The sequence below is a fragment of the Crotalus tigris genome, unplaced genomic scaffold (genome assembly GCF_016545835.1).
Source record: "Crotalus tigris isolate CLP2741 ecotype Arizona unplaced genomic scaffold, ASM1654583v1 scf7180000019583.1695794, whole genome shotgun sequence".
In the NCBI taxonomy this organism is placed as follows: domain Eukaryota; kingdom Metazoa; phylum Chordata; class Lepidosauria; order Squamata; family Viperidae; genus Crotalus; species Crotalus tigris.
The window spans coordinates 3,433-75,370 of NW_024097605.1; the positions used below are offsets into that span (position 1 = coordinate 3,433).

At 42.6% G+C, this 71,938-nt stretch overlaps 1 protein-coding gene and 1 long non-coding RNA gene across 7 annotated transcripts; one reads left to right on the top strand and one right to left on the bottom strand.

Annotated features, from left to right (window-relative positions):
* Positions 1-4,223: 4,223 nt before the first annotated feature.
* Positions 4,224-9,000, bottom strand: LOC120317282. Of its 3 annotated transcripts, none has more exons than XR_005559201.1 (4): positions 8,902-9,000; positions 8,454-8,580; positions 5,946-6,098; positions 4,224-4,315 (listed from the first exon to the last, which is right to left on the bottom strand). It is a non-coding gene; the product is annotated as an uncharacterized LOC120317282 (long non-coding RNA). The 3 variants fall into 3 exon arrangements; XR_005559200.1 differs by having other exon boundaries at positions 8,860-8,998; XR_005559199.1 differs by lacking the exon at positions 8,902-9,000 and having other exon boundaries at positions 8,454-8,626.
* On the top strand, positions 8,962-51,904 carry ATP23 (ATP23 metallopeptidase and ATP synthase assembly factor homolog). Of its 4 annotated transcripts, XM_039363738.1 has the most exons (7): positions 9,084-9,203; positions 35,678-35,699; positions 38,949-38,994; positions 39,466-39,547; positions 40,430-40,567; positions 49,579-49,662; positions 51,196-51,904. In XM_039363738.1, the coding sequence occupies exons 3-7, from the start codon at positions 38,978-38,980 to the stop codon at positions 51,397-51,399; spliced, it is 525 nt and encodes a 174-aa protein (XP_039219672.1). In that variant the 5' UTR covers positions 9,084-9,203; positions 35,678-35,699; positions 38,949-38,977; the 3' UTR covers positions 51,400-51,904. The 4 variants fall into 4 exon arrangements, with proteins under 4 accessions (XP_039219671.1, XP_039219670.1, XP_039219672.1 ...); XM_039363737.1 differs by lacking the exons at positions 9,084-9,203; positions 35,678-35,699 and adding an exon at positions 8,962-9,083; XM_039363736.1 differs by lacking the exon at positions 35,678-35,699 and having other exon boundaries at positions 8,979-9,203.
* The last annotated feature ends 20,034 nt before the right edge of the window (positions 51,905-71,938 follow it).

The window sequence follows — 71,938 nt, forward strand, 5'->3', positions numbered from 1 at the left end:
TCCATGTTAGTGGCTGGCTAGGTTTTACTGAGGATGCTCCCTTCGTTTTTAGTAAGGTAGTGAGGGGCAAGGCTATCTGGGCAAATGAGGGGATGAATTGGCGGTAGAAGTTTGCAAAGCCCAGGAAACTTTGTAGTTGCTTTCTTGTGCGCGGTGGCGCCCAATCTAATACTGCTTTGACCTTCTCTGGGTCCATTTCAATGCCCTGTGGGGATATGCGATAGCCTAGGTAGTCTATCCTTTCCTGGTGGAATTCGCATTTTGAGAGTTTGGCATATAGGTGAGCGGCTCGCAGCTTCTTTAAAACCACTCTGACAAGTTTGACGTGTTCTTCTTTTGTTTCAGTAAAGATAAGAATGTAGTCCAAGTAAACAAGGACCCCCTTAAATAGGTGCTCCCTTAGAACATCATTGATTAATTGCATAAAGACTGCAGGGCCCCCTTGTAATCCAAATGGCAAGACTTTGAATTGATAGCACCCCATGGGGCAGTTAAATGCGGTCTTCCATTCGTCCCCTTCCTTAATTCTCACGCGATAGTAAGCTTCCCTTATGTCTAGTTTAGAAAAAAGTTTCCCTTTCGAGAGGTGTGACAGCATGTCTTTCATGAGGGGCAGAGGGTATAGGTTGCTTTCACTGATTGTATTCAGGGCCCTATAATCCACGCATAAACGTACGGAGCCATCCTTCTTCTCTCTAAAAAGGACCGGGGCAGCCACTTTAGGCTTGGCTGGCTCAATGAAACCTCTCTCTAGGTTTTTTTTTATAAATCTTTCCATTTCATCCTTCTCCTTTGGGCTCATGGAGTATAATCTGGGCTTCGGGAGTTTTGCCCCAGGCTTGAATTCAATGGTACAGTCTGTGGGTCGGTGGGGGGGAAGCTCATTCGCCCTCTCCTCACTAAAGACTTCAGCAAGGTCCCTATATTCCTCTGGTATTTCTGTTAATCTTTTTTCCTCTCCTATGGATGCTTTTTATATTCTTGATTCTGGTAGCCTCTCTTGGGGTTTTAAGTCCATAGGGTCCCCCTTCGGGAATTTGATTTCTGTCGTCCTCCAATTTACCCAGGGGTTCCATTTTTTCAACCATTCCATCCCTAGAATCATTGGGCATTCCATACCTGGGTCACCACAAACGTTAAGTCCTCTTCATGGTTGCCCAGGGAGAGATGTATTGGCAAAGTGGCTAGGGTAGCTGGCACCCCCCCTGCTATGGATCCATCTAGCTGGCCAAATGAGATTGGTTGTTCCAGTCTCATGGATGGGATGCCCAGATTCCCCACTAGTGTTGGGCTAATGAGGCAGCGGGTACAGCCAGAGTCTATTAAGGCTTTCACCTTCACAGCTTCGGGCATGGGGGGGATTAATATAGTCACTGTTTTGAAGATGGGTGTGATGCATCCACTTACCAGGGGTTCGCCTTCCGAGCTGTCATCTGAGGCATCCACCGACCCTGTGGTGTAGGCTGGAATTCTTTCTCCTTGGTGAGTAGAGGTGGGGGTTTCTGCAATTTCCATCATTCTCATGGCCGTTTCTTTTGGCTTAGCTGAAGACTTTCCGGATTTGTTGATTGGGGATCTGTCTGGGTTGTGCTGGGGGGCCTTTGAGCGGCATTCTACAGCTCGATGCCTTTCTCTTCCACACTTGAAACACCCCACTTGCTTCTTGGCTGTAGCCGATGATTTCCCCGGTTCGTGCGTCAGCTCAGGCGGGGGGAGGCTCCAGTGTTTTCCTCGGCGGTGCCTCTTCAATATGTCGATCTCTGCTTCCTCTGCCAAGACGTACCATGCCTCAAGTCGATGTGGGTCCCCTCGGGGCAGGCAAGCATCATATAGATCATAGTTTAGTCCGTCTTTGAAATGGCAAAGGAGGATGTCTTCTGGCCAATTCAGTTTGCTGGCAATGGCCCGGAATTCTTGGTTATATTCAGCCACCGGGCGTTTGCCTTGCCTCATCGTTTTTATCCTTTCACGGGCTTTGCGATCAGCCAGGGGGTCTTCAAATCGTCTTCTCAAAGAGGACATGAAACGGTTGAAGTTACTTGAGTTCTGGGGCATTGGAGTCATGCACGTTCACCACCCAATCTGCAGCCGGTCCATCCAGGGCAGATTGCACGATCCGGATGCGGGCTTTGTCGCTGGGAATATCCTGCCCATATTCCTCCATGTAGCTGAGTACTTGGGTTAGGAAAAACCCCAAGAGTGTTGGCTCCCCTTTGAATTTCACCTCCAACGGTGGACGTCTTGGAATGGATCGGTGCCTCTGTTGTTGGTGGTAATGTCTTCCGTCCAGGTTGCCATCTGTGGTCCGGTAGGGGGTGGGGGCTACTGGATCAGTAGCTGTCCCCGGGGTTGCAGGTTCCACGTCCCCCTCGGTGTTTCTCCCTTTGCGGCTCCAGGAGCTGGGGCGGCCGTAGGGCTCAGGATTCTCCTCTTCTAGGGATCTGAGAGTTCTCTTCATCAGGTCAATAGCTTTCTCTAGGATCCAGTCTGAGTACGGTGCCCAGCTTCCTCCCTCGTCACTTGCGTGCAGGGATTTCTCCATCTCCTGCTTCCATTCTGGTTGCTTGGTCCCCCGTCTCAGGGTCACCTTTCTTGATTCCTTTCCCCACTCACTTTTCTTTCCAACGCCCATCGACCAGCGAGGCTTGTGGTCCTGTGTCTACACCACTTCTTCTCCTGAGGAATCTGGCCTCTCGGATTCCAACATCTGGCAAGGTTCCAACTGGGTCAGCGGCTCTCTTTCCAGGGAGTTTTCCCCCTCTCTTGCTCCATTGTCTGACATGGTAAAATTTTTGCAAAATCCCCCAGCAAGGGTCTCCCTTCCAGGTGGATTAATTTTGCAAGTCCTGTCTAATGTAAGGACCCACCCCACTTTGCATCTTAAGACAGAACTCTTGGAATAATTCTTCCAACAGGAATCCTTTATTAAGAAGAAGTGGTTGCAGGCGTGCTAGACAGGACTTGGGGTCCAAGCCCTCCCATTCAAGGTTTTAAGGGGTTCCCCAGTAGTCCCACCCAATCACCCCCCCTTCCAGTGATAGTTTCAAGTATCACAATTCCACCCCCTTTTTTCTTTCTTCCGTCTGGATGGAGACTTCAGATAAACTACATGAAAGGCAAATAACCTTCTTTGTTATGGTAAGGTTCTTTGGTGCTAACGCTTTGAGGTTACAATAAACACACATTCAGCATTCAGCTCCTTAGAAGGATACTGAAGGAAGTGAGGGCCATAAAGCCCCTTTGTTCTCCCCCTTCTCTCCCTCTTATGGCAGAATCCAGAGAAGGCAGAATTGGGAGTTTCTATATTTGATAATTAAAGATGAAATATAATTGGATTCTGACATCCGGTGAAGCTGGAAGTGCATAACGTTTTGGTCTATGTGGCATCTGTCTATTTGGACAGGCCAAGAGCTGAAGACTTTCTAGCCAGATCAGTTCTGTTATCTGTGTGGCAAGGTTGGGCCACTTTACTTGGTTGACAAAGTTCTTATTTGTTGGCACATGTTGCCATTGTTCAGGGCTTAAGGATGTTTCAATCCTTTTCTCTCTGTTGCTTACAGGGATGTAGAAGTGTCCACTTTGTTTGCAGATGTAGCTTGACATCACCTTGCTGTCTGCGTAGAAGGTGGTGGACTGTAGTTCAAGGCACAACGTCTTTGCTGTCAAGTTGGTCAGCTTTACAGCCAAAGTGGTGCCATATAGCTGTACCCTTGGTACGGTGTGGCCTTGTTGCATTGTTAGTCTTGCTTTTCCAAAGAAGACACTGAGTAATTATATTTTATATTACATTACATTATAATATTTAGTATAGTATAGTATAGTATAGTATATTATTACTGTCATATTTATATTGTGTTTTTTCATGAAAGCATCAAGGTAATGTGCAACAGATATAAATAAAACCATCCCCCAAATTTTAAAGTAGTATTTAAACCATTAAAACAAAATCAATGCATGCTATATAATATTGTCAACTATACTTTTTATAAAATAAGCATTTTCTTTTTTGATTTTGGCTACCAGTTTTAGTAAAGCATTACAACACTTAAGACTTGGATCTTTAGTACTGTCACTAACATTATTTACAACATAAAAACTAGTATAGTTGTTTGTATAAATGTCATAAAATCTTGTCTAGCATTTTGATAAACATATTTAATAAAAAATGTTCTCCTACCACATCCAGCTTTGCCCAAGCCTCATAATCATAAGATTTTATCTTGTTTTTTTTGTTTTCCTCACTTGTTTGTTTTGAGACTGTTTTAACTTTGCTCTTCTTTTTTTTGTAAGCTTCATTCCGAATAGGGGGTAAATCCTAATAACAAAAAATATAGCAGTATACTTTCAAAAAACTTTTGACAATTAATATATGACATCCATTTATAAAACAATGTAAAATCAATGCTAGCTTTTTTCTAGAAGACAAGGGTCCAAAATATTAGCCACTGGAAATTGGTTCTCCATGGGAAAAACCATAAAGAATTCCGAACACTTCAGCAAAAATCCCAAACCAATGATTCAATACAAAATGGTAGAACTAAAAGGCAATTCCACTTTCTTAAATTGAACATTGACAATTTGTCCTAACAGAAGAGGTTTGCTCCTCACATTTTAACAATGTGGTAGAAATACTCTAGACAGGTAGAAATAGTAGAAATACTCTAGACTAGCTAAAGGACTCATCTAAGATGTGGAGACAAACTTTTGAATTTAAAATATCCTGTTCCACCCTCCCTAGTATTGTTTGATTTTCTTCACTGCAGAGACAGCGAGGAAAAATTGTAGCAATTTCTACAGCATTTTAAAAGGAATACATTTTTTATTTTATGACATTCTATTTAGATCTATATCAAGAAAGTCCATCTGTCCTTTACCCCTAGTCTCTGGCACACAGGCAATATAACTGAAGCCTATATACATGTTTCCCTGAATGTAAGCCCCCCCCCAGAAAATAAGCCCCAGCTTGATTTTCGGGGGTGGGCCTAATATAAGCCCCCTCGAAAGCCCTAGTTTGGGGGTGAGGGTGGGGGTAGGGGGGTGAAGCTGCTCCACGTGCTTCACACCCACTCACCTTACTGGTAGGACCGCCACAGCCAGGCCTCCTATGCCCCGACACTTGTCAAGCCATGTGGCTTGTCATGCCAGTGCCACTGCTTGCGGCTGGAGGTTGCACAGTGCTTCAGGCTGTTGCTGTCGCTCACGGCAAGCTGAGCAGCTCTTCGGGCCATTGCCATTGCTCACAGCACCACATGGCACTTCGGGCCCTTTCCGCTGCTCACAGGAAGAAGCCGAGCAGCTCTTCATGCCACTGCCATGCCACATGGTGCTTCGGGCCATTTCTGCTGTGAGAGATGACAATGGCCCGAAGAACTGCTGGGCTGAGCAGCGGAAATGGCCCAAAGAGCCACGTGGTGTCCTGCTGCGAGTGACGGCAATGGCCCAAAGAGCCGCTCAGCTTGCCATGAGCAGCAGAAATGACCCAAAGCCACCTCCTGCCACAAGCGGCGGCACTGGCGTGACGAGCCACACAGCGTGATAAGTGTCGGGGCATGGGAGCCCTGGTTGAGGCAGTCCTACGGTAAGGTAAGCAGGTGCAGGGCGCATGGGGCTTCACACTCCCTACCCATTAGAGTAGCAATGGCGCAATGCGCCACATGGCATCCAGCCGCAATTGGTGGCAAGTGGCTGCTGAAGAAGTCAAACAGTGACACAACAGGTGTTGGGGTGTGGGAGGCCTGGCTGTGGTAGTCCTAAGGTAAGATACCCCCCCCCAAATAAGACCCAGTGCCTCTTTTGGAGGCAAAAAAAGTATAAGACCAGGTCTTATTTTCGGGGAAACACGGTAGGTGATTTATATGTAATTCTATTTAAAATCAAATGATCTAGTTAACAAACTATATTTCAAGATGTCTTTATTCATTCCATTATCAAATCACCAGTCTTACTTTTTTGGCAGTGTCACTCTGATGCCTTAAATCATGATCTTTTTCTTTAATATCCTTCTCCCATGATTCCAAATCTTTCACAAAATCTTGAAGTTCCTCAGCATTTTGTCGTATTTGCAACTGTAACTCAATTGCTTTATTTGGTGAACTCATCTGATGAAAGAATGCATTGGAAAACAGACATAAGATGCATTCTATAAGAATCACAAACAAATTTCAGCTTTAAAAAAGAAAAATAAACATATTTTTTGGCACAATATTATGCAAATCACATGTTCTTACTGTGGAAAAATCAGCCTACCAGTGATTATTACAATACTTCAGGTGTAAAAATAACACAAGCAAACTGAAATCATCCAGGTTCAAAGCCTTTTTCAAAAATAGCTGTCCTATTGCATTTTCCCTTTGGATGAATTAAATCTGCTGTAAGAGAATATCTTAGCATCTTATAAAGAACCCTGGTACAGAAACTCATGTCCTGCCAACCTAACTTGGCCTTGTCAAAGTTCTGCAAAGTTTCTCTGACAACTGTCCTATCACAGCTAATCAGGTTTCTAGTTCACCTGAAAATAAATCAGCCCCCCAAGTGGGAATCAAACCAGAAGCACAAATGCTGCCCATGCAAGCATTTTTTTAACTGATATGGAACAACCCACTTTTTAACTTTTCACTCAGATGGGAAATAATTAGAACAAATCATGGGCACAACTTATTTTTATATACAAGTTAGATTGATATAAGGATGCCTTGTTTCTGTACATATCCATTCATATTCTGTGGCCTCAATGATTACCGTCCAGTTGCACTGACATCCACCATCATGAAATGCTTTGAGAAGCTGTTAAAGGACATTATTGTATTTAGCCTCCTGCCAGAATTTGACCTGCTTCAGTTTGCCTACCGACCAAATAGCTCTACGGAGGATGCTATTTCTTCCGTTCTCCATCTGAGCTTGAAGCACTTCGAGAAAAGAAATACTCATGTACGTTTGTTGTTTGTCGACTTCAGTTTGGCGTTTAACACAATCATTCCCCAACATCTAGTAGACAAACTGGGCCTTTTAGGATTAAACACTCCTTTGTGCAACTGGATTCCCGATTTTCTTACCAACCAGGCCCCAATATGTGCGAGTTGGAACAAATACCTCTAATACCATTTTCTTGAGCACAGGAGGGTTCTCCTCAGGGCTGCGTCTTAAGTCCGCTGCTGTTCACCCTGTTGACCCATGACTGTTGTGTTAGGTTTGCCACCAACCATATTGTGCAGTTCGCAGATGATACAACAGTAGTGTATCTTATTCAGGATGACAAGGTGGAAGCTTACCGCAAGGAGGTTGAGGGGCTGGTGAACTGGTGTAAGGAAAACAGCCTAGTTTTAAATACCGGAAAAACCAAAGAGACCATTGTTGCTTTCAGAAAAGGCAGGCACAGTCACACTTCTCTGTGCATTAATGATTCACCTGTGGAGATGGTTACCAGCATCAGATTCCTGGGTGTGCAGCTAACGAGTAGGCTGACTTGGTCGCTCAACAGTGAGAAACTGGCAAAGTGGGCATAGCAGCACCTGCATTTTCTGCATCGCATGAGAAAAGCACATCTTCCTTCCCCTGTCCTGACTACTTTCTACATGGGGACGATCAAGAGCATCCTGTCATACAGCATCACAGTCTGGTTTGGAAGCATCACTGCTTCAGACAGTAAGACGGTACAGAGAGTGGTGAGAATGGCCGAAAAGATCATTGGCAGTTCCCTCCCTCCCATCCAGGACATAACACAGAAGCGTTGCTTGAGCAGGGTCTATAAGATTATCTGGGACACTACACATCCTCTTCACGACCTGTTTTCCTTGTTACTTTCTGGGAGGAGGCTTCGTGGTATTCGTAGCAGAACATCCAGATTCAGCCATAGTTTCATTCCATACAGCATTAACCTTCCTCCTTCCATTATATATTCAAGATGGACAGTATTTAATACTTATTTGCTACTTATATGTAGGGGTGTGAGTCTATACATATGTTATTCATAGTATGTTTAGGTGTGTCATGTATGTGTTTCACTTTGAGAGCAGGCAACTAAATTTCATTTTTGATATGTACTGTTGTGCCCACAGTAAAAAAATGACAATAAAGATTATCTTATCTCATCTCATCTCATCAAGCCCACCACTTTGGCGGGACTTTCCTTTTTAAAGGATAGGTTAAAAAAAAGAGATGTGTATGATGGGCATAAAGGAGGGGAGGGCGAAGCGGGGAAGCTCCTGATACATTACAGTATTCCCACAGTGCAAAAGAATCCTCCTTGATGCGTCCTGTGAATGCTGAACATCACCCTCCAAAAATAACTTTTCCGATTGGGTCGGAAAGGCAAACAAGCCTCGCAGTTCCCGGTTTTTCATAAACACCCAGGAAAGAAGCCATTAGCCCAACCTCAATGCGCTTTGCTTCCTCAACCCCCACCCCCAGCCCGGCAACAGTAGCGGAACGGCCCCAACCTCTGCGAGTGCAAATACCTCTCATTCTTTTGCTGTTTCGAAGCCCGTCTTGCTTTCCTTTCCCAAAACACCCAGAGCGCCAAGCGAAGGGAGATGCGTCGCCGAGGCAGCCTTTCTAGAAGAAAAGACTTCCAACTTCTATGGTCTAAGTTAGGTAGAAAGAGAGAGTGAGAAAGAGCGTCCACAGTTCCTCCCCCCCCCCCATCTCTCCGCATGCGCGTTCTGGTGCATTGGGTATCGTGTGGTTTACATCTGTCTATATAGAACGCCTATGACTGTCGCATTTCTATTACCCGGCTTCATATATACAAAAGCTGGAAAGTTGCCGAGCCAAGAGAATTATAATTTATTTGTCTATATACGATTTGGAAAAGAGGCATAAAGGAACAGCTCTATGAACCCCATCTCATTTTAGCTTACTTACGATGAATCACCCCAAGCAGGCAGCAGGAAACGCGTGGCGTACCTCTATGATTTCAGCGGAAGATGGTATTTGCCTGGGCTCGATGCAGTGGCCGATGAGGCCATGTGAACAGAGATCTCCGTTTGCTCCGTCGCCTGAGGTCATATGAACTATGACATCTGAGCAGAGTTCGCAACCGAAGAGTCGCGGCTTTGGCGAGGAACAGGAGGAGGACTTTGGCTACGGTCGGTTTCCCGATCGAACTCTTGGCCAGGGGAAGAAGCCCGCGTTGAAGGGAAAAATAATCTCCAGCTTGTTTGGTTCCCAGTATAGGTGCCAGTCGATGCTGAAGGTTGCTCTAGACAGTAAGTTCCCCCGCCTCGGCACTCTGGTCGTGAGAATGTATTTTTTTAGTGAGGAAGGATGATGTAACGGCTTCAGAGAAATAACTCTAGGTGTTAATATGCACCCCGTCAAACACATGATCCTTAACATCTTTCCTTAAAGTTTACTGCGTGGTAAGTTGTAATTCTAACCTTGAAAATATATTGCCCCATCTTAAGTAACTCCAATATAGTGACCAACCAAAATGCCATGAAACTATATTTGTATAGTTATAGAAATATGTATACATTTACACACACTTTCCCATTTGACAGAATTCTTCAAAAGGCAAAACGGGGAAGAAAAAATTGAGAAAAGATGGAAAGATCCATAATTTTACAGCATGTATTTCAATCATGATGTGGGAAGTCAGCCCCCCCCCCCAGAGAATGAAATATTAAAAGGACAGAAAAATATATTTCCTCAAAAGGATTTTAAAAGCAGAAACCAACCCTACCCCGAAGTCTCTCTGTCCCAAGCAGAAGCCAGCTCTGTATAAATGCAGATGTAAACCATCAGGAAAGTTGGAGCTAGAAGCTTAGGAAGACAAAGACACGTAAAATATGCATATCCCACCCAAACTCTAAGAATCATTAGCCCCAGCACCAGGGAAGCAGAACATAACTCTTGAGACATAATAGGATTAACCCACCACCATTAAGAATACCAGAAAGGCACATCCAGACTCAGGTCAGAATACTGTGACACAGGAAATACAAAGCCTGAAACAGTAACAAGAAACTACTTCAAACAAAAGGCTCCAGAGGATATAAAAAACCACTATCCACATGTGCTCAGCCCTCTTTTCTCTCCTCTTTCCTGCCAGAACCATCTTTCGGTCTGGCTCTTCAATAAACTGCAACCTTCTTTCTAAAGCAGTCATCATGTTGTTTATCCCCGGCTTGGACTGGACCATGATGAAGACTTTTCCTTCAACAATGAGATCTGCAGAGTTCCAAAATAGAAGTTGAGAACTTAATGCAGAATTAGAATAGAATAGAATAACAGAGTTGGAAGTGACTTGGAGGTCTTCTAGTCCAACCCCCAGCTCAGGCAGGAAATCCTAAACCATTTCAGACAAATGGTTGTCCAATCTCTTCTTAAAAACTTCCAGTGTTGGAGCATTCACAACTTCTGGAGGCAGGTTGTTCCACTGATTAATTGTTCTCTCAGGAAATTTCTCCTTAATTCTAGGTTGCATCTCTCCTTGATTAGTTTCCATTCATTGTTTCTTGTCCTGTCTTCAGGTGCTTTGGAGCAGGGGTCCCCAACTCTTGGTCCATGGACCGGTACCAGGCCGCAGCATGCCAGCAACTAGTCCGCACAAAAAAGCAAAACCCCATCCGTGGGATGCAGACAGCACACAACCCCCCCCCCCTCCAGTCCATGGAAAAACCTCTGTCCACGGAACCATTCTCTGGTGCCTAAAAGGTTGGGGGCCTCTGCTTTGGAGAATAGCTTGACTCCCTCTTTTTTGTGGCAATCCCTGAGATATTGGAACATTGCTATCATGTCACCCCTCGTCCTTCTCTTCAGTTCCAGCAGCCATTCTTTATCCTTTAGCCTCCAGTCCCCTGATCATCTTTGTTGTTCTTCTCTGCACTCTTTCTAGAGTCTCAACATCTTTTTTACATTGTGGTGACCAAAACTAGATGCAGTATTCCAAGTGTGGCCTTACCAAGGCATTATAAAGTGGTATTAACACTTCATGTGATGTTGATTCTATCCCTTTGTTAATGCAGCCCAGCATACTGCTGGCTCATATTTTAAGTGATTGTTCACTAGGACTCCAAGATCTCTCTCACAGTTACTACTATTAAGTGAGGTGCCACCTACACTGTACCTGTGCATTTAGTTTTTCTTGCCTATATATAGAACTTTACTTTTTTCAACATTGAATTTCAACATTAAATTTCATTTGTTTAGATAGCGCCCAATGTTCAAGTCTGCCAAGATCGTTCTGTATCTTAAGCCTATTTTCTGGAGTGTTGGGTATTCCTGTCAGCTTGGTGTCATCTGTAAATTAGATGAGTTCCCCATCTATCACCTCATCCAAATCATTGATGAAAATATTGAAGTATACTAGGTATAAAACAGAGCCTTGGGCTACCCCACTGCATATTTCCCTCCACATAGATGCAGTTTCATTGAGGACTATATGTTGAGTGTAGTTATGAATTTATCTGGTGGTAATGCTTCTAACCCACATCTTTCTATCTTATCAAGTAGGCTGTGGTCTACATTAGCAAATGCCTTACTGAAGTCCAAGTAAGTTATATCCACAGCATTCCTTTGGTCCACAAATTTTGTCACCTTGTCAAAGAATGCAATAAGATTTGACTTGCATGATCTGTTTTTGACAAACCCATGTTGGCTTTTGGCTTTGACTTTGTTTGCCTCTAGGTGTTCACTGATTTGTTGCTTGATTATCTTTTCCAGAATCTTCCCAGGTATTGAGGTCAGGCTGATAGGTCTGTAGTTTTCTGGATCTATTTTTTTTCCCTTTTTTGAAGATGGGAGCTACATTAGCAATGGAGATAGCAGTCACCTTTGTCTTGTATATTTTTTTATAGTAACATTCTCTGTAAAATCCCCATTTACAATTACTTTGGCTATTTATCTAAAATATATTTTTTGATTATATTTATATTTTTTTCTCCAAAGTCCATCCAGTTTAATTGTTATAACATAAATTGCCAATTTATGTTATCAGAGGCTTTCTGTGCATCTAGTAAAATTAGTGCCATTTGTTTCCCTGGATGCATTTCATAATATTCCAGTGTATCCAAAATAATTCTTAAATTATTTTTTATTTGCGTCTTTGGTAAAAATCCATTTTGATCTGGATGGATAAATTCAATCAAAAATCTCTCTTATTGAAAGAAAAAAAATATAATCCACGTTTAGTAGTGATATTGGTCTGTAGTTCTTTATCTCAGTCAGATCTAAGTCTTCTTTTGGAATTAAGGTAATATTAGCTTCTGTCCAGGTATTTGATAGTTTGGCCTCTGATAGTACCTCATTACAGACTTCTTTCATTGATAGGCTTAATATGTCTTGTAGACATTTATAAACTCTGCTGGTAGCCCATCTGCTCCTGGAGTCATCTCATTTTTTTGTCTTTTTATAGTCTTCATCAATTCCATCAGTTATTTTTTCATTTAACATATTTTTAAAATCTTCAGGTATTTTTGATAATTTGGCTTTTTCATATATTGAATTATTTTTTCTTTAGCAATTTCTTCTGTGTCATATAATTTTTCATAAAATTCTTTAACTATTTTTTTATTGTTTCATTTTGAAATTGTAAATATCCTTTCCCATCTTGTAGTTTATTTATCAATTTCTTCTCCTTTTCTTTTTTCAATTTATAGGCTAATCATCTACCTGCTTTATTAGCATTTTCAAAAAAGTTTTGTTTTGCCCTTTTAATTTGTTGGGCCATTTCTTCTGCTTCTGTTAAGTTTAGTTTATGTTTTATTATCTCCATTTGCTTTTTAAATTTTTTCTTTTGTCGGTCTGCTTGTAATTCTAATTCCAGTTTTTAAAATTTTCCTTTAACTTTGTATGTTGTTGTTTTTTTCCTTATTTTTTGCCATATAAGTTATAGCTAAGCCTCTGAAGTATGCTTTGGCTGTATCCCACACATTTGAAGCAATGTGTCTTCTTTCTTATTTTCTTTAAAAAAAGAATTCCATTTCCTTTGCCGCTATTTGTATAAATTCTTTCTCTTTTAATAAAGCTTGATTCAATGACCATCTAAATTTTTTCTTTATTCCTTTCCAAGTCATCTTTATTGGATTATGATCTGCCCATATATTGGTTTCTATCTCAATCTCATGTATATTCATTCTTAGCTCAGAGGATAACCATATCATATCAATTCTGGACCATGATTTGTGCTTATTCGAATAAAATGTATGCAGGGATTTTTTTTGGATTTTTTTCTCTCCACATATCCTGTATACAGATTTCTTCTGCCATCTTGAGAAAAGTTTTAGGTCCGTGGTGGCAAACGTATGGCACGCGTGCCACCGGTGGCACGCAGAGCCCTTTATGTGGGCACGCGCACCATTGCCCCAGAGGGATGCACGTGTTTGGACTTTGGGAAGGCGAACAAGGGAAGCAGCAGGAGTTTGGACTTTGGAGAAATGGTGAGAGAAGGGTGAATGAGTGAAGCAGAAAGAGCTTGGAGGAAACGGGGGGAGTGTGAATGAATGGAGCAGAATGAGCTTGGAAGAAATGGGAGAAGCGTGAATGAATGGAGCAGAAAGAGCTTGGAGGAAATGGGGGGAAGTGTGAATGAACAGAGCAGAAAGAGCTTGGAGAAAACGGGAGAAGTGAATGAACGGAGCAGAAAGAGCTTGGAGGAAACGGGGAGAAGTGTAAATGAGTGGAGCAGAAAGTTGGAGGAAACGGGGAGAAGTGTGAATGAACGGAGCAGAAAGTGCTTGGAGGAAACGGGGAAGTATGAATTAGCGGAGCAGAAAGAGCTTGGAGGAAACGGGAAGTGTGAATTAACAGAGCAGAAAGAGCTTGGAGGAAAGGGGGGGGCGAATTGTGAATGAACGAAGCAGAAAGAGTTTGGAGGAAACGGGGAGAAGTGTGAATGAATGGAGCAGAAAGAGCTTGAAATGGGGGAGAAGTGTGAATGAACAGAGCAGAAAGTAATTAATATAATAATAGATAGCAATAGCAATAGTAAGTATGATTATAATAAACAATATTAATTAATCAGTCTCTAACCGTGGTGGCGAACTTATGGCATGCTTGCCACCGGTGACACGCAAAGTCCTTTCTGTGGGCACGCACGGCATTGCCCCAGAGGGATGCGGGGCGGGGCTGTTCACCTGACTAGTGGGAGCTGGAGATGACAGGGAAACCAAATCCAGCAGTGTTCTCTCTTTCTCTGCTATTGCCTCTGCTATCTATTATTATATTAATTACTTTCTGCTCCCATTCATTCACACTTCTCCCCCGTTTCCTCCAATCTCTTTCTGCTCCATTCATTCACACTTCTCCCCCGTTTCCTCCAATCTCTTTCTGCTCCATTCATTCACACTTCTCCCCATTTCCTCCAAGCTTTTCTGCTCCCTTCATTCACACCCCCCCCTTTCCTCCAACTCTTTCTGCTCCCTTCATTCACACTTCCCCCGTTTCCCCCAAGCTCTTTCTGCTCTGCTCATTCTCTCTTTCTCTCTCTGCAGGGCTAGTGAGGAAAGTAGTATGCACATGTTTGGACTTTGGAGAAATGGCAAGAGAAGTGTGAATGAGTGAAGCAGAAAGAGCTTGGAGGAAACGGGGGAAGTGTGAATGAGCAGAGCAGAAAGAGCTTAGAAATATATTAATCTTTTCTGCTGGAAGATCAGTACTACCACATAGTGATGGGACATGGGCAGCCCAAGAACCAAACAGGAATAGTAAATTCAAGAGAAGGTGCTTGCCAAGATTCCCAAGACCAGCAAAGGGATCAGTGTCCCATTACCTTGCACACACTGTTTAAAAAACCAGATGCCACTTAAGCTGGCCTTATATGTACAAGTTTATGCATATTGTTATTTACTTTATTGCAGAACAGGAAAGAATGATTGGGCCTGTACTGAAGGACCAATGGAGATGGATTTTTTTAAAATTTAAAATTAATATCCATCTCCATTGGTCCTACGGTACAGGCCAAATTAAATTCAATACAAATGAATTATCAATAAATAAAGCACAGTAGCTTCTTATGATGAATCTACATTCTAATTTCCTATTCATTCAATTAATCCAACTTTCATATTTGCATCATTACACTTGGAGATGGAAAAGATGAATTTCTATACAGATGAGCATTTGGACTCCTCTCTCTCTCTCTCTCTCTCTCTCTCTCTCTCTCTCTCTCTCTCTCTCTCATCTTTTGCAACCTGCTGCTTACTTTGGATTGGTTTCCCTATGTGTCTAGAAAATCAGTACAGGTCCTGAAATCCAGTATTTATTTAATGAATTAATTTTATTTTTATTTATATCTCACCTATACTATTTTTACAAATAGCTCAAGGCAACGAACATATCCAACATACCTTTCTCCTCCTATTTTCCTCAACACACCTGGGAAGTGGATTGGGCTGAGAGAGAATGACTGGCCCAAAATCACCCAGCTATTTAATCCTCTATCACAGAGTCTTTTCTGTGGACATGCACGGCATGAACAGGGCGAGCGAGGGAAGTAGCACACACGTGTTTGGACTTTAGAGAAAGGGGGAGAAAGAGAGAGAGGAGAGAGAGGAAGGAGGGGACGGAGGGAGCAAGGGAAGGAGGAAGGAGATGGGAATGAAAAGGAGGGAGGCAGGAGAGGGAGGGAGGGAGAAAGGAAGGAAGGAGGGAGGGAGGGAGATTAGAATGAGAGGGAGGGAGGGCCTGAGGGAAGTCCTGCCTTAGCACTTGGCCACCAGCAGCCCTGTGGCCCTTTTGCCATCCCCTGGTGGTCTCCCATCCTATTAATGAGGATGCTTTGGTTACAAAGCCAGGTCTCCTCGCATGGAGAGGGAGTGGGCCTCCTTTTGACCCACGCACTTTGCCCTCCTGTACCCACCACGAGCAGCCTGGCCAAGGAGAGCGAGCACAGAAGCAGTATCCTTGAGGAGGAGGTAAACGCAGATGGGCACCCCCTCAGGGAAGTGCAGCTAGGGTAGGCAGGGCTGTGGGGTCCTGGTGCCGTGGGAGCTCAAGGGCCAGGCTGGGTGCTTGACCTCCGCTGCCCAGGACTCCAGGCAGTCCATGCCACAGTCTAGAGATCTCCTGCTTTGCCTGAGGCTCAGTGAAGCTCCTCCAGTGGACCATGCCCGGCGCTCACCCCAGTCCCAACCCCCCCTCCACGGAGACCCTCAGATTTGCCCCAGTCCTGCCCAGGCCCACACAAGTAACCCCTGACGTGAGTGACATCGAGCTGGCCACATCCACCCAGTAGGCCACGCCCATGCCAGCCACACCTACCAGTGGGCCATCCCATCCGGCACCGACAATAATTTCGCTGCTTTTATAGTCTAGCTTTCTATCTACAATCGCATTAAAATCTCCTACTAAGAAATGTTTTGATATTTTTAAATCAAGTCAATTTAAATCATGATTTAAATCACTAGTAAAAAAGCTTGATTTGAATCAACTCGATTTAAATCATAATTTTTAAAGAGCAACTGTCATCTCTGTCCCGCAGCGGCTCCTCCTCTACTGTTGACTCACCAACAGTCCCATTCAATTTAATGGGATGGCTGGTAATGCGGCAGTGACACAACAACGTGAGGGACTTGGTGGGCCGTAGGTGAGTGGATGCCTGCTAACAGGCACTGCCATGATGGATCTGAAATGACAGGTGCTCTTTAAATGTAAGGACTCATTCTTGCTGGTAGTTAGAATCTTTAATATTATTTGCAAACAAAATGAAGGTTTCCTATTTAGAATAATAAGCTGTCAGGTTAGTAAAACAGTGATATCAGAACTGATTTTAGGTTAATAGGTTAATCACACATAATTGGAAAACTACTCAAATTCTTTTATTTAACTAAAACACTTAGAGCCTGGTACAGATGCATTTCTCTTCAAAGAATCATACAGTTTGTAATGTACATAGATTTGCAAAACAATGAGATAAAGGAGTATTCCTGAACTTTGTTTTATGATTTATCTCATGGTTACTGTGAAATTGTGTGAATGCATCAATGCAGTGCATGTTATCTCAGCTTGCAGAGCTTGGATTTATTGAGTTTACCAAAAATGTAAATATTGCAGAATATACAGCCTCATGCTATATAACTAAACTCCATTTCATGCTGAATAAATGAAATTATTAATGTATCTTAAATAGAAAACTATATTTAGATAGATTTTTATTCCAAAAGCATTTTATTAAAATAAATTTGATAAAAATAAAAAAATCTGATTTAAATAAAAAAAATCTGATTTAAATTAAAAAAAATCTGATTTTTTAATTTTTTTTTTAAATCATCGATTATCCACCCTGCTTATATTTAGGTTTTATTGTCCTAGTTGTTCTTGCCTGTCTCTGGTCTCTTACCTTCGCCCCTTCTTCTTGGTCTATATTTTCTATTTCTTCTTCCTCTCTTCGTGCAGCTACCTCTTCTGGTGCTACCTGTTTTCTACTGAAGGGATTTTATTGTGCTTATGATTTTATTATGCTTAAGCTTGATATTAGTAGTATTGATGTTAGTAGTGATATTTTGTAATCATTTTATATATAACTTTATTTATGTGCAAGCAGCTTTGTAGGTATCTTATATTGGGAAATTATTTATATAAAAGCAAATGGCAAACCTTTTAGAGATTGAGTAACCAAACCGAAACCCGAAACCCATTTATTTATCGCTGTGTGCTGGGTAGGCATGGCCGACTGGGTGGGCATGGCCTCAGTGGTCACAGTTGACTGGGTGGGTGTGGCCACGGTGGGTGTGGCCACCTTGATGGTGTTTGTGGGGAGGGATACTTATGGGGGCCTGGCAGGGTTGGGGGAGATCCAGGGGGGTCGCTGGCAGGTGGATCGGAGGCTCGACCTGTAGAGTGAGGCAAGGAGAGGCAGGGTGGGTGGGCCAATTGCTGCGGGGCAAGGCAAGGCAAGGCAGGGGCTGGAGCAACTGCTGCCTGACACCATCAGCCCCCCACACACATAGGCCAGCGAGCGCATAGGGGCCACCGGTGTCTGTCAGCAGCCACAGCCTCCTGCATTATGGCAGCCCCATCACCGTGAGCAGAGACGGCCCTGGGATAGCCGGAAAAGAGCCCTCACCTGGTGCGGGTCCTGTCTACAGGGTGGCTCTGACGGTGGTGGCGGCTGCTGTGCTCTGACCGGTCAGCCCTGCAGGGAAGCAGAAGGAGCAGCTGGTGCACGAATCTGCTGCCTTGTCGGACTGCTAGTGAGTAGCCAAGGCGGCTCCAGACCCCTAGCTGCCCCTCCACCTCCTCCTGCTTTCCTGCATGGCTGACCCGTCAGAGCAGCAGCAGAAGCCACCCCCATCAGATCCATCGAATGGATGCACCCAGGCCAGGCAAGGGGTTCCCCCCCATAAATTGGCGAGAAGTAAAACCTCTCTTATTACCGCTTAGTTCACAATCATAATAAAAAAAATCTTTGTTCCCGAGAATTTTTTTTCTAGCAGCCAGGCAGAAGAGCAGAGCCCCGAAGCAAGTGTCCCAGAGCCCTTTCCGCCCGCGTCTTTCTCATTCTCAATTCTCTTGCCTGCGTGTTGTCTGCACCCCACCCCCCAATTAATCTACGATTCGCAGCCCAGGGAGTGAGATTCACCCCCCTGCCTCATGGCCCCGCTCTTCTGCCTGGTGCTGGCAGCTCCATCATCCACAGCGGCCAGAACAAGAGGTGGGGCGCAGCAGCCCATTAATCTTTTTGCTGCATTGGCACCCAGGGGCTTGCTATTTCCCCCCCTCCACCCAAAAATTTAGGTCAAGGTGCAAACCCAGCTCATGTGCCTTTGCTCAGGAGGAGCAACTTATTGCAACTTATTATGGTTGTGAACTAAGCCATAATAAGAGAGGTTTTACTTCTTGCCAATTTATGGGGGGAGAGGAAGCCCTTGCCTGGCCTGGGTGCATCCACTCGACTGATCTGATGGGGGTGGCTTCTGCTGCTGCTCTGACCAGTCAGCCATGCAGGGAAGCAGGAGGAAGTAGAGGGGCACCCGGGGGTCTGGAGCTGCCTCGGCTGCTCACTAGCAGCCCGACAAGGCAGCAGAGTCACGCACCAGCTGCCCCTTCTGCTTCCCTGCAGGGCTGACTGGTCACAGCAGCAGCAGAAGCCACCCCCATCAGTTCCGTCGAGTGAATGCACCCAGGCCAGGCAAAGGCTTTCTTCTGGCTATCCCAGAACGATTTCCACCCACGCCGATGGGGCTCTGTGGCCAGTCCACCATTATGAAGGACAGCCAGCATGCTGCGGCTGCTGACAGACACCGTCAGCCCCCATGCACTCGCTGGCTTCTGTGTGTGGGAGCCGATAGTGTCAGGCAGCAGGTCCTGTCTACAGGGTGACTCTGATGGGGGGCGGCAGCTGCTGCTCTGAGCCCCTTGACTGGCCAACCACACAGAGAAGCAGGAGGAGGCGGAAGCGGTGATCCCTGCATCGCCAAGCCCGGCCGGCCATAGATCTGGAAGCGAAGCTCTGCTGACCATCCTCACGCTGGCGCGGAGGAAAGCAGGATCTGGCATGCGGGCACCCTTTCCTGCTGCTCCCGCACATTGTCCCGCATGCGCCTCTGGGCAGGGAGGGGAGGGTGTCTCACAGCTCACCTTCCCCCGCCACTGCCCCCACCAGCGCAAGGATGGTCGGCACAGCTTTGCTTCCAGATCTGCGGCCGGCCGGGCTAGGCGATGCAGGCATCACTGCCACCGCCTCCTCCTGCTTCTCTGTGTGGTTGACCAGTCAAGGGGCTCAGAGCAGCAGCTGCTGCCCCCATCAGAGCCACCCTGTAGACAGGACCCGCACCAGGTGAGGGCTCCTTTCCGGCTGTCCCGGGGCCTTCTCCGCTCACGCCGATGGGGCTGCACTGTGGAAGGGAGATGCGGCTCTGATTTCACTCACTCTCCTGCCAAAACTGCTCCTTTTATATGTTTTCTCACCCCGCCTAGCTTTTGCAGCTATTCCCGGACTGCACATGCATGGAGAGGGGGAGGGCGAGGAGCCCAGAAATGGTGTGTGTGCCCACAGGCACGGCTCTGCGTGCCACCTGTGGCACGCATGCCATAGGTTTGCCACCACTGCTCTATATAGAGGTGATTGCTTACATAAAAGGAGCAAAATAAAATTCAGTGGTCCAGGAAATAGGGAGGAGGGAAGGTGAGCTAGCCTGGATTGATGTATATGAGTCACCACCTTGGAATTTGTTTTTCTGTACTTTCTTGCTCCTGATATCGAGACTTCAGCCTCTTTGTTCAGAAGGGGTATAAAGGGTGGAAGACATCTTTCCTGGTTGTTGCCTTCATCTTTCTACCAGCCACGAAGAGGGATGAGGTAACCCCTCTCTGTTTTGATCAAAATAAAGTTGTAATTCTTTGCTGAAACCTCAGCTCAGGAGTTTCTTTTGGCTCTTTTAAATTCCTGAGTAGTGCTGGGACAATTGTGAGGCTAAGTGGAAAACCTTACTCTACATTCCTTATCTGTTTGAGGTTCTGAACTTTTTTCTTCAAGAAAAGCTCTCATAGAATTCCATTGCTTTTAAAATGAACTCCAGTCTGTATCTCTTAGAATCCCAGTTGATTAGAATCCCTTCCGGGATCAGCCATCATTCTAAAATTCACTCCTTTTTCAACTAGTTTTTTGGTCAAAAATTTATATTCTTTTCATGAGTCTCCTGTCCTTCTCAGAATCTATTTCAAGACTACAATTTCCTTTTCTTTATACCGCAATGGGTTTTCTCTCACTCGTCTCAATATCTTGTCTCTTATTGATTTTTTCACAAATCTAACATGTACTTCTCTTGGGAGTTTGTTTCTCTTTGCATAACTTGAATTGACTCTAAATATTTGGTCCATCTCTCCTTCCATTTCCTGTTTCACAATTTCCAACGCTTCTGCTAACAGATATATCATCAGATCTGGGAGATCTTCTTCTTTGTCTTCCATTATATTCTGAAATCTTAAAAAATAAGGTGCCTTTTCCATTTCCAGAATTGCCACTGAATCCTTCAAATCTTTATTTGCCTGCATCAGCCTTTGATTTTCTTCTTTTATTTTTTCCATCTTTTGGTCAGTGTCCTCTGATTTATCTTCTATTTTCTGAATTCTTTGTTCATTCTTTGTGATCATTTTCTGAAAATTTTCTAATTGAGAGTTTAATTTATGAATTTGTTCATTTATTTTATCCAAATTGGCTTTTGTCTCATCATGATTTTTCCTTGTGTCTTCTTTATATGAGGTTATCGCCTCTTGGATTAATTGTAATGTGAACTGCATTTCCTTCTGGAAATGGTTGTCTTTTTCTTACTGAAGCATTGATTCAATTGATCTCTGGTAAACAGGGTTGGGAGTACCGGAAGACGGTGCTGAGGATGGTTTCTTGCCAGTTTTAATCAAGCTTGGAACACTCATTTTTTTCCCCACCCTCAAACTCTTCTATCAAGTCTATTATAATCCCCTAAATACCAGCCTTATACAAAACAAGCAATCTTATTATAATCAATATCACAATATAATATTTAAATTCCAATTTATATTTTAAATTGTCCCAAATAGTTCTTGTAGTATTTATTTTTGTAATCCAATAGTCCAGATTATAGGTCCACCACAGAAGAAGGAAAAAAAGTAAAGAGAAGAAAAGCAATTTGTAATCCACCTGTGTCTTTCAGCACCAAGTCCAAAAGTTTTCTATTCAAAAAACCAAAAGTTGTCAATCAGCAGTCTTTATAATCCAAGGTGTCCACCTGCCCCAGTTAGTAATCCATAGAACCTCCCCAAGAGGAGCCAGCTAAAAATCAATTTTCCCTCTGTCTCTAAGTAGTTCTTAAAGCTGAGACTTAATCGATGTTTGTAATCTAGGCAGGCCCACTTCAAAATAGTTTATAGTTTCCACCATGCAGAAAAACAACCTAAAGAATTTTTTTTCCTTTTTCCAGCTGCAGTCTGCAAAAGTGAAAGTTTCCAGGAACATCAAAGAGCCTAATTTGTTATCTGTCTAGCCCAGGGGTCTGCAACCTTAAATACTCAAAGAGCCACTTGGACCTGTTTCCCAGAGAAAAGAAAACACTGGGAGCCACAAAACGTGTGTGCACACGTACGCACACATGCAAGGGGTGGAGAGCTTGATTGAAAGATTTATTTAAAACGAAATAGAGGCTGCTGTGCATGAGTTCTCTCTGTCTCTCTCTTTCCTCTCCCTTTCTCTCTCTTTCCTCTCCCTCTCCCTCTCTCTCTTTCCTCTCCCTCTCCTCTCTCTCTTTCTCTTTCTCTTTCATATCTCTTTTTCCTCTCCCTTTCTCTCCATCTCTCTCCTTTCCCTCTCTCTCTCCCTCTTTCTCTTTTTCTCTCTTCTCTCTCCCTCTCTCTCTCTCCCTCTCTTTCTCTCCCTTGTTCTCTCTCCCTCTCTCTATTTCTCTTTTTCCTTTCTCTTTCTCTCCCTCTCTCTTTTTCTCTCTCTTTCTCTCTCTCCCTCTCTGTCCCTCTCCCTTTCTCTCTGTCTCTTTCCTCTCTCTCTCCCTCCCTCTTTCTCTTTCTCTCTCTTTCCTCTCCCCCCACTCTCCCCCTTTTCTCTCTTTCTCCCTCCCTCTCTCTTTCTCTCTCCCTCCCTCTCCCTCTTGTTCTCTCTCCCCCTCTCTCTTTTCTCTCTTTCTCTTTCCTCTTCCTCTCTCTTTCTCTCTCTCTCCCCTCTCTCTTTTTTTCTCTCTCTTTCTCTCCCTTTCTGTCTCTTTCCTCTCTCTCTCTTTGTCTCTCTCCCCCCTCCCTCTCTCCGATCTTCTGCTCACCTGGCAAGCTGGCTTCAAGCTGTTCTCCAACAAGCTGACACAGATTCTTATTGGGCTGGCTCTCCCCTGCCCTTCCTGCTTCCTGCAGAGACGCAGCCAAGGCAGGAGCCCCACCCAATAAGCTTGTCAGCTCATCGGAGGACAGGGTAAGGCTTTTTTACAGAGAGAGAGGGGGGGGAAGCGCAAGTGCCCCCTCCCTCCCCCCCCTCTCTCTCTCCAAATGGCAGAGGAGGCTGGGAGCTGCAGGAGAAGGCTCAAAGAGCCACATGCAGCTCCAGAATCGCAGGTTGCCGACCTGTGGTCTAGCCACACTTCTCTGTGCATTAATGATTCACCTATGGAGATGGTTACCAGCATCAAATTCCTGGGTGTGCAGTTAACAAGTAGGCTGGCTTGGTCACTCAACAACGAGTCACTGGTGAAGCGGGCATAGTAGCGCCTGCACTTTCTGCGTCACATAAGAAAAGCACATCTTCCTTCCCCTATCCTTACCACTTTCTACAGAGGGACGATCGAGAGCATCCTGTCATATTGCATCACAGTCTGGTTAAAAAAAATCACTGCTTCAGATAGGAAGGCAGTGCAGAGAGTGGTGAGGCTGGCTGAAAAGATTATTGGCAGTTCCCTCCCTTCCATCCAGGACATAGCACATAAGCGTTGCTTGAGCAGGGTTCGTAAGATTGTCTGGGACACCACATAGCCTTCATGACCTGTTTTCCTTGTTACCTGAGAGGAGGCTCCGTGGTATCCAAAGCAGAACATCCAGATTCAGTCACAGTTTTGAATCTGTGAACTCTAAAGCTTCCTCCTTCCATTATGTATTCAAGATGGACAGTGATTAATATTTATATGTTACTTATATGTAAGTGTGTAGGTCTATACATATGTTGTATATAGTATGTTTAAATGTGTGTTATGTATGTGTACACTTTGAGAGCAAGCAATTAAATTTCATTTTTAATGTGTGCCATTGTGCCCACAGTAAAAAAAATAACAATAAAGGTTATCTAATAATCTAATCTATGTCTGGGCTACACACCAAATTCACTTCAGGCATAACAAGATTCAGTGCTGTCTCTTTATTCCACCTCTGACCACTAGATGTCATTAGATGTCCATTTTTCAACCTTTCAACCCCCACTTATTTCACAAACTTCACTCCAATATTTTTCCAAAAAGAAAGAAAAAAATCCTCAAAGAGTTCTCTCCAACCCCAAATTTGTCAAAGCTATGTCTGTGAATTATTTCCAAAATAATATTATAGTCTTCTCTGTTTTTTCCCCCAATAGAAGTTGTCGCCGCTTTTTTCTCTCTTAAGGAACAGGGGAGAGGCCCCTCTTCCCTCTCGTCTGGGGGCTTTTCTTGCTTTTGGGAGATCCTTTTCCAGGGAAAAAGTTTTAAAATTGTAGACAAAGGATAATGTTCTCATCCACTTCCAACCACGGTGTTCAGGATTTGCTAGCTAGTGCTTTTTTCGGTTGTCAGTAGCTTCAGACTGGCCATATAAATGCAGCCGTCTTTCCGTGATCCATGATGGTCCCCTCTTTCGTCACTTCTCTGGGGTGGTTTTAGACCCTTTTGGGACCCCCAGCAGGGTGAAATCGGCCGCGGTAAGCAGAGCCTTGCTTTCCTGCGCCTGTATCACTACGACGCCAAACCACTTTTTACACTTGTCCTTTTTGTCTTTCAATTTATCAGAGAGTTCTTTATGCAGCCATGCTGGTTTCTTTTGAGAGCTGTTATTTTTCTTCTTTGTTGGTATTGTGCTAGACTGGGGTTTTATTATCTCAGTTTTCAAAATTTCCCAAGCTTCTTGAGTTGTTTTCCCTTTGAGGATTCTCATCCATGGAATCCTTCCTAAGCTCTCTCTAAGTTTATTGAAATTAGCTCTCTTAAAGTCCAAGACTCTAGTTTGACTATGTTCTGTTACTTGTGCTTGCATAATGTTGAATTCCAATACTGCATGATTATACCCCACCAAGGTTCCTGTAGCTTCAACACCTTCTATCATTTCATCTTTGTTAGTGAGAATTAAGTCCAATATAGGTGATCCCCTAGTTCCCTTCTCTACTTTTTGGGAGACAAAGTTGTCTGCTAGGTTGGTCAGGAACCTGTTTGATCTTCCACTTGGTGCAGAGTTTGTCTTCCAGTTGATGTCAGGATAGTTAAAGTCCCCCATTGCTATTTTGATGTGCTTCCTACATACCTTAGTTAACTGACTAGCAAAAACATCATCTGTTTCCTCTGTTTGGTTGGCCTACTGTGTACACCTATACCAATGTCACTTTTCTGCCCTTTTATATTGACCCAAATGTATTCAAGACAGTTTTCATCATTGTTGCACTCTATTTCTGTAGAGATGTAATTACTTTTTATATTGGTCTGTTTCTTTTAAATAATTTAAATCCCTCTAGCTGTTTGTTCCATTTGTGAGTTTCATCCCACCAAATTTCCTTAATGACAGTAATATCATATATGCCCTCATTTACTTGAATTTCTAATTCACCTGTTTATTGCTTATACTCTGTGCACTGGTGTATAGACATTTGAGTCTTTTTTGACTGACCCCGTGTTTACTTTCTGCATAATCTACTGTATGTGGTGTCTGAGTTCCCCTACTTCCTTACCACCTGTTTGATTGGTCTTGGTATGGCACTCACTAGTAAAAGCTTGATTTTGCTTGACAGCAAGATTGATAACAAATGTCTATGTTACATGAACTGATAACCCTATTAGTTTTAGATTGTGGGGACAGAAATGTTCTGTATCAATTAACTCACTGTACCCATTGTTTAGTTTAAATGTTTCTCCAGAAAATCTGTGAATTTAATGCCAGGTAACTCAGTCCTTTTCTTCGATGGATGCAAACCATCTCTTTTATACAGTTGTTTATCATTGGACCAGCTGGCGAAATCATGACTAATATAATCAAAGCACTACTCCTTTAACCACACATTGAACTCTGCTATACGTTGGCCTTTTCCTTTTTGTTCCCTATATACTGGTAAAACCTCTGAAAAAGTGAGCTTATCCCAGTGATGGCGAACCTTTTAGAGACCGAGTGCCCCAAAACTGTCCCTGCCCCTGCTCTACCCCCCGCCCCACCCCCGCCCCATCTCCTGCCCCACCTGCCCGCAGGGCTACTCATCACCTCCAGGGCCTGCCACAGATCGCCCAGGCAGCCCAGCAGCACCATGGCAGCCACGCCCTCTGCCTGCACCCCACAGCATCAACTGTGCGTGATGGGACGTGAGGGTAGAGTCTTATCTATGCTGCCTGGCTGCCATGTCCTTGGCTGCACTGCTCTGCGTGGGCCATGCCCAGGGGCAACTCTCCTCCAGGGGCGCTGCTGGTGAGGAGGAGGTCGTGGGGGGAGGCAAGGCTGTGCCCACAGAGAGGGCTCTGAGTGCTGCCTCTCGCCACCACTGGCTTATCCTACTAAGTTCCTGCCCCAAGCTCTAGAAATCATTCTGCACAGAGAGTACATCTTTTTGGGACAAATCATGCATGCCAAGATGTACAGTAGCATGAACATCACATTGTAGTAGGTGGTCTTATTATTTATTTCAATTGTATAATATTATTTGTATTTCATAATTCCAGTTTCTAATCTTCCCAAAGTGACTTACAAAGTTAAACCTACCAGCTAACAACAAAGAGATTGCTTGTTCCTCTCCAGCTGGGGTCATGGTTAATGCAGAGATCTGGCCTAGGAGAGAACAAAAATAAAATATCATTTGAGTATTTATTTTAATAAAGTTGGAGAGTAATTTTGCAGATAGATCATCTGAACCAAATTATATACTCCTCCATAGCAAGGGAAGACACATATCAGTCAAAGTTCAGCTCCTCCTCCATGGATTCATCTTTTTTTTTTCCCTTTCCAATTTAATTATAATTCTGGGACTTTCTGCTGGTCTTATTTTTTCTAGATACATTATTAACTTTTATTTAATTTAAACATTTAAAATAAATACATATTTCAGAACATTAATCAAGAATGTTGATGCTGAGATTTCCGGTGATGTCACTGACTGTAGACCCTAGAGGACGACTCTCCATTCCCCAGGTCTGAAATTCCTTCGCTGGCGGGCCCATTTGGGCTAAATGCCACCCTGGAGGGGTGGCCACCGAAGGGTGAACCTTTGAGGAATGGGAGCCGGCGGTAGCTAGCTTGTCGAACCCAAAGCAGCCCCTGGAACCAGAAAAAGAAAGGCGGATCACATTTATGTGAGCCGCCATTAACAGCTGATCGTCGGAGACAGAAAACAGCTGATTTGGAAAACAAGCAGCCATGCTGGGTGAGACTATGCCTCTTCTCTCTTTGTAAAGTGGACTCTACTGAAAAAAAAATAGCCTGTCTTTAACCTGAAGCTTGAAGCCTGAAGGGAGGAAGGAGGAGGGTTTTTGTCACCCCCTCCTGTGCAAGCGGCGGTTTAAGTGACATTTATTAAGGAGAATTAATTTGGACTATTTTAAAACTTTTTAACTAGAGAAATTATTTTATTTTCGGAAGGAAAGGAAAGATATTAAGTGGGAAAAGCCACCCTAATTAGTTTCTTTCTGCTTCTTTTTTTTTTTATTAGAACTTTAATGAGCTTTAAAACTGTGTTTCCACCGTTGAATACTTTTTTTCCCTCCTTATCCAAATCTCTGGGGAAAGAGACAGAGTTCCCCTGGTGGCCACATTGTAACTTTGTTTCACTTTGTTCTCTGGTAGCTTTGTTTATTCAGCTGCAATACTTGGTTCAATGCCCAGACACTTGGCTGCATGCCCAGACATCCCTATCTCTCTTAAAAGTCACTGAGAGAGATTTTTTTTCTTTGTGTGTCTGGCCCTTTTCCTATAGCAAAGAAAATTACAAAAGAAGGGAATTTATTTTTGGTTGGTTTTTTTTTTTTCGGCTGTGGAATAAATCTATAAATCTGTAATTGGATACTGTTTTTTTCCTATAATTTTTTCTTTTTTTATATAATTTTTATTTTTGTCATTTTTGGGTTTTCTTTCTATTTTTCCCCCTTTTCTATGTCTAGGCTTTTTCTTTTTCTTTTGGTCTTGCCCTTTGGATATAAATACGTCACTACTCTTTTTTTCGAGACATTGCCCTGTTTTTTGTTTGTTTGTTTTTTCTATTCTTCTTTTTGGATGGTTGTAGCAGTTATTTCTCTTTCTTTTTTTAATTATCTCCTCATTGGGATTGGTTTTTTTCTCTTTTTTCTTTTTTTAAATCACGTTTGGCCTTGGCTCCTGATAATAGGAGGGCACTGGATTACAATTGGCCATCGGGCCGCTTGGTGGATTATAAATAAATATAACAATTAGAAGATGAGTGCTTCAAATTTGGCTAAAGGGGTAAGGAAGGGCTCCTTGGCCCCCGCCTCAACCTCGGTGAGCCCAGCCCCCCCCCAAAATCAATTACTACATTTTTACAACAGAAAACTCAACAAAAAGATACCCAAGCAATACTCTAAGCAATCGCAGATTCCAAAATGGAAATGAAAAAAGATTTGGAAAAAAATTATGAAGATTTGAAAAATGACCTTCTTAAAATGGATCTAAAAATGAAAACCTTTCAACAAGCGCTGACAGATACTCAACAAAGAATGTGGTTGTTGATCAGAAACTGGAAGCCTTGCAAGATGAAAACTGGAGCCTGGCGCAAGCTAACGCGGAATTAGAAGACAACATGGCCGACATGGAGATGGAAAGAGCATCATACTTCTTAAGATTTCAAAATATTACAGAAGAGAAGGATGAGAACTTGTTAGAGTTGATGAGCGAGCTATTGGCAGAATTACTAGGAATGGAAATGGACCAAATGAAATGAGAAATGGATCAGGTTTTTAGAGTCAATTCAAGCTACACAAGAAGACATACAGTTCCTAGGGAGGTCCACGTATGATTCCTCAAAAGATTTACACGAGATGGTATGAGAGCAATAAGAGATCAACCACTGAAATACAAAGACAAAGAACTTGTAGTTCTTAAACAGATTCCCAAAAGAATAAGAGAAGCCCGAAGAGAATATCAATTTTTAACAAGGAAATTGTTTAATAAAGGAGTGAATTTTAGATGGTTGGTCCCAGAAGGATTATTAATCTTTTGGGATTTGAAAAGATACAGATTGGATACCCCACTTCAAGCAGAGGAATTTTTCAACAATCATAGAGCCTTTCTGGAAAAAGGCGATGTTGAATCTAAGAAACCAGAGGAAACGATGGATGCAGGAGCATCGAAACAAATGGAGGAGGAAGAACCTAAAAAGACTCAATCAGAGGAAGATGTAAGGCCCAAAGATCAGAGGCAGATAAGTTCTCGTAGAAAATTGAGATCTAGACACAACTAAAATCATGGAGGAGATTGGAAGTTTTTCAACAAATATAAATGGTCTTGACTCCCCATCAAAAAGGAGTAAAATATTTTATAGACTACAAAAATTGAAAATGGACATAATTTGTCTTCAAGAGATGCATATTAAAAGACAACACTTTAGATTTTTAGAACAACCAAAAATAGGTAAACTTTATTTCTCTTTGGCATTGAAAAAGAAAAGAGGGATAGCTCTTTATATAAAAGAAAAGATGAATCCAAAACAAATGTATGTTGATGATGAAGGGAGATTATTAATTGTGGAAGTTAACATGGAATCAAAAACAAATTTTGATGGTTGCGATATATGCCCCCAATGAGAAGCAAGATCAGTTTTTTCAGCAATTACATGTCAAACTAGTGCAATTAAACTATCAAAATCTTTGTATACTTGGAGACCTTAATGCAATAGCTGACACAAAACATGATTATAAAAGCCACAAACAAGGGAAAAAAGGGGGAAATACCCTACCTAAACCCTTCTTAAAGATGAAAGATGAATTATGTCTACAAGATACATGGAGAGAAATGAATCCAGACAAAGCACAATATACATTTTATTCAAACAGGCATAAATCGTGGTCAAGAATTGATATGATATGGACTTCTTATGATTTAAAGATATGATACAGGAGATTGAAATAGAACCTAATATTTGGGCAGATCATAATCCAATTAAAATGATTTGGAAAGGAGTTAGGAAGAAATTAAGATGGTCGTTGAATAAATCTATATTGAAAGAAAAAGAATTTTTATAATCAGTAATGAAAGAAATGGAATTTTAAAAAAAAATAAATAAGAAAGAAGAAACCTCCATTCAAAATGTATGGGATACAGCGAAAGCTTACTTTAGAGGTTTGGCTATAACTTATGTTGCCAAAAAGAATAAAGAAAAGAAACAAACACAGTTTAGGTTGAAAGAACAACTCAATAACTTGGAATTTGAGTTACAAAATGATCCACAAAAGAAAAAGTTGAAGACACAAATGGAACTAATAAAGCACAAATTAAACCTATTGGAGATGGTTACAAGGGCGCAACAGATTAAACGATTTAAACAGAATTTTTTTGAAAATGCTAATAAACCGGGAAGATGGCTTGCATACAAATTGAAAAAAGAAAGAGAAAAATGGCTGATAAGTAAGCTGCAAGATTCAAAGGGCCAATTACACTGCCACAATGATGCAATTAAAACATTTACTAAAGCTTACTATGAGACACTTTATAAGACTGAGGTGGCCTCGAATAAGGCAGTACAGGACTACTTAAAAGAAGCAAACCTTCCAAAGGTATCAGAGAATATGTGATACGTGTTAAATGAGAAAATAACAATGATGCAGATCACAGAGGTGATAAAAAGGCAAAAGAAGGATAAAACTTCAGGACCCGATGGTCTCCCTGCAGAATTCTATGTAGCTTTACAAGACATAGTAAGCCCGATCTTGAAAGACCTCTGTAACAAAACTCTTTCAGAGATAAAAATACCAAATTCATGGATAGAAGCCAATACTTCCCTCATACCCAAAGAAGATACTGATCTTATACAAATCAAAAATTATAGACCAATATCGTTATTGAATGTGGGTTATAAAATATTTACTGCAATAATGGCGGAAAGAATGAAGAAATTTTTTACTGAATTTATCCACTCAGACCAAAATGGCTTTCTGCGTAAAAGGCAGATAAAGAATAATCTAAGGATCATTTTAAATGTTTTGGAATACGATGAAACCCATCCAGAGAAACAGTTGGCACTTATATTTCTCGATGCACAAAAAGCTTTTGACAATCTCAGTTGGCAATTTATGTTTCAACAGTTGAAAGAGATGGAATTTGGTGAAAACTTTATAAATTCAATTCAAGCAATCTACAATAAACAATCAGCAAGGATACTTTTAAATGGAGATTACACAGACATCTTTGAAATCAAAAAAGGCACAAGACAGGGATGTCCATTGTCTCCCTTGTTATTTATTCTCACACTGAAAGTGTTGGCTAAGAATATTAGATAAGACATGGAAATCAAAGGATTGGAGATAAAAGACCAGAAATATAAATTACAGGCCTTCGCAGATGACTTGGTTCTTATTTTGGAGGAGCCACCGGAAACCACCACTAAACTTTTGCAGAAAATAGAGAAATTTGGAGAAGTGGCAGGGCTGAAAATAAATAGGAAAAAGACTAAAGTATTAACAAAAAAATTGAACAGACAAACAAAAAATCCAACTTGCTAAAAAGACAAATCTTCAAATAGCTAAAAAAATTAAATATTTAGGTATCCATTTAACATCAAAATATACAACAATAAAAGAGGACAACTATGAGAGATTACTAAAACAAATAAAAGCGGACTTGGAGAAGTGAAAAAATCTTCAACTATCATTACTAGGAAAGATAGCAACTGTTAAGATGAACATCTTACCTAAGCTAATTTTTCTATTTCAAACGATCTCTGTTAAATTGAGTCAGAAATTTTTTGATGAATTAAATGCTATAATAATGAGATTTATATGGCAAGGAAAAAAAGCAAGAATTAAAATTAAATTATTACAAGATTCTAAAGACAGGGGGCTTTGGGCTCCAGGACTGGAGACTCTATTACCAAGCAGCCATTTTGCTCTGGCTTAAATAATGGATTACACTGAGAAATAAACGACTTCTCTATCTAGAGGGACATGATTTGAAATTGGGTTGGCATGCGTTTTTGTGGTATGAGAAAATAAAGTACATAAATATTTTCAAAATCATGCCATAAGGAATGTATTGCTTTCAGAGTGGGAAAGAATTAAACATAAAATCTACATGAAAATACCTGAGTGGCTTTCGACAATGGAAGCTTTTGCTTATCCAAATTTAATTAATTATGACAAACTTGTTATCTATAAAGATATTTTGGACAAAGACAGACAAGTTCTTCAGCAACATGGTATTGACCTAACATGGTAATCTTATTTGCAAATCCAGACAAGATATGAAAAAGATGCAAAATTGACAGGATTTTACAAAGAACAGACACCATTAGATAAAATACTGTTAAAAACAGACGAAAACTTGATTTAAAAAACTTTACAAATTCTTGTTAAGCTGGAAGATGGAAGAAGAACAAATAAAAGAAACAATGATAGTATGGGCAAAGAATTTCAGATATTCCATAGATTTAGAAGATTGGCAAAAACTTTGGGATCGAAATATAAAAATTACTAAAGCAGCTGCATATAAGGAGAATTTATATAAAATGTTTTATAGATGGCATATGACACCAGTTAGATTGGAGAAAATGTTTAAAAATGTATCAAATATTTGTTGGAAATGTAAACAAAAACCAGGGACCTATTATCATGTCTGGTGGATATGCCCTAATGCAAAGAAATATTGGCTTAGGATCCATATATGGTTAGAAAAGATGATTAAAATGTAGATAGAATTTAAACCCGAACTATGAATGAATACCTAATACTACATGTATTAGCAGCTGCGAGAATAGTATTTGCCCAATTTTGGAAAAATGGAAATCTACCACCTGACCAGATTATTATTACAAAAATATTGGAATGTGCAGAAATGGATAGACTAACTTTAGAAATCAAAGAGAAAGAAGACACAATATATTTTAAAACATGGGAAAAATTCTATCAATGGTTAGCAATACGACAGAATGAGAAAAGGTTATGAAATTAAATAGGATAAATGATACTTTTTATTTAAATTTTATGTTATCTGATTGCTGTGAATACTCTTATATTTCCGATCTTATCTATAAGTAATTATAATTAATAAGTAATATATCAGTATTTATAAGTAATTATACTCAATTAGTAATATATTATTAATAATATATTAATTATTATTAGTAGTAGAATGAATGATATGTATTGGTTAACTTCTCACTCTTATTATTAGTGATAAATCTATTTAACATAACTGTTTAGTATTATATTAACCATAGACATTTAACATGTATACCCAGATAGTAGTCTGCTTGCAGAAGCGTTGATTTATTGTTGGGGGTAACCCCACTATTGTACCTATCCCTACCTTTGGTTTAATCCTTGTTCTATACCCTATGTTATACCCCTACCAATTTCATTCCCTCCCCATCCCTATAAAATCCAATAAAATATACATAAAAAAAATGTTGATGCTGTCATCTAGCTGGACAGTTGGAAGGAATAGAAACCTCAAATATACCATTTCTCCTCAAAATGCATAAAATTTGCTTTCTCTTCAAGTCAAAATCATGCTGACCCAAGGTATATGGAAAACAATATTTGTTGTTGTTGTTAATTGCGAAGTCGTGTCTGACCCAATCAGTGGTTCCGTGTCCAGTTCTCACTGTTGCTTCTTGATCCGCATATAGGTTTCTCAAGAGACAAATGAGATGGTCTGGTACTCCCATCTCTTTAAGAACTTGCCATAATTTGTTGTGATCCACACAATCAAAGGCTTTTGCATAGTCAATGAAGCAGAAGTAGATGTTTTTCTGGAACTCCATAGCTTTCTCCATGATCCAGCGTATGTTGGCAATTTGATCTCTAGTTCCTCTGCCTCTTCGAAATCCTGCCTGTACTTCTGGTAGTTCTCGATCCACATACTGCTGGAGTCTAGCTTGTAGGATTTTAAGCATAACTTTACTAGCATGTGAAATGAGTGCAATGGTGCGATAGTTTGAACATTCTTTGGCATTGGCTTTCTTTGGAATTGGAATGTAAACTGACCTTTTCCAATCCTGTGGCCACTGTTGAGTTTTCCAAATTTGCTGGCAAATTGAGTGTAGCACTTTTACTGCATTGTCTTTTAAGATTTTGAATAGCTCAGCTGGAATACTGTCACCTTCACTAGCTTTGTTGTTGCTCAGATTTTCTAAGGCCCATTTCACTTCACATTCTAGGATGTCTGGTTCGAGGTCAGTGACCATCTCATTGTGGTTATCTGGGATGTTAAGCTCATTCTTGTATAGTTCTTCTGTGTAGTTTTGCCATCTCTTCTTAATCTCTTCTGCCTCTGTTAGATCTGTGCCATTTTGGTCCTTTATCATGCCCATCTTTGCATGAAATGTTTCCTTCATATCTCCAATTTTCTTGAAGAGATCTCTGGTCCTCCCTATTCTGTTGTTTTCTTCTATTTCTTTGCACTGTTCATTTAAGAAGGCATTCTTATCTCTTGTAGCTACTCTCTGGAATTTTGCATTCAATTGGGTGTATCTTTCTCTTTCTCCCTTGCCTTTCGCTTCCCTTCTTTCCTCAGCTATTTGCAAAGCTTCCTCAGACAGCCATTTTGCTTTCTTGCATTTCTTTTTCTTTGGGATGGTTTTAGTTGCTACCTCTATGATTTAGTTCATACCTGAGTGGCCTAGTGCTTTTCCCTACTTTTTTCAATTTAAGCCTAAATTTTGCAACGAGAAGCTCATGATCTGAGCCACAGTCAGCTCCTGGTCTTGTTTTTACTGACTGTATACAGCTTCTCCATCTTTGGCTGCAGAGCACATAGTCAGCCTGATTTCTATGTTGACCGTCTGGTGATGTCCATGTGTACAGTCGTCTCTTGGGTTGTTGGAAAAGAGTGTTTGTTATGACCATTGTATTGTCTTGACAAAATTCTATTAGCCTGTGCCCTGCTTCATTTTGTACTCCAAGGCCAAACTTGCCTGTTATTCCGGTTATCTTTTGGCTTCCTACATTAGCATTCCAATCCCTCATGATGATAAGGACATCATTTTTTGGTGTTAATTCTATAAGGTGCTGTAGGGCTTCATAAAACTGGTCAATTTCATCCTCTTCAGCACCAGGGGTTGGGGCATAGATTTGGACTATTGTGATATTGAATGGTTTGCCTTGGATTCGAATTGAGATCATTCTGTAATTTTGGGGATTGTATCCCAGTATTGCTTTTCCTATTCTTTTATTGACTATGAAGGCTACTCCGTTTCTTCTGAGGGATTCTTGCCCACAGTAGTATACCTGATGGTCATCTGAGTTAAATTCACCCATTCCTGTCCATTTTAGTTCGCTGATTCCTAAGATGTCGATGTTCAGTCTTGTCATCTCTTTTTTGACTACGTCTAGCTTGCCTTGATTCATGGATATTACATTCCAGGTTCCTATGGAGAAAAAATCTTTACAGCATCGGACTTTCCTTTCACCACCAGATATATCCACAGCTGAGCGTCCTTTCGGCTTTGGCCCAGTCGCTTCATTCTTTCTGGCGCTACTAGTACTAGCCCTCTGCTCGTCCCCAGTAGCATATTGGACACCTTCCGACCTGAGGGGCTCATCTTCCAGCTTCATATCTTTTTGCCTTTTAGTACTGTCCATGGGGTTTTCATGGCAAAGATACTGGAGTGGTTTGCCATTTCCTTCTCCAGTGGATCACATTTTGTCAGAACTCTCTGCTATAACCTGTTCATCTTGGGTGGCCCTGCACGACATAGCTTATAGCTTCATTGAGTTACGCAAGCCCCTTCGCCATGACAAGGCAGTAATCCATAAAGGGGAAAACAATATTACATTTTCTCTTTTTCTAGCAAAGGTTTATGGTATTCTTTTTCAGTCACTGTATTGAACTTATTTGTAACAAACTTATTTATAAAACTGACTCATGACACTGTTACATTATTTTTTTTGTCCAGGTATAATTTATATGGATTGAATGTAAGTTGCCAATGAAATACTTCAGTTATATAAACTTAAAGTAATATAATTTAAAGTATTTTTTCCTGCCTATCATTCTGCCTGTCCCATTCACTTTTTTGATACCAGCACTTACTGTAGTATAGCTATTAACCCCTAGTTTACTGTGTCAGAAGCAAACATCATTGGTTCTCCATTACTGAGTCCACATGATCAATAGTATTCCAACCTTGCCACTCTCCTGCAACTTGATCATTCCTTCTAAATACACATATGGAAAAAAAAATAGGATGAAAAATCAAATAATGCTTTATTTTCTGATCCACTACATAAGAGAGACACATAAACTTCCTAATTCTGGGCGTGGTAACTCCTGACAACAACCATTTTTTTCCCACAAATAATTGATAAAATAAGAGGTTACGTAAAAACTTTGTCTTAAAAAAAAAATAAAGGCTTATACAATCATGCTTGATTAGTAACCACAATTGGGATCTGCATCATGAAATGAAAAGTCTCTAAGTGAAAAATCACATAACTGCAATGAGCTTCCATCTTCGCTTCTCTTTCAGTCATTAACTGAATTTTCATGTCATTAAATGAAACATATGCCTGCAACGTATGATTTTACTTCTTCATTCTCTATTAATTCTGCTTGTTGCAAGCTACTTGTGAAGCACCTGCATAGTGATCACATGACTGTGGACCATTGCAATGGTCATGAATGCAAAGATGTGTTGCTAACTACAATGGGGCAAAAAAGTATTTAGTCAGCCACCAATTGTGCAAGTTCTCCCACTTAAAAAGATGAGAGAGGCCTGTAATTGTCATCATAGGTAGACCTCAACTATGAGAGAAAATGAGAAAACAAATCCAGACAATTACATTGTCTGATTTGGAAAGAATTTATTTGCAAATTATGGTGGAAAATAAGTATTTGGTCAATATCAAAAGTTCATCTCAATACTTTGTTATATATCCTTTGTTGGCAATGACAGAGGTCAAATGTTTTCTGTAAGTCTTATGTTTTGGGGCTGTCGCTGGGCAACACGGACTTTCAACTCTCTCCAAAGGTTTTCAATGGGGTTGAGATCTGGAGACTGTCTAGGCCACTCCAGGACCTTGAAATGCTTCTTACGAAGCCACTCTTTCGTTGCCCGGACACTATGTTTGGGATCATTGTCATGCTGAAAGACCCAGCCACGTTTCATCTTCAATGCCCTTGCTAATGGAAGGAGGTTTGCACTCAAAATCTCACGATACATGGCCCCACTCATTCTTTCCTGTACACAGATCAGTCGTCCTGGTCCCTTTGCAGAGAAACAGCCCCAAAGCATGATGTTGCCATCCCCATGCTTCATAGTAGGTATGGTGTTCTTTGGATGCAACTCAGCATTCTCTCTCCTCCAGGTACGACGAGTTGTGTTTCTACCAAACAGTTCTACTTCGGTTACATCTGACCATAGGACATTCTCCCAATCCTCTTCTGGATCATCCAAATGCTCTCTAGCAAACTTCAGATGGGCCCGGACATGTACTGGCTTAAACAGGGGGACATGTCTGGCACTGCAGGATCTGAGTCCCTGGCGGCGTAGTGTTACTGATGGTTGCCTTTGTTACGTTGGTCCCAGCTCTCTGCAGGTCATTCACTAAGTCCCCCCGTGTGGTTCTGGAATTTTTGTTCACCGTTCTTGTGATCATGTTGACCCCACAGGGTGAGATCTTGCGTGGAGCCCCAGATCGAGGGAGATTATCAGTGGTCTTGTATGTCTTCCATTTTCTAATTATTGCTCCCACCGTTGATTTCTTCACACCAAGCTGCTTGCCTATTGCAGATTCAGTCTTCCCAGCCTGGTGCAGGTCTATAATTTTGTTTCTGGTGTCCTTCGACAGCTCTTTGGTCTTCACCATACTGATAACAAGTTCAAACAGGTGCCATTAATACAGGTAGTGAGTGGAGGACAGAGGAGCCTCATAAAGAAGAAGTTACAAGTCTGTGAGAGCCAGAAATCTTGCTTGTTTGTAGGTGACCAAATACTTATTTTCCACCATAATTTGCAAATAAATTCTTTCCAAATCAGACAATGTGATTGCCTGGATTTGTTTTCTCATTTTGTCTCTCATAGTTGAGGTCTACCTATGATGACAATTACAGGCCTCTCTCATCTTTTTAAGTGGGAGAACTTGCACAATTGGTGGCTGACTAAATACTTTTTTGCCCCACTGTATTTGTTTTATATCATGATAACTTTGAGGAGTTACTAAGTGAAGAAGTTGGTAAGTGAGTACTTGTATAGGGAGCATAAAGGTGCCCAGTTGAATTTATGGTATTTGAATACAGCTGAGAAAGACTCCTAGTTAAAATCTGGAAGAATATGTGCCAATGTTTAAGACAGTTTTAAGTTAGATGGACACAGCTTAATTTGTTGCAAGTCAGCTTCCTTATAGAGTACAGTACTTCTTCCTCTGAACACAGGAGTAAAGTTTCAGTGACTAATGGAAAAGCAAAGTGCTCTACTTCTACATTCCAGTCTAACCATTCAGATATGTTGATACTCTTCAGCAAAACCAAAAAAATAACCAAAATAATCCTGTTGATTTCCTTGACTATGGAGAGTCTCAATCATCCAGGTCATGGTTGTGCTAAAAGTACTTTTTCAAAAGGCAACTGAACTTTCTTCAGTTCTGAAGAAGCTTCTTGGATAAGAAATGAAACGTATTCAGATGAAAAAAAAACAAGAAAATCTAGTTGCCTTTTGAAAGAGTACCTTTGGGACATGTTGATTTCCTTCTGTTCTTGCACAGAAGATGTCACAGTCAGCAAAGTGGGTGCTCTGGTATCATGGTTTTATTGTAGTGTCTAGGTGTTGGGCCACTTATCTTGATGTCCTCTATCAAAAGAATATTTTTTCAAAGTTTTTATCAAAGAATATCCATTTGCAATTTCACTCAGACTTAGTTCCTGTGTTCTTTGGCTGTGGAAGTCATACTGTATGTACATTTGAACATTATTAAACTCCCTTTAATTAATGAGATTTTATATCTAAGTAAACACTTATGATTTTACCAGTAATATCTCTTGTACTCGGTCAAGTTTATCTTTGTGTTTTGTTTATGATTTCTATAAATTGTTTTTGGATATATGATATTTCATTAGTTTAATGATATTTTAAATACTTTCTGTGGTAATTTGAAGATGTGCTCTGCATTTTTTTTCTCTGAACAACAGATTTGTTTAGAAATAAATTATTGTGCCAATGTTTATTCTAGGTCCACAAGCTAAACTGCTACTTGATGCTATGAAGAATTCTGGCTGGTGAGATAATTTATGTCCAAAAATTATTATATGAATGCTATATATCAGTGATGGTGAACCTTTTAGAGACAGAGTGCCCAAACTGCAACCCAAAACCCACTTATGTGCCATCGGGTGCCAGGTGGACATGGCCCATTGGGTGGGTGTGGCCCATTAGGTGGGCATGCCTGTGGTGGTAATGGCAGACTGGGTGGGACTAAAAAGTTCAAACAATCAATTCCAACTTTGTGAGATCTTTTTTTTCCTGCGAGAAGTTGAAATTGATTGATTGAACCTTTTTTTTTTTTTTGCACACGGCGGAGGCCTAAAGCGAAAAAGTTTTATAAACCCAGCTGAAGGCCTAGGACTGGGGCGACGGCACGCATGCCCACAGAGAGGGCTCTGCGTGCCACCTGTGGCACACATACCATAGGTTCGCCATCACAGCTATATATTATATTTGTTATATGTGTGACTCTTCAATTCTTTTAGTGCTGTCATCAATAACCGACACATTTCATGTGAAAATTGTGATAAACATGTTGGTGGAGGATTTGATTCTTCAGTATCACAGGTATATTGCTATTTTTTTCTACCTAATGTTTACAGCTTTTTATGCTCTGTTATGTTAGTAAAACAAAATAGTTATGTTATGTAGTCAGTATTAAATTGTAGAGTTTAATTAGAATGTTTATGTTAATCTCAAGTAATAGTTTATAAATATTGATTTTAAACCCTCTAATTTTTTTTATTGGGTTAAAATACTCAATAGTTTGTTTTTCTTCATTTCTTTGTAAGCTACTTTCATTATACTGTATTAAAATAAATGGTGTTATTTCTAGATAACCATAGCAGGAAGTCAAATAAATTAGGAACAGCTATCCAAACCACCTCTGATCACAGTGTTTCTGATGCACAAGCAGACACTGGGGGATGTATATTTTTTATTCAGTATTTTTAGTAAGTATAGATCATGATAGAAATGGCATTGTCAAGTGCCAGGGATATCAGGAGATGCAAGCAGTTAAAATGGTATAAAGATTTATTGTAAGCTTAAGCTCTCTATAAGAATCTGAATTACCAGTGGTCAAAGCAATTTGGTGGTAAAAGAATTCATGGTGGGGTGGACTTAGATCACTCGTGGGTGTGAAAGGACTCATGAAAAATGATGCATTTGACTCCTCCCTCCCGCTCAGCCTGGTCATCTCCTATAGACATGTTGTAATGATATCAGCTGATGTTTAGTTTTTAGTTTGTATTTTAATATGTATATTTCGTTTCTTGGAGGTTCCTCATGCCCAGAAAAGAAAAGAGAGGGGGAAACCAGATAAATAGTGCCCTCAAGTTCTCTAGCGCTACATCTAATGGATGGTTGAACAATGCTGTATAAAGAACATTATGCTGTGAAAACTCTAAAAATAAAATGCATTCTTAAAATTTTGGGTTAACTTTGCAGATTGTACTTTGCCAAAACAATATACATAGTCAATCTCAAATGAACAGAGTGGTTGCACATGAACTTATCCATGCATTTGATCACTGTCGTGCTCATGTGGATTGGTTTAACAATATAAAGCACTTAGCCTGTTCAGAGGTAAGTTGAAAAACTTAGTTTTATAAATATATTTTAATAAGGATATCAAAAACGCACATAGCATAAATCTCATATCAACAGTTTACTTACAATAAAGTCTTATGCTTATTTACTCAGAAAGTAAGTCCTGATGGTTTAAGTGAAACGTACTTCTAAACAAATTAGTAGAAGTTTATGATCTTATTATCATATTTTATGTTTCTTTGCTTGATTCCTGTTGTGAATATTAGTCTGTTTTCTAGGTAGGCTTCAACATTCACAGACTGTAAATATCTCAGTCTGTACCCACAAGTGAGACATGGTTGTTGTCCATGTGCCCATGAAGATTTTCCAGTCCCTCCCAGTCACCCAACTCAGGCTCCCAAAACATCTGTGTCTATGCCCGAGCATGAGAAGAGGGGCCAGGCTCCTTGTCTGACTGTGAGTCTTGGTGCTCCTCAGTACCTTCTTCAGACTCCAATGTCACTTCCAGGTCCTCCTCCTCATCTGAGTCCTCAGACTCGGCTGCTGGATCCACTGGCTGGTGAGGAATCACAACATTATCCTGCACTGCAGGACCCTTCCCCCGGATCTGATGGGCTGGATGCGGTCATGAAGGGAACTGTTCATGGAACGTCGTCACCATGGCAGGAGCATGCATGTGGTCGTATCCTCCCAGGTGAACTACTTCAGTCCATAGCCCTTCCACTCAATCAAATACTGGAATCGGCCTTTCAGCCAACGGGAGTCTCGAATACTGATGACCTCATACTTGGGAGCGCTGTCTTTGTCATGTTGTTCCGATAGGGGACATTCTGATTGGCAGAGTGGACATGCCGGTTGTTCTGGGACCAAGAGAGACCCGTGAAAGGACGAATGTATCCATAACAACTATGGCAAGGTTAACCAATAAGCGACCGGGTTAATGACGGCTTTGATAGGGAACAGTCCTATGTACTGGTAGTCCAGTTTCTTGACAGGCTGATCTGACGGAAGGTTCCTGGTTGACAGCCATACCCGATCTCCCATCGTTAATGTAGGCATATCTCACCTCTACCGATTGGTGATTTTCTTGTAATCTGCCTTGACCCTATCTAATTGTCACTGCACCAGTTGATGGATAGCCTGTAACTCGGTCAGATATTCGTTAGCTGCGGAAACTGGCGAGTCGAGCTGTGAGAGGGGAAAAAGCCAGGGATGATATCCCACATTGACTAGGAATGGTGTCATATGCGTGGAGGTGTGCTGCAAGATAGTCTGCCCAATTGTCCTGTTGCTGATTCACGATACAGCACAGGTATTATTCAAGGATTCCGATTACTTTCTTGGTCCCGCCATCCATTTGCAGATGATGCACCGACAAAAGGCAGATTTGTACGTCTCGGGCTTTCATCAACCCCTTCCAGAAATGGGCCGTAAATTGAGCCCCTCTATCCAAAATGACCGGAAAACCTGCTGGATGAAAATGCAAATGGTGGTGTGGGCTGATGGCAAGCCATGGCAAGAAATGAAATGTGCCATCTTGGTCATCATGTCCACCACCACGAACACCGTTGTGAAGCCAGAAGACAGGGTAAGCTCATAAAGAAATCCATGGACACTGTTCCCTAGGGTCTCTCGGGCATCGGCAAGGGCTGAAGTAGACCCGGTGGGGGCCCCGTCACTGACTTGGCTGCCTACACCGTATACAAGACGTGACGTAGGTCTGGACATCATGTCATACTCGGGGCCTTCAGAATGTATGGGAGACTAGGTTCAGTATCTTGAAAAGGCCAAAACGCCCCGCCGATGGATTATCATGATATTGAGTGAGAATGAGTCCTCTGAGCGGCCTTCCCGGAACATAGAGCCAATCACGATATTTCAGGAGTCCATCCATGATGTCCATCGGGAGTCTGGCTCCAACTCCTCCTTTCGTTGAGCCACCCATGCATCATGCTGTTGTGCCTCCCAAATCCAAGCCCGTAAATCTATTGGCTCTCAGATTGAAGGGCAGAACTGTCCTGGGCAGAAGCTTGTCTTCCATATGGAAATATTCTGGTTTCCTTGAAAGAGCATCTACTTTTTGGTTGCGACCACTTGGTATGTAGATAACATGGAAATTGAACCTAGCAAAGAAGAGAGACCACTGAATCTGTCGGTTCAATTTCCAGGCAGTCTGCAAATTTTCCAGATTCTTGTGGTCTGTCTGGACTTCAATTTGATGTCGAGCCCCTTCCAAATGATGTCTCCAGGCCTCAAATGCCACTTTAATGGTTAGTAGTTTCTTCTCCCAGATGGTGTAGTTGCACTCGGCTGGATTAACTTTCTGCGAATAGTGGGCGCAAGGGAAGAGGGCACCAATGGCAATATCGGACGCTTCTGCTTCCATGACTGTTGCAGGTCAGGGTGGTTCAAGATGGGTTCTGTAAGGACCCACTTCAACTAACCACCCAAGAAAGCAGAACTCTTCAAACAAGCATTGTCTCAAAAAGATACTTTTATTAGGGGTCAGTGACAGTAAGGAAGTCAAGGCAGATCTGGGGAAAATCCCGCACAAACGGTATAATTAAGCAAGCAGTATTCCTCCTCCCACCAAAGTCATAATGTCCATTTGAAAGTCACCCAATCCAAAGGTGGTATGATGTGCAAGTAACTGATATAGTTGTTGTGCATCTCAAGTTCTTCTCCAGCTTTTGTTTCTCTGTAATCGTCTGCCTGACAAGTGAGACACATTCCTTTCTCAAGGATAGAGGCAGGAGAGGGAAAGTAGAAAGCGAAAGTTATCCCAAGCTCTCCCTCCCCCCAGCAGAATGGCAGGCCCCAAAAGTAGAATATATATACAAGGGAAAACACAGAGGTTTTGGGGTCCTGACAGGTTCCTTTATAAAAGCTTCCTTTAAAGCCTGAAAAACTTGTTGCTCCAGACTGCCCTGAAACAAAACCGGGTATGAAGGTTCTATAGTAGATGGCGAACCCAAGGAGTCACTGGACATCTTTAATGCAACCTGGGGTTTGCCAACTACACAGGGGCTTGACCTTGCTTGGCTCCATGGCGATGCCCTCAGGAGATATATGATGACCTAGGAAATCAATGGCCGTTTGATAGAATTGGCATTTCTTCAGTTTGGCATACAAATGATGATCTTGGAGCCATTGCAGGACCTAACGGAGATGCTGGTGATGCATCTCCCACAAAAGGGAGTAGATCAGAATGTTGTCCAAATAGATTACGACAAACTGATCTAACAGATCCCAGAATATGTAGTTCATGAAGTGTTGGAATACTGCAGGGGCGTTGGTCAGCCCAAACGGCATTACTGTATACTCGAAGTGCCCATACCGGGTGCCAAACACTGTCTTCCATTCATCACCAGGCCAGATCCTAACAAGACTGTAGGCTCCTCTCAGGTCCAATTTTGTGAAGAGTTTTGCCTCTCAGAGCCATTCCAGAAGTTTGAGGATGAGAGGCAGTGGGTATCAATTACGCACCATAATAGCATTTAATTTGCGATAGTCACAGCAAAGACTTAATTCCCAAGGCTTCTTTTTTACAAAGAGCACTGGCAAAGACATTGGCGAAGATGAGGGCGGGATAAAACCCTGAGCCAACGCGGCCAACTCAGGGTCTGACATGGAATACAAATGCCCCACTGGGAGAGGCATGTCAGGGACTAAATTGATGGGGCCATTATATGGCCAGTGTAGAGGCAATTGATCCACCTCAGTCTCGCTGAACACATCAGCCTAAGTTGCCAGTTTGGAGGGCAGGGAGACCCCTGGGGGATCCACCATCTGGCTGGCACAAACTTAGCAGGTGTGGTCCAGAAAGGTGACCAAGTTCTGAGACTAATAAATCTGCCGGTCATACATCCGGAGCCACACCAATCCCAAGACCACAAGGAAATGTAGGTTGGAAGTTATGTAAAACTGAATGGTCTCCTCCTGCGAGCTGATGGCCATAACCAATGGTTGCGTGGCAGCCTTAATTGGTCCAGACAGGAGCACTCGGCCATAAATAGTCTCTACTAACAGAAGCGGTTCCACCGGGTATTGGGGAACAGCCCATTTGGCCACAAATGCCACATCCATAAAGTTTGTGGTGGTCCCAGAGTTGATCAAGGCGTGTGCCGGAATCCCCTGTGGCTTCCCAGGGAGGAGCTATGTGCCGCCAGTATCAAGTGCTGTGGGGGTCCAAGTGCAGCATCCAATGAATGTCACTCGGGGTCGGGAGAAGCCCAACCCAAAACGCATTTTAGATTGGGCTCGGGACATTTCCCGACAGATGAGGTTGTTTTTATGGGACAGGCTCGGTAGCTAATGCCCGTCGTCACTTCTTGGGGCAGAATGCAACCAAATGCCCAGGTTCTCCACAGTAGAAACACAACCCCCCCCCAAACGCCGTCTATTCATTTCTGCCACCGATAGTCAAGGTCTGGCAACACCTAACTCCATAGGCTCTTGCCATAGAACCAGGGTCTCATGCACAACCAGGACCGCCCGGGTTTCTTGCATGGCACGATGACTCTTATGCTGCTGCATCCGAGTGTCAGTCCGCAAACAGAGATGTATCAACCCATTTAGGTCCGGGGGAACATCGACACGGGCCAGCTTGTCCAACAGCCTTTCCAACAAAACATCCTGGAAAGTGTCCATGAATGCAGTTTCGTTCCAGGCTGAATCCTGTCTAAGCAGCCGAAACCCACTGATATATCGCTGTAAAGGGCATCGGCCCTGCTTCAGAGCTTTCAGGCATCTGGTAGTAGTCTGCGTCTTAATGGGATTCTCGTACATGAGACACATATAGGCTGGACCAGCAGGTGTGTGGCCCAATGGGCCGCAGGGCCAAATAGGCTGATCATAAACCCCACTTTATCTTGATCAATGGGGAAGTCCGCCACTCTCAGACTGATAAATAGTTGGTATTATCCCCCAAAAGCTGGAAACATATACAGAGTGCCATCAAATTTATCAGGCACTGCTACTGGACACTTCTGCCAGGGTTGTGGATCAGCAGGAGCTTGACGCTGAGCAACTTGAGCTGCCAGCAAAGCCAGCTGTTGGGAGAGCTGGACATTCTCTGCACGTAACTGCTCCATGACAGTAACCCTGACATTTGATTTATTTTAAGTTATATAGAAATATATGAAGTACTAAGACAAAAATCATTATGTTATGCACCATTTTTTCTGGATTGTTTGCAGCAAATTTCTAGTCTATATATGTGTGAGTATGTGCTTGTGTCTATGTACTCTTATAGCAGATCCAGGCTTTGTAAAGAGAGTGAGATAGAGTTAAGAGGGCTATGGAAACATGAATGGTTTTTAAATGACTAATGTGTTCTTATCTTCAGTGAATATAACAACATATTCACTTGTCTATTCTCTCCTCCCTCTTTCATCTAGAGCAGCCTAAAAATGTCACAAGGGAGCTAGCTTGTAAAACTGCAGCATGTTTTGCATCTTTCAAGTAATGATTTAAGTCATTGTTTGACCTCAGCAGTATGTCCCTCTAATCCTCACTGCAAGTAAACTTTTAAAAGCAAACACATAAAACAACCTATAATATCTCCACTCAGTTATTTAAATTGGTATAACAATAAATAGTTTTGCAAACAATCAAAAACATCAGCTAATTTAGCTTTAAGATAAAGAATAATAGTTCTTTCCCCTTTTTGTCTTGGTTCCAGGGAATAAGCATCCTGCCTCACGTGATTTAGAAAGAGCTTTACAGTTTGTAAACACAAGGGGAAAAAAATTCTGATCTATGGCAGTTATATGATCTTTTCCCACTGATATGTCCTTTGAATTGAACTTGGTACCTTGTGACTTCATGGATGTATCCAATTCTATCGTAATTTGCCATTGCCTCCTCAGATTTTTTTAAACTTTTCTTTCTAATATAATAATTCTGGTACTATCTAGTGATGTCTCATTCAAGGACTAAGCAGAGCCCACTTGTATAGCTTCAAAACTCCGAAAGGATAGATACTGCTACCTACTGAGATAATCAGAAGTTTACTGACTGATAGATGTCCATCAGATCTTAAGAGGTGCCATTTAAGCTAGCCTCGATAGTATTACCTAGAGCAGTGGTTCTTAACCTGGGCGATATCGCCCCCCAGGAGGTGATTTTGTTTTTCAGGGGGGTGATAGAATGAAAAGGGGCGATGCAGGGGCAAAGGAACGAAAAGGGGGTGATATGGGGGCAATGGAGCGAGAAGTTTGGGGGACACTTTTGAGCCTTCGACTGTGGCTCCGAGCCTCCTTGCCATTTGCAGAGAGAGACAGAGATAGGCACTTGTGCTTCTCTCTCTCACTCTCTCTCACATGCGGATTTGCCCCCTCGCAGGGCTCCTGATTGGCCTGCACCAGGTGCCCCACCCCCTGGGAGAAGCATGGCCAGGAAGTCCCTTTCCCTAACTGGCCCCGTCCAAGGTGCATGTGGCCCGGGAACCGCGTAGGGAAGCCCCGGGATCCCCACTGGGAGGAGCCCGCCAGAGCCTCAGCTGAGCGGGCCAGCCTTCCCACAAGCCGCGGCCCAAGGGAGAGCAGCCCTTGCGATCCCCAGCCGCAGGACCGTTGGTCCAGCTGGCCGGGAAGGCGTGCCGGAGTCCCGGCTGCTTTGTCGGCAAAGAATGTGAGGTGAGCAGAAGATGGGGAAGAGAAAGGGAGGGGGAGGTATTTTCCAACCAGCAGCAGAAGAGCCTTGGCCGGACCTGCGGGAGCGCCTTCTCCTGGGGCCTGGCACTGGCTTCCTTGCCCTCCTCCTCCTCCCCTTCTTCCTCCTGCCCCCCGGGCGGCAGTCTCGGCTGGGGTGGTGGCCAGTGGGGGCATCGCTCCCTGGGCAATGCTGGTGGGTCGCGGATCGCCAGGAACACCACGTGGTGCAGAGCGGCCCCAGTTCCTCTAGCACGATGGACCTACCAGCAGCATGGGAGGCTCCAGCGTTGGTCCTGGTGGTAGGCGGATCGTTGCCCCGGTTCCGTCTGAGGACACCAGTGGCACGGGAGAAGGTTTGGGTGACACAGCTAACGGGGCGTTCCGCGGATGCCCCGCGACTTAAGCCTGGGGATGCTGACGGCACAAGGGGAGGCTTGGCGATGCAGCCGACGGGCGGGGCATTCCGCAGATGCCCTGTGGCCCTGACTTGAGCCCGGGGATGCCAGCGGCACGTGGGATGGCCTGTCAACATAACCGTGAGCTGGGGCGTCCCCGCAGGCCCAGTGAACAACGGAGCTTGGTGCCTCCAGCGGCGACAAGGAGTCTTCTGCTGCCTCCTGCTCCCCTCCCCGCCCCTTCGGCGCCCTCTGCCTTTCGTTCTCTCTCTCTCTCCTCACCTGGAGAAAGAAGGGGGAGGGAGGGAGAGGAAAGAGAGGGAGAGGGGAAAGAGAAAAAGAGAGAGGAAAGAGAGAGAGGAAGCGCAAGTGCCTCTCTCTCTCTCTCTCACACACACACACACACACACACATACACACACAGAGTGGGGGGAGAAGACTGGCAGACCAAAGGCAGAAAGAGGGAGAGAGAGAGAGAGAGAGAGAGAGACCCCTTTGACATCTAAAATGAAGATAACACTGAAGATATATGTATAAAATAAAGGTAAAAAAGGATATATGCAGTGGTATCTTCATTTTAGATGTCAAAAGGGTTTTGCGGCTCCCAGTGTTTTGTTTTCGGTGGGAAACGGGTCCAAGTGGCTCTTTGAGTGTTTTGGGTTGCTTACCCCTGCTCTACCCATACAGTGACGCGCCATTGGCCAGAATGGGCAGTGATGGAGGGGGGAGCTCTTTTTTCGAAACATCGCATGCTGTTTTGTGTGCCTCTTTGTATTGTACTTTTTTAGCGTGCACTCCAATTCGATATTATATTTTCTTTGTGTCTTTTTAATCCTTTTTACAGTGTGCGTGACTATATATACTTTTCTCAAATCTTAATTTAATTTCAGAGTTTTCGTCTTGAAATTCTTAGTTCCTGCATTGCGGTTTGTTCTTATGCACTTTTTATATATCTTTTTGTATCTTAAATTTCACTTGTAATTCAATCATTAAATGTTACTATTTTTCTTTTCAGGCATTTCACTTTCTTGCAATTGAATTTTGTTTTCAGTGGTCATTACGTTTAAGTGTCTTGAATAAATAAGATAATGAAATACATGTATCACGAAGTTTGGGAATAAAGTGACGGGTGGCACCAAAATTTTTCACACAGTTGAGATATGGGAAAAAGACTGGAAATAAATTATTTGCATCATATGTCCTGATGACAATTTTAAAGAAAACAAAAAAAATGTTTGCATAAATTGAAGAATTATTTCCTATGTTGTGATTGAGAGGTTATGTTGGGGGAGGGGGGCGATGACAACTTCCTCATTGGCTCAAGGGGGCGATTCGTTCAAAAAGGTTAAGAACCACTGACCTAGAGGTTGGAGAAAATGAAATCATTGCTAAGTCAGAATATCAACTCCTATTGTCTCCATGGATATGTTCATTTAGTTTATTGGCAGCAGTGTGGGAATAGTTTAGTACAGTTTTGGAGTCCTTTTTAAACACTTTTTGTCTAGCCTATAGCCTTGGAGTTTCCTAGTTTCCAACCATCCCAACAAAGCATTAATAAATGATTGAATAATTAATAAAATAAAAAATTAATAAAATCATGTCTTTAGTTTTTTGCAATCAGCCAAGTTCAGCTAGATACTACCGTTTAGCTCAATATTTCTCAACTGGGGAATTCTAGGCACATCTTCAAGTTTCTGAAAATGAAAACTACTGATCTAGTTGGATGAGTAAGGTCATGTTCTATATGTCTAAAATGAGATTAAGGTGATAGTCTTTCAGCAGTTACATTTTAATAGCATCTCTGGAGAATGGCTATATGAACAATCAAGAGAATTCAATTATTCTTAACCATTTGATTGTTGAAGCTCTTTTTAGCAATTACACAACAAATTGGAAATGAAGGACAGTTTTGCAGCTATTCAGACAAAAGATTTGGAATGGGATACTATGTTAATTTTCCTATAAATATTCTACTCAGTTTGTGCATCTTTTGTAGATTCGGGCATCTAATCTCAGTGGTGATTGTTCTTTCATAAATGAGATGATGCGGTTTAGATTTGGGCTGAAGCAGCATCAGCAGGTAAGTTAATAATAATCTATAAAATAAGAGATTTGGGTTCATGTTTTCATTTGAGGTAATTTCTTCTGTAATTTGAAGCTTAGCAAACAATTTCTTACGAAGGAACAGTGTCAATAGACATGAAAAAGATAAGAACAGGTTTTTGTCTCTCATGCTCTCTCTCTCTTTGTGTGTGTGCATATGTCTGTGTATTTATGTATATATGTATGTATATAGAGAGAATGAAAAATAATGCCTTCATTTCCATAATTTTAGCTGAAATAGGGATGTTGAAATAGATGGAACAGAAAAATAATCCTCAAAATAAGCTGTTTTGTTACCTGAATTTATTTCCCTATAGAAGAAAATTTTCTGAACATGTTTGTCAGTGATGGACAAGTTTCTTCAAGAATGAAAGAACTTCACATTTTGGTCTTCCATCAGGTCCTCACAGAGAGGATAAGATAGTGAATCCACCTTCACAGTTGTGCCTAGGGTGACTTATGTGTTGTGAAGCCTAGCACTGTCTTGTAGAATCAGAAGTTTTTTCTTCCATATTCTACTTAATTGTTTTTTCGAAGTGACAAAGGTAGAGGAAGTAGAAAGGATTATCAAGACCTGGTAGAAGAGACAGAATGTGAAATACTTTTGTGACAGCATTTAAAAACGTCTATCAAGAGAATGGTGCACTGAATGGTGGTGATTATATGGAGATGTAAATACAGTAATACAGTAAAAAATAGCTTTCAATTTTTTTGAGTTTTATCTATTAAAATATTCCTATTTAAACTAAAGTTATGGAAGTGAAAGTAATACTTTTCATTCACCCTTCATTTAAAAGAAGGGGGATTAAGGATGCGACACTTACTGTTTATTGGACAGATCAATTCTTTCATAATTTAGCCAATCTTGGATTATATTTCTCACTGTTGATATGTACATTCCAAATTATGCACATTATTTTTATGATTAGAAACACTAAGATTATTTGTTTATTTGGACTTGAATAAAATAATTGTTCATTCCTCTTTGCTAGTAATCTATAGTTCAGGACTACTTTATATAGACCTTGGGTGCCCCACAACATTTATGAGGTAATAAATATATTAAACTATTTCTGGCTACTCCTTTGAAAATGGCTATTATTCTTGAAATCATATAATCAGGTAATCTAGACGTGTATTTCAAATAATGGAAGTCCTAGATATAATGAAAGTCTGAATTTATTCATTGATCTAAAATTACTGCAAAAGCATTACAAATGTTTATGTTTTTTTAAAAAACGATACAGCTAATAAGGTATCCTCATAAATTATTTGTTATTAACTGTTGAATTGTACATTATGGTATCTTCCAAATGATACATTTAATATGGAAAAAGAAAAAAAGACTTTTGAGTTAGATAGCAATACATTGGAAGATATCCATGGAACTTATAATTATTACCTATTTATTAGGTAATAGTTATATTACCTAATATTATATAAACCTAATTGTTTAATAAAAGCTTCAGTTGATTAGATGTGCTTTGGCCCTTTTTATCACCTGTTTCAGACTTGTGTAAAGATGAAAGCTGTTCGCTCCATGTTGGCTGTTAGAAATATCACTAAAGAGATGGCAGAGAAAGCAGTAGATGAAGTCTTTGAATCCTGCTTCAATGATCACGAGCCATTTGACAGAGTGCCTCACAGCAAATTGGATGCAAAGTATGCATATAGAGGTTTTCAGAACCGTCACCGTTACTATCATAATTTATGAATGAAAACTGTTCGTGTCTAGGTCCAAACTACCATATTAGAGGATAATTGGAGTCCCTGGAGAGACTTTATCCAATTTGTTTAATTTCCATTCTGTCTTTCATTTCCCTAATTGATCTAGTAAATACTATTTTGTTCAACAAGCAAAATGGATATTTGTGAACATAGGCATCAAGGGCTAGGCTCAAGGGAGGAGAAATTATGAAAGTAGCATCTCATTGCAAACTCAGTAACTTTTGTTTATTTGCTTTTGTATTGAGGGGAACAAAAGGGGAGAAGCTTGCCACAGGCCTGAGCTGTATTCATTTTGGCTTTCAGATATCTGTGTTTGTGTATATATTACTGTATCAATTAGTTTTGCATTTTTTTTCATCATTTGAATAAAGGTCATTTTTAATTGCATGTAGTTTATGCCAAGTGGTTGGACAGTGTGATTTTGTCATTTAACGTAATGTAAAGATCATCAAACTCAGAGTTCTGTAATAAAACAATGCGTAAAAAACCCACTCAAAATCATAAAATTTGTCTTTTGTAGCGTATTCAGAATGCATCCCAAATACAGTGTGCCGTGACTAGCCATTTTTATTCATTCCTGCCCTGGATTGATTGATGTTTGTAAGATTTGTTTGATATTTTTTTTTTGTTTTTAAACTCTGATCTCTACACAAATTGAAGCAACATCCCAAACTGAATTGTAGCCAATTTGAACCCTCCAATGATTTTTATTTTTTCACTAGAATTGAATAAAAATTGCAGGAACTTTAGGAGACTACGAAGAAGTGGAGGAAGCCAAACATCATAACGATTGGTGAATGAGGTTTTTTTTAATTTTTATTATTTTATTTTCATTACAATCATAAGAAAAAAAATTCAGATACATAAGAAGTTAAAATACAACACACAAATTCCGACATTGCTCACCCATTTCCCCCCAGACTGCATCCCCCTCTCATCTCTTCACTTCCCCCTTCCTTCTACCTCCTCCTCTCCTCCCCTCCATCTCTCCTCCATCTTTCTACTTACTTATCCCTCTCCTCTTCTTCTCAATCGGATGCGGTCTGAGGGAAAATGCCCGAGCAATCCTCTGTCACCAAAATCTGAACTATTGAACATACTACCCATACTCTCCCGTCCCCCCTCCCCCCACCCCCTTTTCCCCCGATTTCCCAGAGCTCAGTACAGGGTTACAAAAAAAAGAAGAAAAGAAAAAAAAAGAAAACTAAACATAGTCAACTTAAATTTACTACTTATACAATAACTGGAATCCTAATAACCCTTAACTCTCTGCAAACTTGAATTCATAATTTAATAAAAATCCATTATTCATAAAATAAATGAAACTTTGTTGTTCCATACTTCTGAATATATTCTATCCATCTTCTCCATACAGAAACATATCTCTTTTGTGAATGGTCCTTTAAGTAAGCAGAAATTTTAGCCATTTCTGCTAAGTTAGAAACCTTGAACACCCATTCTTCCAAAGAAGGCAGAGAATCTTTTTTCCAATACTGACCCACCAATAGTCTTGCTGCTGTTATTAAATTCAGCATTAAAATAGTTTCTTTAACATCAAAATCCACAAAAATACCCCAAAGAAATAATGAGTTTTTAAATAACAGTGAGGGGTGCCTCTACCCAATTCCTAGGAAAGAAAAACCGTTGGCTCCATAGAAGCCAAAATTTGCAGCAAAAAGAAATCTTGTAGTGACAAAAATCTATCAGATTTCAGGCAGATAGATTAATGTGTTGAGGGAGTGTTTGCTGCATAATGAAAGAATAGGATGGTGTCAAAGAACAGTGTCTTTCAAAATGCAGTTAAAGAGTAGAAGAGTCAGAAAGCATACTCACTAAATTCAGTGATTTCTCCCATCCTCTTTTCTTTGAACTGTTTTTTGGGGGAGTGTAGTTTTTTGTTTGTTTGCTTTTGGTAAATAATTTTGTGGACAAATTGGAATTGCTGCATTTCCCTTTGAGAAAATTGTTCTGATCCATTCTGGATTTGGGATTCACACCAAGTCTTATCCATTCCTGCTCTCTATATGTGTTTGTGTGCCTCATATTAAAATAATTCTTTAGTACAGTGAATAATTCTGTACTAAAGAAGACATGCTCAAATATATGTGCCTGACAAATATAAATTTTTGCATTAAAAAAATCCAAGAACTTGTTAAGTTAAGCTGACTTTGAAAATGCAGCACCTGTCTTTGAAATGGGACATTACAGTGGCTCATAGCAATTTAAGAAAAAAAGCAAGAAGAATTTAAAAAAGTAAAAATAGCTAATATACAACTATACCAAATATACAACTATACCAAAACCACTGTTAAAAAAACCTCAAGCACAAAAGCACAATCATAATCAGAAGATAAATACAATTAATACATCCAGTTCAATATAACCATTAAAGTGGCTCCCTGTAGACTGCCAAATGCAGTGGCTCAACCATATCTTCAGGCCCTTCCTAAAGGCCGGAAAGGTTGGGACCAAAGTTCCAGGGGAATATATTCCAAAGGGCGACCATCATGGCAGAGGCACCTGTGCCAGGCCTCTTCTGCCACATCTGATGAGACTGATGTATGTAACCAGGGATCTTGATGGAGAGAATGACAAATGTTTTATATCAATTTGTATGCACATTTATTGTCCCATTGTGGAGCATTCTACAATTATATCCATAATTTTCTAATCCAGCTAACCCCCTCCTCATGTTTCATGTCAAGGTTTTTTAAATTTTGCTTTCAAGCAGTAATTTTATCAGTGACCCACTATGTCATAGCTTCTGGCTGTAAAGTGACTCGATATCAGAAGTAAAGTGGTTAGAAAATATTTTCTGCACTTAGGAAGAAAATTACGCGCTAATTTCTTCAAAGATCCCTCTTGACATAAACAACTTAGTTTTGCAATAGCATAATCATGCTTGTTAATATGCCTGTGACCTTTAGTTATTTTACAGTTTCCTCTTTAATACGTTCCCCAGTATGGCAGCATTTTCAGGAGGCATCAGAAAGTCATGCACATAAACTTGTTCATGTGACACCTTGTGTAGTAACATGTTGCAAAGATTCATGATATTAAGTGTATTCTAAAGAACTGTACCTTGATTTTCTCCCTCGGGTATTTTGATCCTTGTAATTTGAGGCATTTTAGCTGCTGCAGTTTGTGGTAGAAATATTCCTATACACAAAAGTTTCCAAGGTACCTAGACAAGTCTATGCAGCAACCCACCTAGTTTGGTGCCTTCAGATGTCAGCCTCCATCTTTGCATGCTTGCTTTCATCTGCCATAGCAAAGGGGGAAGGGGGAGCAACAGCCATCTCTTTTAGGTCATTTTATCTGGCTTCAAAATGCACAGAACTCAGAGATTTTCCCAAACATCTGGCCGATGACTGAACTTTGGTTGCCTAGCTACAAGGGGGCGTGGCCTTTAGAGTTTGTTTCAATTTGATGCTTTGTGTGCTTTTACTCCAGATCTTGTCTGACTCTGCTGTGTTCACTTCTTTCCTTTTCTCTAAGTACCTTTTCTCTAATTTTATGAAGCCAAGGTTTTTCTTTCCTAGGAATTGGATAGAGACAGCCCTGATACCAGATTTCCTTTATTTGCAACCAACATAGTCAAAATGCCCTAAAACATGTTGCCTGAAGTAACAAAAAGGCTCTGTTCCAAAAATGGATTGGCTTAAGAGCTGAATGTTATGCCTTGAGAATAGGCTAATTTCCTAATCACATCTGACTATGGAAGGCTAGCTCTGGGGAAGAACATAAAGAGTAATACAATGGAAGAAGTGGGTTGGGGGGTGCAAGAGATGGGGATGCTATCTTCCCCCCCCCCTAAAAACATCTGAGGTGTCTGCCTAATAACAAGTTGGGGTTGACTTAGCATGTGTTTGAAAGCTGCTCCTGAGGATTGGTATATCAAATTAGCAATCTACTTGTCAGAAAATGTCTACACCATATAGAGTTATAACTCTATTGTTCATAGTGGCATGCTGAGTTGAACAAAAGCAATAATAGTTAAAAATGAATTGAGCTTAACTCTTAGTGACTATATTGGATTATCCACATAGTTTCCAAGTAATACTATGGAACTGGTCTGACACAGTCTTCTATAATACTTTGTTCAGATTCCCAATCTAGTTTATAGATCAGGATTTTTTTTGGGTGGTCTGTCATCCAAATATTAAGCAGTCCTGACCCTGCTTAATGGTCATTTGTGAAAGGTGCAAAGACTTTAAAAAAAAAGAATGGATTTTGTATATTGTGTTTCCTTGAAAATAAGACCTGGTCTTATATATATTTTTTTGCCTCCAAAGAGGCACTAGCTCTTATTTTGTGGGATGTCTTATTCTGCAGGCAGAGGCTGTGAGTTCGCGGTGGGGTTCAGCCTGCTAAACCTCACTTGGACAGAACTTCAGCACCCAGCATACGCCAGGTTGAAGAGGAGCCCTCCTATAAGTCAATGACCAAACCAGGTGGGGCTTTCCAGTAAGCCAAAAACCAATAGGCAGTGCTCCCCTCTCCTTTCAGAGTGGGGCGTATTCTGCTGCTGAGAAGGTAAACAAGCAAAACTTTTGCAGCGCAACAACTCACAGCATCGAGATGCCACTCCTGGCAACTGAAACTCACCCAGCTGCTGCCTCACAGCCATGTTTGTAGACCCTCCACAAGAAAACAATCCAGGAGAAGAACAAGTGACAAGAAAAAAAAGCCTGCCCCTCATGGATGGAAATAGATAAATGAGGTGGTAGTCGAATGAAGGGGGTGGTATTAGGCTGGGAAGGCGGGGAGAGAACTGAATCGCTGAGGCTTTGAAGCAGAATTGTAAAGAAGCGTGGGGAGCTTGGGCCATACTGAAGGAAAAGGGGAGTGATCCCTGAATTAGTCAAGGGAGAGTATAAAAGCTGAAACCACATTCACAGGTCACCTCAGACTAAATTGGTGTGGTAACAGTATCTTCTACCTTGTTTGTATCATGCAAAACTCTGTAGTTCCTATACCTCTCCCCCAGCCCTGCCCGGGCTCCCTCATGTCCCACACAAGCGATGTCAAACTAGCCATGCTCCCCCCCAAGCAACCACAATGCTAGGATTTACTTTGGATTGGGACTTATATCAGGCCTAGCCCCAAAATCAAGCTAGGTCTTATTTTCAGGGTAGGTCTTATTTTTGGGAGAAAACAGTAGTTGCAGAAATGACTAGCAGTTGGCATGTACTCTAATGTTAAAATACAGGGAGATACTAGACAGTTTCTGAACTATTCATAATTATTAGAAGCCACTGCTTTTCTGTATAATACGAACCTGTACTATTTGCTAGTGATTTTACTGAAGGGGAAAAAACAGGCGAATCAAATTGGTATTCCTTGCCTTTGTATTTGGGATAGTTATCAGCACAGTAGAGGGAGCTAGAGTATCACCAAAATTAAGCTACAATAAAAAGCAAACCTTGAATTATTTCAGCATGCATTTCTATTTTTATTTAAATCTTCATTTTAATACAATTTACATAACTCTAATGTTAAAATAATTAAAAATTAAACACAGTTCTGCATTGTTCAGTACTAGACAGTTCAAAAATGAAATATTTACTTCCTCACAATAATGATCTAGAGAATATAAGTAGAATATATTTGGCTGGCTTTTGTTCTGATGCATTTACAATGAGGATATTTAGGATAGGTAAGTAAAGGATCTCCCTTGCAGAAAGATATGGAGGCTGAATGTTGACATCAATTGAGTTCAATGCCGTATTTCCCCGAAAATAAGACCCAACCAGAAAATATGCCTAGCATAATTTTTCAAGACACTCATAATATAAGCCTCACCGCCCCCCAAATAATCCCCAGTTAAGATCATCAGCCAGATGGATGCATTTAGTACCATATTTCCCCAAATATAAGCCCTAACTGGAAAATAAGCCCAAATGCATCTTTTGGAGCAAAAATTAATATGACCCGGTGTTATTTTGGGGGAAACACAGTATTAGAATAAACTCCAATGGAGTGAGTATATATCTTTCTCAGGCCCTCTTGCAGGAACATTTGTTGGGTGTGGAGGTAAAGTGACAGGGCAAATGACAAAAGTAGCATCATCCCAGTGTGCCACAAACTACCTTTTATATACACTTCTGACAATGCAATAGCATGATCCTGTTTTCATCGTTTTGATGGCAGAATCTTCAGGTATGTGGAAGTTTCTTACCTGTTTCCAATTTATTAAAAGATAATTAAAATAGCTGATGTTTGACATCACATTGTGAGCTTGTAAAGTTAATCAAAGTAGACCACATCCTATTGCTTAGTAAGGTAGAGAAAGGTGGGATAGACAACAACACCAGATGGATCTGTAGTTGGCTAACAAACAGTAATCAGCAAGTAGTCCTCAATGGTAGTACATCCACATGGAGAGAAGTAAGCAGTGGGGTACTACAAGGCTCCATCTTAGGCCCAGTACTCTTCAATACCTTCATTAATGACTTAGATGAGGGAATAGAAGGGGAACTCATCAAATTTGCAGATGACACTAAACTTGGAGGAATAGACAACACGTCAGAAGACAAACTCAGGATCCAAAAAGATCTTGACAAACTTGAACAATGGGCCCTATCCCAAAAAATGAATTTTAACGTGGTGAAAAGCAAAGTTTTACATTTGGGCAGGAAAAATCAAAGGTTTTGTTTGGTGCTTGGTGAGGCATTGACGAGGCAGCAGGTGAACAAACAACTATTTAAGGTTTAAACAGAAGCCTGAATAACTGCTGTTCCACCCTGATTTATACACTCAGCAACTAAGCAGCAGCCAATAGGATTCAAGTATTAGTTCCTGCTTTTAATACAAGTAATTAACATGTAGACAGAAAGTCTGGCTGTTAACTGAAATCTTATGACCGTTTTTCAACATTTCCAAGTAATTCACCTCAATACATTACACACCTTCTCCCTAGCTAGTTCATAAGGACATTTGTTGAACATATTCCTTTAAATACGTTGGTGGCCTTTTCGCCCATTCCGAACGCCTCGGAACTACTGGAGGCCCCCGGTCTGTCAGGTCACCTGCCAGGCTTGGAAGAACAGGGCTATGGGACCCATCCATCATGTGTAGATTCGAGTCTCTGTGGCTGGGCTGTCCTGGTAGGCCCAAGCCAGTGTCCATAGGTGGAACAGAGTCCACCACTCCTGAAAATGGAGCCATCTGCTGGCATTGCCCATTGGTTGCAGTATCAGTTGTTGGGACTGACTCACCAGACGCTTGAGTCTCATTCCTTAGTCGGACAGCTCTGCTGTCGCTGGCAGCATCTGATGCACTATTGCATTCGTGCTGCTCCTGAGTTTGACTGTCACTAGAGTCATGAGTTATTGGCTGGGTTTCTGCTGCAGTTAGTCGATGTGCCTGCGTAGCAGCGACCGTCTTCCAGGACCACTTTGTAGGAAAGTGGCCCAGTCACCTTACAAACCACAGCTACCACCCACAATGCCCCTTGCCCGTAGTTCCTCGCCCAGAACGGGTCGCCAACTTGTAAGTGCCATGGTGCCTTTGGCTGTGTTGCTTATGAGGCAACTCTATCTGGATGTAAGCGATCCAGCTCTGTGATCAAACACCAGCCCCATCTTAATTCTGCTGGGCTTCTGCCCGTGGAAGTGCATGGGGTTGTGCGTTGGCAGAGTAGGAAATCTGCTAGTCTGTGTTGCCACTTACCAGTTACTATCCTCTTCAAGGAATCTTTAGTTGTTCAAACCATGTGCTCTGCTTGGCCGTTTGAAGCCGGGTGAAAAGGGGCTGATGTGGTGTGTCTGATCATATTAGCCCTTTAAAAGGACTGAAATTCTGAAGCAGTAAATTGAGCCCCATTGTCTGAGACAATAATGTCAGGTAACCTGTGTGTCGCAAAGATTCTGCGCAGCTCCTGGATGGTCCTGGCAGTAATCATAGTGGGGAAAGGTGCGACCTCTAACCACTTGGAGTGACTGTCCACCACAATGAGGAAGAGTCCCTGGAAAGGCCCTGCATAATCGATGTGGATCCTGGACCAGGGGGCATGTGTGGTTTCCCATTGGTGGACTAGGACATGGAGCATCTCTGGCCTAGATTGCTGGCAAATGTGGCAGCTATGTACCTGAGCCTCAATATCTTTGTCCAGCTCAGGCCACCAAAGGTAGCTTTGCATGAGTGCCTTCATCCAGACTATTCCCGGATGTCCCTCATGCAGAGACTCCAAGACTCTAGTCCTCAGTGAATTCGGGACTACAACCCAACTACCCCACAAGACACACCCCCTGTGAGCTGACAAGTTGTCCTTTCTTCTACTGAAACTCTGGAAGTTAGGCCCCGGACTATTTTCTGGCCACCTGTGAGCACCCAGTTCAACACGTGGCTTAAGTGTTGTGTCTGAAGCTGTCTCTGCAGCCACGTTCTCTGCGTTAAGGGGAGACTCAGGCAGATCCTGGATAGCCAGGATGCGCGTGGCTGGAGCGGGATTGGGCAGTCTGCTAAGGCCATCTACGTGGCCCATTTCCCTACCTGGTTTGTGAATCAAACTGAAACTATATGCTGACAGGAATATTGACCACCTCAGCATCCTAGGAGATATGATCTGGGGTGTTTGCTTGTTCATTATGAACAACCCTAGGAATGGCTTGTGGTCTGTGAAGACCATGAAGGGCCTACTATGTAGATAGTCATGAAACTTCTTGATCCCTGCCACTATGGCCAAGGCCTCTTTATCTATTTGAGCGTAATTATGCTCCGCAGAGGACAAGGTCCTCGAGTAATAGGCTATTGGAACTTGTCTTTCATCAGCCATTAAATGACTCAACACAGCCCCAGCCCCATATGGTGATGCATCACAAGTGTTTGCAGACAGGCAGCTTTTCATTAAAATGCATCAAAACGGAATTTGCAGACAGCAGTGATTTGACTGCTGAGAAGCTCCTATCATGGACGCTGATCCACTTCCACTGTGCATGTTTGTCCAAGAGCCGGTGTAATGGCTCTGCCACTGCAGCCTTGTGAGGTAGGAAGGCATGATAAAAATTGAGCAGTCCTAGAAACATTTGGAGTTACCCCTTTGATTTTGGACTGGGGGCCTGCTGAATTGCTTTGAGCTTGGATTCAGCAGGATGAATGCCTTGGGCATCTATACAGAAACTGAGGAACTCAGTTGAAGCTACCCCAATCTTACATTTCTCCCGCTTCATGGAAGCGCTGAAAGACAGCCTTGAGCCGTTCTGCCAATTTTTTGACTGATTCCCCAGCTATGAGGACATCATCGAAATATGGGCACACGCCTGGAATACCCTTGAGCATGAGCTCCATTTCTCCCTGGAAGAGGCCTGGGGCAACACTGACCCTGAATTGTAGGTGCTTAACCTTGAAAGCTCCCCTGTGAGCTTCCGCCGTGGCATCATCCACCGGCATTTGCTGATAGGCTTGAGCCAGATCTAACTTGGCAAAGATGCGACCTCCCTGTAGTGATGCCAAAATGTAGCTGACTACAGGCACCAGATATGCCTGTTGTTGGAGTGCTCTATTGATAGTGTACTTGTAATCTGCGCATATTTGCACTTCTCCGTTGGACTTAAGTGGCGTAACTATGGGGGTTTCCCATTGACTGCTATCAACTGACTGCAGGATGCCTTGCTGCACCAGCTTGTCCAGCTCTGCGTCGATCTTCTGCTTGAGGGCGAAGGGCACTCTACGCGGCTTGATCTTTATTGGAGTTATGGCAGGATCAAGCCAAAGAGCTATGGAAGGACCTTTATATTTCCCTAAGTGAGGGCTAAAAATGTCAGCAAACTCCCGGCAAACTGCCACTAAGTCCACTGCTTGTGTGCTGTTTATTCCAGTTACATTGATTCCCAATGTATCAAACCAATCAACCCCAATGAGACTTGTGCAGTTGCCCTCAACTACCACGACTTCCAGGGGGCCCTCAAATCCCTTGAATTGCACCCTGAATGTAGCTTCCCCCTTGACTGTTACTCGGGAGTTTTGGAAATCTGTTAAGATGAGGTTCAATGGCTTGAGCTTAACTCTTTTGCCGCTGCGACTACAAATGTGTTTGAAAGTCCCCTGGGAAATTATGGATAATGTGAACCCCGTATCTAGTTCCATGTTGCATGGAACCCCCTGCAGCTTGACTCTTTGCTGCAGTTTTTCCATAAGGGGGCGATGGACACCTGTTCTAAGTACGCTCCTCCTAGTGGCGCAATAGCCCACCCTGTGTTGCCCTGGGGCCTCGGTACCTTTCTGAGGAAACTCTTCTGGTGGACTCTCTCTCTGACGACCCTGACAGACTGCAGTGATGTGGCCTTGTTTGCCACATGCCCAACAAATTGCTCTGTGGAACCTGCAGTCAGCGCGTTTGTGTTGGCCTCCACACCCTGCACATCTAGAGAAGGGAACTGCCTTGTCAACTGGGCGTTGTGCCTTCTTTCTGGTGGCTGCTCCAACCGATTGATCTCTTGATCCGATTCGGAGTCTTCGACCCTCTCAGCACCCTCCTGGTGGACGGCCTCTACGCAGGGAGTGCTCCTGGACAGCTGTAAGGCCTTGACACCTCCCCCAGCAGCTTCTTTGGCTGTGGTCTCTCTTAGGGCATCTTGAAATGAAATAGTCTTTTTAGCGAACAATTTGTGTTGGAGATCCCTGCTTCTTAACCCACACACTAAGCGGTCTCACAGCCTCTCTTCAAGATCTTTGAACTCGCAGGGTTGGGCTGCTTGTAGAAGGGCAGCTATGAATTTAGCAGCCGATTCGCCTGGTCGTTGATCTCTTCGTTTGAAGGCGTGCATCCAGATGAAGACCGATAGCTTCGGCTCAAAGTGTTCTTTGAACATTTTCTTAAGTTCAGAATAAGCAACAGATTCAAGCAGAGCTGGAGCGACTAAGTTTTTGGCAATTTTGAATGTCACCTGGCCACAAACGCACAACAGCATTGCGGCCTTCAAGCCATCCTCATGAACTTGGTTGACTCTTAAGTACTTCTCAACTCTTGCGACATACGAACTTCACCTCTCTGGATGTGTGACGTCGAATTCTGAGAGTTTCCTGAGTTTGGCCATGGTGAGTTGTTTTCGTTATTTTCGGCCTCGCAATGCCTTGTGCTGCCAAGGCTTCTTTTAATCTCCCCGGAATGATTCCTTGGGAGCACTCTTCCTCCAGCGTTTTTGTACTGGCAGGAATGGGGGGGACGCAGCCCCAACCAAGGCATCGTCGCTTGGCTTACCCCCTTAGTGACTCAGCTCTTCGAATTTGGCAGCACATCTCACCTTCGTTGCCACTGTTAAGTTTGGTGCTCGGTGAGGCATTGACGAGGCAGCAGGTGAACAAATAACTCTTTATTTAAGGTTTAAACAGAAGCCTGAATAACTGCCGCTCCACCCCTATTTATACACTCAGCAACTAAGCGGTGGCCAATAGGATTCAAGTATTAGTTCCCGCTTTTAACATAAGTAATTAGCATTGAGACAGAAAGTCTGGCTCTTAACTGATAGAGTCTTATAACCATTTTTTCAACATTTCCAAGTAATTCACCTCAATACATTACAGGTTTAAGTACAGATTAGGTGAGGCCTGGCTCAAAAATAGCAATTGTGTGAGGGACCTTGGAATCCTAGTGGATGATCACTTGACTATGAGCCAGCAGTGTGCAGCAGCAGCCAAAAAAGCTAATACAATCCTGGGTTGTATAAACAGGCATAGAATCAAAATCACACAAAGTATTAGTACCATTTTATAAAAGCTTTGTTAAGACCACACCTGGAATACTCCAGCAATTTTGGTCAAAAAAGATGTTGAGACCTTGGAAAAAGTTCAGAGAAGAGCAATTAAAATGATCAAAGACCTGGAGACTAAAACATACGAAGAACTGCTACAGGACTTGAGTTTGGCTAGTCTAAAGAAAAGAAGAAACAGGGCTGTCATGATAGCAGTATTCCAGTATTTGAGGGCCTGCCACAAAGAAGAGAGGGTAAAATTATTCTCCAAAGCATCAGAGAGCAGGACAAGAAACAATGGTTGGAAACTGATCAAAGAGAGAAGCAACCTGTAAGAAACCACTTCAATCCACATCTTAAGAAAGCAGAACTCTTGGAAATTGTTTCTTTCAACAGGAACTTTTATTAAGAGAAATTGATAGCAGGCATGATAGACAGGATCTGAGGGATTTTCTTACAAATCGATGTTTTAAAGTGTCCCTAAGCAGCCCTCACCCCGCAGTTCTTCCAGACAATTCAAACCGGCAGATTTCTAAGTGTTAAATCCGGGAAAGATAACATCAATCAGGTTCCGTTGTGCATGATCATTCAACAGCTCCTCACACCTTATTTTGATGACAGAGAAATAAACCAGATCCTGGAGGGCTGTATCTTTTCACCCCTCCCTCTTTTCCTAGCTGGCCGGTAAGGAGGAGAAGTTCAGAGAGACATAGGATAAGAGGCAAATGGTTACACTGTAATGGTTAGTAGACCCGAAGGCAAATAAACAAAAGGTTACTGTGTCTATGAATAGAGGAAGTGAGAGTAATAAAACCTGCATGCATGTCCCCCTCCCCCTTGAGAGTATGGCAAGATCCAGGAAAGGGTAAGAATTGGTTTTAGATCAGGGAAGATAGATAGAAAGGAAATATAACTGGATTCTGACACAACCTGGAATTAAGGAGAAACATCCTGACAGTGAGGACAATTAACCAGTGGAACAGCTTGCCTTCAGAAATCATGGGTGCTCGGGAGGAGGAGTGATGTATTCTTTGGGGGCTCCCTAAGAATTGTCGCTTTCCAGCTGTTTGGGGAGGTCTGCCTAGTCCTAGACCAGCGGTTCTCAACCTGTGGGTCGCAACCCTTTTGGGGGTCGAACGAAGCTTTCACAGGGGTCGCCTAAGACCATCGGAAAATACATATTTCCGATGGTCTTAGGAACCAAGACACTACTCTTTTATCTGGCTGCCGCTGCTCTCCTCCTCCAGCACCGGCTCCCCCGCCTCCAGGGCGCCCTTCTCTGACAGTGCCTGCTCCTGCCACCACAGCGCCATCCTGTGGCGGCCATACAGACTCCCAGCTGCTGGCCGGGAGCTGGGCCGACTCCCAGCTGATTCCCAGGAGCCAGGCCGACAAGCGGAGGCTGGGCCGACTCCCAGCTGGCTGTCGGGAGCCGGGCGGTGTGTAGCGGCCCCGCCAGGTCCCACCGACATCCGGACACTGACCCAACTCCCAGCTGACTGTCAGGAGTTTGGCTGTGCTCAGGGGGGCCATGCGGACATCGGCCGGCTGCTGGCTGCGTCCTCCCTGTCTCCCAGCTCATGGCAAGCCCCAGGCCAGCTCAGCTGCGTGGGCGGCTGGTCCGAGCCGAGCCGGGTCTGGGCCGCTGCTGACGCTGCTGCTGGGCTGCTCTGCCGCTGCTGCCACTGCTGGCTGAGCTGAGCTGCGGCACCGACCCGGTCCCCACGTCTTCTGGTTGCCTGGCCACGCTCTGCCCCCGCCGCCCTCTGTGCCACACCGGAGCTTACCCTGCGCCACCCAGCCTGCCTCCTTCACCATCGGAGGCCGCCTCGGCCCTCTGGCACCTTGCATGGCCCTGGGGCTGGCGGGTAGGAGCGACTCCTTCCTGGCTCGCCAAGCTCTGGGCCTCAGAAGCGGCCAGGTGGTGGGGAAGAGGGTGATGCCTGTATGTGTGTCAGAGGCCAGCCAGAAGGGCCGGGAGGGGAGAAGTGGCGCCTTCCGAGCAGGAGCTGGTGCTCTGGCTGCACCCCTCTCGTGTGTGATGCGTGTGATGAGTCAGGGAAGGGTCGTGACGGTGAAGGGCTGCGCGGCATGGAAAGGGGCTCCCACGATCCCGCCGCTGCGATGGTGCTCAGAAGGCTGGAGGGGCAGGCAGGTCCCGGGGGGGCAGCTGGGAGAGGGCAAGAGATGCCAGGATGAGGATGGGGGCTCCAGACTACCATCCCCAGCAGCCCTAAAAAGCACTGGAAGAGTGGGGAATGCTGGGAGTTGCAGTTCATCATCATCTGGGAAAACATGACTCTCCAAAGATCAATCCTTCCTTCCTTCCATCCTTCCTTCCTTCCTTTCTTCCTTCCATCCATCTCCTGCCCTTCCCCTTCAATCTCTTTCTCCTTCCTTCTCCATCTCCTACCTTTCCCCTTCAATATCCTTCCTTCTCCATCTCCTTCCTTTCCCCTTCAATCTTCCTTCCTTCCATCTCCATCTCCATCCCTTCCCCTTCAATCTCTCTCTCTGCTTCCTTCCTTCCTTCCTTCCTTCCCCCTTCAATCTCCTTCCTTCTCCATCTCCTTTCCTTCCCCTTCAATCTCTCCTTCAATCCTTCCTTCCTTCCCCCTTCAATCTCCTTCCTTCTCCATCTCCTTCCTTTCCCCTTCAATCTTCCTTCCTTCCTTCCATCACCATCTCCATCTCCATCCCTTCCCCTTCAATCTCTCTCCTTCCTTCCTTCCTTCCTTCCTTCCTTCCTTCCTTCCTTCCTTCCTTCCTTCCTTCCTTCCCCTTCAATCTCCTTCCTTCTCCATCTCCTTTCTTTCCCCTTCAATCTTCCTTCCTTCCTTCCTTCGATCTCCATCTCCATCCCTTCCCCTTCAATCTCTTTCTCCTTCCTTCCTTCCTTCCTTCCTTCCTTCCTTCCTTCCTTCCTTCCTTCCTTCCTTCCTTCCTCCTTCAATCTCCTTCCTTCTCCATCTCCTTCCTTTCCCCTTCAATCTTCCTTCCTTCCCCTTCCCTCCCTCCCAACATGTTTGAGCAAGGAAGAGTAAGCTTCTCCAGCCAGCATTGCTATATTGTTTTTGTGATTAATCACTATGCTTTAATTATGTTCCATTCGTAACAATGAAAATACACCCTGCATATCAGTTATTTACATTACGATTCAAAAGAGTAGCAAAATTACAGTTATAAAGTAGCAACAAAAATAATTTTATGGTTGGGGGTCACCACAACATGAGGAACTGTATTAAAGGGTCGTGGCCTTGGGAAGGTTGAGAACCACTGTCCTAGACAGACCAGAACTGTCCTGTAGGGACAGTGAAGAAGGGAAGGATAGTTTGGCAGCACAGGAGGGATTGCAATCTCCTGGAGAGCCGAACGGAAGCTTCCCAGACCAGCAGCTGTCAGACAGCCATTGCGAGCTGTCACAAGCCGGGCATTTGCTTCCAAGAATCAGAAAGAAAATTGGAGAATCACCTGGGTGAGCTGATCAAGAGATTGTTAAAAGGAGGAAAACTTTCTCTCTTAAATGCTGGAAATGCTGAGGAGTGGAATAAGAAGAATTTGAAGCCGTGGAGAAAAGGGGGGAGCGGACCCTTAAGCTGCTCCTGTTCCTCCTCTGGAATTCAGCGGCGAAAAAAGCGGAAGGCAATAAATCAATAAATCAATGTAAAGACTGTGGAATTTAAAAAGCCTACTGAAAACAATTGGACTAATAGAACTGATTTGAGAGTAAATAACTGTAAAAGTAAATTGTTTGCTTTTTCCTTTAAGTGGGTTGCTTCTTTTTCTTCAGCTTCCTTCTTCTAAAGCAGAAGACTAAGTGACCTTGAACAACATCTGCTGGGCTGATTGATAAGAAGTGAGACATTAATTGCATTTAACACAGAAACTGTTTCTTGTTTTGGAGACTGGTGGATTGCCTTATGGAGGTTTTATTTTCAATCTCCTTTTTTTTCAGATTAAGACATGAAGAGCCTGAAATAAAGAAGTGTAAATTGTACTTTTTCCTGCCCTTTGATTTTTGAGGTGGGATTTTTCTTCTATTTTTGTTTCTTTCCTCCTCTTCTTGGAACATATTGGGATTATAATAGCACACTGACATTTGGATTATAAATCGTTGGATAAGATGAAGAAGATCATCTTATCAACCACAGCCCCCTCAATACTACAGAGTCCAGTGGTGCAGAAAACATTGGACTCTACAATACAACAAGATAAATTTAATATGGAACTGAAAAATATGATACAGGCATTACATATAGACTTCAAGGAAGGGTTAGGTAAATTAGAAGAGGAATTAAAAGAGGTCAAAGAATTGATGGGGAAAAGTGAACAAAGACTGCAACAAGTGGAAGGGAAAATTGAATTAATGGATAAGAGAGTAGAGGAAATGGACAAGCAACTGACATTAACAGATAGGAACCAGGAAAAAACGATTATCTCTCTAGAGATGGATAGAGCTGATTATTACTTAAGATTCCAAAATGTTGAAGAAGAAAAGGGAGAGAATTTAGCAGACGTGATGGCCGAAATATTAGCAGAAGCACTAGAGGAAAGCAAGGAAAAGATAATTAATGATATAGATGAGACATTTAGAATACATACTAGATATGCAACGAGAAATAAGCTTCCTAGAGAGGTCCATATAAGGTTTACTAAAAAAGCATTAAGGGCAGATATATTACAGAAACTGAGAAATGTCACAATAAAATATAAAGGAAGAGAGATAGTGATATTAAAGCAGATTCCAAGAAGAGTGAGAGACTTGAGAAAGGAATATCAATTTTTGACAAAAGTCTTAATTGAAAAAGGGATAAATTTTAGATGGTTAATACCAGAAGGAGTAATGGTAAACTGGCAAGAACAGAGACACAGACTAGACACATTAGAGAAAGCAGAGCTTTTTTATGATCACTACTTTGGACAGCAAGAAGAAAGGCTGAGAAGGGAAAAAGGAATTAGACATCAAGGAGATCAGATAGAGAAACAACGGGGTGAGTATAGCAAAGAACAGGAGGAAAGTGCGTTGGTAGAAGGAGTAAGGGCAAAAGAGGCAAAAGAGCAAAGAAAGATGAGAATGACGAGATCAGCTAAAATCTTAAATAAATAATCATGGAAGAAGAGATAAAAATAATCTCGATAAATATAAATGGATTAAAATCAACCATAAAAAGGAAAAGAACACTAAATAAACTGTGGAAAATGGACATAATTTGTTTACAAGAAGTTCATATTAGGAAACAACATAAACATTTATTAGAATATCCAAAATTAGGAGAATTATACACCTCACTTGCGGACCAGAGTAAAAGAAGTGTGGCAATATATATTCAGAAAACAATACAAACTAAATTGATATATTCAGACAAAAAAGGACAAATCTTAATGGTGGAAGTAATTATGAATTGTAAAAAATCATTATTGGTAGCGATTTATGCTCCAAATGAAAATCAAGAGAATTTTTATCTAAAATTACATAAGAAAATAATAGAACTGGAATATGAAAGCATATGTATGATTGAAGATTTTAATGCTATTGTAAAGCCTGAGTTGGATTATAATACAACAACAAGTAGGAAGTAGGCGGTGATAGGGTGGGGCTACTGGGAAACCCCTTAAAACCTTGAATGAGAGAGCTTGGACCCCAAGTCCTGTCTAGAATGCCTGCAACCATTTTCTCTTAATAAAGGATGCCTGTTGGAAGAATTATTCCAAGAGTTCTGTCTTCTTAAGATGCAAAGTAGGGTGGGTCCTTACATTAGACAGAACTTGCAAAATTAATCCACCTGGAAGGGAGACCCTTGCCGGGGGATTTTGCAAAAATTTACCATGTCAGACAATGGAGCAAGAAAGGGGGAAAACTCCCTGGAAATAGAGCCGCTTCCCCAACTGGAACCTTGCCAGATGTTGGGATCCGAGAGGTCAGATTCCTAAGAAGAAGAAGTGGTGGAGACACGGGACCACAAGCCTCGCTGGTCAATGGGCGTTGGAAAGAAAAGTGAGTGGGGAAAGGAATCAAGGAGGGTGACCCTGAGATGGGGGGCCAAGCAACCAGAATGGAAGCAGGAGATGGAGAAATCCCTGCATGCAAGTGAAGAGGGAGAAAGCTGGGCACCGTACTCAGACTGGATCCTAGAGAAAGCTATTGACCTGATGAAGAGAACTCTCAACTCCCTAGGAGAGGAGAATCCTGAGCCCTACGGCCGCCCCAGCTCCTGGAGCCGCAAAGGGAGAGACACTGAGGGGGAAGTGGAACCTACAACCCTGGGGACATCTGCTGATCCAGTAGTCCGCACCCCCTACCGAACCACAGATGGCGATCTGGACGGAAGACACTACCACCAACAACGGAGGCACCGATCCATTCCAAGACGTCCGCTGTTGGAGGTGAAATTCAAAGGGGAGCCAACACACTTGGGGTTTTTCCTAACCCGAGTCCTCAGCTACATGCATGAATACGGGTGGGACATCCCCAGTGACAAAGCCCACATCCGGATCGTGCAATCTGCCCTGGACGGACCGGCTGCAGATTGGGTGGTGAACTTGCATGACTCCAATGCCCCAGAACTCAGCGACTTCAACCGTTTCATGTCCTCTCTGAGAAGAGGATTTGAAGACCCCCCTGGCTGATCGCAAAGCCCGTGAAAATCCTCATCCCAAAAATGATGAGGCAAGGCAAATGCCCGTTGGCTGAATATACACAAGAATTCCGGGCCATTGCCAGCAAACTGAACTGGCCAGAAGACATCCTCCTTAGCCATTTCAAAGATGGACTAAATTATGATCTATATGATGCTTGCCTGCCCCAAGGGGACCCACACCAACTTGAGGAATGGTACATCTTGACAGAGGAAGCAGAGATCGACATAGTGAAGAGACACCACCGAGAAAAACAATGGAGCCGCTCCCCGCCTGAGTTGACACACGAACCAGTGAAACCATTGGCTACAGCCAAGAAGCAAATGGGGTGTTTCAAGTGCGGAAGAGAAGGGCATCGAGCTGTAGAATGCCGCTCCAAAGCCCCCCAGCACAACCCAGACAGATCCCCAATCAGCAAATCTGGAAAGTCTTCAGCTAAGCCAAAAGAAACTGCCATGAGAATGATGGAAATTGTGGAACCCCCCACTTCTGCTCATCAGGGGGAAAGAACTCTAGCCTATACCGCAGGGCTGGTGGACGCCTCAGATGACAGTTCGGAGGGGGAACCCCTGGTAAGTGGATGCATCACACCCATCTTCAAGACAGTGACTATATTAATTCCCCCCACGCCTGAAGCCGTGAAGGTGAAAGCCTTAATAGATTCTGGCTGCACCTGCTGCCTCATTAGCCCAACACTAGTGGGGAATCTGGGCATTCCATCGAGGAGACTGGAACAACCAATCTCATTTGGCCAGTTAGATGGATCCATAGCAGGGGGGGTGCCAGCTACCCTAGCCACTATACCAATACACCTCTCCCTGAGCAAACATGAGGAGGACATAACGTTTCTGGTGACCCCAGGCATGGAATGCCCAATGATCCTAGGGATGGAATGGTTAACAAAATTGGAACCCCTGGGTAAATTGGAGGACGACAGAAATCAAATTCCTGAAGGGGGACCCTATGGACTTAAAACCCCAAGGGGGACTACAAGAACCAAGAACAGAAAAAGCATCCATGGGGGAGGAAAAGGGACCACCAAAAATACCAGAGGAATACAGAGACCTTGCTGAAGTTTTCAGGGAGGAGAGTGCGAATGAGGTTCCCACCCCCACTGACCCACAGACTGTGCCATTAAATTCAAGCCTGGGGCAAAACTCCCAAAGCCCAGATTATACTCCATGAGCCCAAAGGAGAAGGAGGAAATGGAAAGATTCATAAAAAAAACCCTAGAGAGAGGGTTCATTGAGCCAGCCAAGCCTAAAGTGGCTGCCCCGGTCCTCTTTAGGGAGAAGAAGGACGGCTCTTTACGCTTATGCGTGGATTATAGGGCCCTGAATACAATCAGTGAAAGCAACCTATACCCTCTGCCCCTCATGAAAGACATGCTGTCACACCTCTCAAAATGGAAATTTTTTTTTCTAAACTGGACCTAAGGGAAGCTTACTATCGCGTGAGATATTAAGGAAGGGGACGAATGGAAGACTGCATTTAACTGCCCCATGGGGTGCTATCAATTCAAAGTCTTGCCATTTGGATTACAAGGGGGCCCTGCAGTCTTTATGCAATTAATCAATGACGTTCTAAGGGAGCACCTGTTTAAGGGGGTCCTTGTTTATTTGGACAACATTCTTATCTTCACCGAAACAAAAGAGGAACATGTCAACTTTGTCAGAGAGGTTTTAAAGAAACTGCGAGACGCCCACCTATATGCCAAACTCTCAAAATGCGAATTCCACCAGGAAAAGATAGACTAGCTAGTTTATCGCATATCCCCCCCAGGGCATTGAAATGGACCCAGAGAAGGTCAGAGCAATATTAGATTGGGCACCACCTAGCACAAGAAAGCAACTACAAAGTTTCCTGGGCTTTGCAAACTTTTACCGCCAATTCATCCCCTCATTTGCCCAGATAGCCTTGCCCCTCACTAACTTACTAAAAATGAAGGGAGCATCCTCAGTAAAACCTAGCCAGCCACTAACATGGACAATGGAGTGCCAACCAGCGTTTGAGAGACTAAAGAGACTTTTTTCTGCCGAACCAGTACTAAGGCACCCAGACATGGATAAGCCCTTCGTAATACAGGCAGATGCAAGTGATGTGACAGTGGGGGCTGTTCTATTACAAGAAAACAATGATGGAGTATTGCAACCCTGAGCATATACATCCAATAAACTCACGGAAACAGAACAGCGC

Bases quoted from the DNA above. Each gene is read 5' to 3' on its own strand.
- ATP23 (XM_039363736.1), top strand. From the start codon at position 9,011: ATGACATCTGAGCAGAGTTCGCAACCGAAGAGTCGCGGCTTTGGCGAG. The intron at 39,548-40,429 runs GTATATTGCTAT...TTAACTTTGCAG, and splicing joins TTGATTCTTCAGTATCACAG to ATTGTACTTTGCCAAAACAA. The intron at 40,568-49,578 runs GTAAGTTGAAAA...CATCTTTTGTAG, and splicing joins AGCACTTAGCCTGTTCAGAG to ATTCGGGCATCTAATCTCAG.